Source organism: Notolepis coatsorum, assembly GCF_963971535.1.
Source record: "Notolepis coatsorum genome assembly, chromosome: 6".
In the NCBI taxonomy this organism is placed as follows: domain Eukaryota; kingdom Metazoa; phylum Chordata; class Actinopteri; order Aulopiformes; family Paralepididae; genus Notolepis; species Notolepis coatsorum.
The window spans coordinates 85,351,140-85,423,228 of NC_140170.1; the positions used below are offsets into that span (position 1 = coordinate 85,351,140).

General features: G+C 44.4%; 1 protein-coding gene across 1 annotated transcript; it reads left to right on the forward strand.

Moving 5' to 3' along the window:
* Positions 1-28,974: 28,974 nt before the first annotated feature.
* Positions 28,975-54,663, forward strand: LOC311229590 (caM kinase-like vesicle-associated protein; the record flags this gene model as incomplete). The annotated part of the gene is made up of 10 exons (XM_084315665.1): positions 28,975-29,078; positions 45,514-45,645; positions 48,534-48,608; positions 49,959-50,097; positions 50,629-50,749; positions 51,672-51,747; positions 52,288-52,424; positions 52,555-52,633; positions 52,751-52,838; positions 54,349-54,663. The coding sequence occupies exons 1-10, from the start codon at positions 28,984-28,986 to the stop codon at positions 54,661-54,663; spliced, it is 1,257 nt and encodes a 418-aa protein (XP_084171791.1). The 5' UTR covers positions 28,975-28,983.
* Positions 54,664-72,089: the final 17,426 nt, after the last annotated feature.

Consider the following 72,089-nt stretch of genomic DNA (forward strand, 5'->3'; position numbering starts at 1 on the left):
AGTGTACACGTCTGTCAGCCTGTCTCATGACACGCTTCCCTCGGCTTAGTCCATTTTTCCACATTTCATGGGTGTATTCCATTACCGTATATGGTTAATCGGGGCGTTTCTGGTATGCAAATACGTGAAAATGTGCACGAGCCTCGGCGCAGAGCCAAGGTGGGATTCATCATGACAGGTGTCCGTAGAGCCTGCGTACGCACGTGTGATGAATCCCGACTTCCCTGTGCGTACACTGGTTCTACATTCCGTGCTTACGTGTGGAAATAGAACATGTTCTACGCACACATTGATGAATGAGGGCCCAGGCCTTTGAATCATAGACTGTTTCAGTCACTTCGTGAAGACGGTGGGTCAGAACATAAACAGCTCCTGCTTCACACCGACGTCAGGTGGTTATCCCGAGGGAAGACTTTACAGCGGCTGTTCGAGCTGCGAAATGAAGTGAGGGCATTTCTGTCTGAGCACACACACCCCCTTGTGGCGATGTTCGACGATGCAGACTGGGTAGCTCGGCTGGGATACCTCTCTGATATTTTCAGCAAACTCAACCAGCTGAATCTCTCTCTTCAAGGTAAAGACACAACTGTTCTTAGCTTGTATGACAAAGTGTGTGGATTCACGGAGAAGATCAGGCTCTGGCAGAGCAAATGTGAAAAAGGGGATACAAGTTGTTTCCTGCAGCTGAACGCATACATTGCTGCTGGTGAATGTGACAGAGCTGCAATTGTGAAAATAGTACACACACATTTGTCCAAGCTCAAGAATGAGTTCAACTCTTACTTCCCTGATATTGACAACAAGTCATCCACACTGGACTGGGTGCGTAATCCATTTGTGACATGCATTAACAGCAGCATTCCCGCCAGACTGCAAGAAGACCTCATAGATGTGTCCTCAGATAGGAGCCTGAAGATGAGGTACTCAAGCACACCACTGACACAGTTCTGGTGTGATGTGGAGAAGGAGTATCCTGAATTGGGGAAACATGCCCTGAATGAACTGTTGCCTTTTGGGTCCACATACCTGTGTGAGGTGACATTCTCCGCCATGACCCACATCAAAACTAAACATAGGAACAGACTCAACTTGGAGAATAACCTGGTCACAGCTGGTCGCAACAATCTCCCCCAGACTGACAAAACTGATGAGAGAGAAACAGGCTCAAGTGTCACATTAATTGGTGAGTTACAAACTTTTTTTTAGTCTTTAAACCAGTGGTCTTTCCCTGAGATCTTTCCCTGAGAGTCCACATTACAGTTCTACTTTTGTTTTGATGTGAAAAGTGATGCTGCATAAGATTACTGCACTTAGCACTGACTGAGAAAGTACATATTACAGTTCTACTTTATAAAATGCTAATTGTAAATATGTTTGGCAATGTTAATTAATAGGAGAAGGTCCACATTACAGTTCTACTTTTGTTTTGATGTGAAAAGTGATGCTGCATAAGATGACTGCACTTAGCACTGACTGAGAAAGTACACATTACAGTTCTACTTTATAAAATGCTAATTGTAAATATGTTTGGCAATGTTAATTAATAGGAGAAGGTCCACATTACAGTTCTACTTTTGTTTTGATGTGAAAAGTGATGCTGCATAAGATGACTGCACTTAGCACTGACTGAGAAAGTACACATTACAGTTCTACTTTATAAAATGCTAATTGTAAATATGTTTGTCAATGTTAATTAATAGGAGAAGCAGGGCTGTACGTTAACTTTTTTTGCACATAGCACTGGTGCTACAGAGGTTGATAGTTTTGTAGCACTGGCCAAAATCTTGTAGCACAAGTATAAAACGTGTTATATTTGTAACAGTCACAAATGTGCCTATTGTATTTGTGTTATTTAGTTGCAGTCAGGGAACAAACTTAACTTTTTGACTTACCAGCCATTTGGCTGGTAGATTTTAAAAAGGCAGATTTTTTACCAGCCAAAAATTATAAATTGCTTTTTAGTATATCGCCATGTGTTATTATTACTATAATACTCTCATATGCTATTTTCAATTAATATCATAAACAACATAAGGAATATTAGCATAATTTTGAGTGGACTGAAGGAATGAGTCAGCGTTAATAGTTTTAAATGCAAATAATTTATTGAAACATAGAAGTGGGGTCGGTTGGGACACACACACACAATGGGGGACCCTGATGTAAACAAGACGAAAGTCTTTCTCTGGTCTGCATCCCCTTAACAATTGTGTGTATTGAGCCGTACTGTATTGTACCCATTCTGCAATCTGTTAAATAAAGTTTTCATTCATTCACACTGTTTCAACTCACCACCCCTGCATCATATTGTAGTCTAGTCTGTCTTCAAACTTCCACTCCTCTCGACACACACACACACCCTTTCCCCAGTCCACACTGTCTCTAATTCTCTATGGCTCTGCCTCTGATCAGGATTAGCTTGTTAGCTTATGCTAATGTAATGTTCATTTCGGGCGATGTGGGCATAAAGGAATGGCGACGATGCAAAGCGTGTTAGATGCATTTGACCCGTTGTGAGAAAAAAAAACACCACAGATTTATTTCGGATCGCAAAATAGCCGCAGTCTGCTGTGCAGCTCCGCTCCGTTCGGCTGAGAGCAGAAGGCAGAAGCACGGTCTGGGGCGGATATGACATCACGGAGTTGCTATGGGTTTTTTCAAAATAAGAGTATCATATGAACCTGACTGTTGCTAGCTGCCGGAGCCCAGATATATCATGACTGGAACTGCGCTTAGGCGGAAATGAGACCTGTGACAGGATTTTCAAAATAAGAGTATCAATATGAACCGAATGCCTATCGCACCAGTGCTATTGAAGTAAATCCATTCATCGCACAGACCGCTGTTGCTGTAGCACGTGCGATATATATGTCGCACTGTACAGCCCTGGGAGAAGGTCCACATTACAGTTCTACTTTTGTTTTGATGTGAAAAGTAATGCTGCATAAGATGACTGCACTTAGCACTGACTGAGAAAGTACATATTACAGTTCTACTTTTGTTTTGATGTGAAAAGTGATGCTGCATAAGATGACTGCACTTAGCACTGACTGAGAAAGTACATATTACAGTTCTACTTTGACGTTTTAATGTTGGACCAAAGCATTGCATGTAATTAGAATACAGGCAAATAAAAGTCATTTAGTTTAAAGTACAATCTTGGCTGTCTTTTTCTCTCAATGCTTCAATAGGTAGATCTTGCCTTCACCAAAAAAAAAAGTGATCTTGGGCTTAAAAGGGTTGGTGACCACTGCTTTAAACAATGGCTATTATAATTTATATCATTAGTTATGATTGAATATATGATTTAAGTGTCACATTAATTGTTGCATTGGGTCACACAGACAAAAATCTCCTCTTCTCTATCTCTCCTCATCACTTCTCTCCTTCTTCCACTCCCAGGTTTTACCTTAGCTACACACACACAAACACACACACACACACACACACACACTGGATGGGCCGCCATGTCAATTTTAATGTAGGGCCGCTGTGCCACGTATCGGCCGCCGTGCCAATTTTAATGTACGTGCCGATTTGACTATACACTGCTCTGTGCTGTCATGGTGGCTGGTGGCTATCCATGGTGAATGGTGTCTCAGAACTAAAGCTTTACTTCAATAAACTGCCAACCTGTGTGACCATGTGACTTTATCCAGGTCACACACACACACACACACACACACACACACACACACACACACACACACACACACACACACACACACACACACACACAGCCGGTCTGCCACAATATATAGACTATTAATTTATTAATTATACATCCTGGGCATCACCACGATTGATTGCGTAGTAGGTGGTACTTTGGTTGGCTTGAAATGCTTTGGTGGTACAGTACTCAAAAAAGGTTGGGAACCACTGATCTAGAGGACAACAACTGGCTTTTGAATTTGGCATTCATAACCGATGTCACTGGCATGCTGAATAACCTGAATTTAGAGCTGCAGGGAAAGGATAAATGTGTAATAAACATGATCAGCTCAGTGAATGCTTTTAAAAGCAAGCTCACCATGTGGGCGAGAAGGCTGCAACGCAGTGACCTATGCAACTTTCCTCACATGCAAGCAGCACTTCAACGTCAGGGTGAGGACACAGCACAGTTTGATTGCACACATTATGAGGAGCAAGTTCAAAGCATCTTGTCAGAGTTTGATAAGCGCTTCACAGACTTTTCAATACTTGAACCTGTTGCAAGCTACATGTGTTCCATTTGGAACTGTAGATGTGGATGACATCACATCCAAAGTGGCCACACTTAATCTGGACAGCCATGCTGTGGAGAACGAGATCCTCACACTTCAAACTGACATTGAGATTAAAGCCAGGGCAACACAAGGGATGAAGGCAGAGTTCTGGGAGCTACTGCTGCCTGAGAAGCACCCCAACCTCAAGAGATGTGCCATGAACTTAACAGCATTTTTTGGATCAACCTACCTGTGTGAGTCTGCTTTCTCTCACATGAAGATCATCAAGTCCAAGTACAGAACCACAATGACAGATGGCCATCTTGTGGACTGCCTGAGGCTTGCAACCTGCTCCTACAACCCAGACTTTGAAAAACTAGCTTCCTCTTCCCAGTGCCAGCGTTCTCACTAAGGTAGAGACATTTAATAAAAAATAAAAAATACAGATAAAGGAGAACTATCAGTGACTGTTGACAGACCTTTTTGTGGAATTGTTTTTTGATCGTATTCCACTTTGCAATGTGACAGCTCTGTTCAGTGTGCAAACCATATGATCATGGCGCGACCCGAGTCAGTCGCCGTGGGTTTTGCTCAGCAACGAATATGCACATTTTTAGTTATTATGTTTGTTTTTACTACTTTTTTTATCGAAACATCACTGGCGGGGACGTCATACGACCGCCAGTCACTTATTGACCTAAACTCCGGACTCAAAGAGGAGTTTAGAGACACTTTATCATGCCAAGAATGGCCAACGGAGATCAGAAGGGATAAATACAACGCGGGAGACAAAGACGGCCGCAGGACAAAGAAGAAACACAGAGGGAAGAGGAGCGGGATCAGATTAAGACTAAGAAGATCTGCTTACCGTCCGGCTATTCCATCTATCTTCCTGGCGAATGCACGTTCGCTAGAGAGTAAGATAAATGATTTACGAGCACGGGTCAGATTCCAGCGAGAGATGAAGGACTGCAATATCCTGTGTTTCACGGAGACCTGGCTGAAACCAGTGACTCCTGATCACAGCATCTCTCCCTCCAACTCCTTCACCATCTTCAGAGCGGACCGTACAGAGGCCTCCGGGAAGAGCATCGGCGGGGGTCTCTGCGTTATGACCAACAACGGCTGGACTAGCCCCGGGGAAGTGCAGATACTCTCCCGTTCATGCTCCGCCGACATGGAACACCTCTCGATCCAATGTCGCCCCTTCCATCTTCCACGCGAGTTCACTGCAGTAATCATGACTGCAGTATACATTCCTCCCCAAGCGAACGTCGGCAGGGCGCTAGCGGAACTACACAACCATCTAAACACACACCAGATTAAGCATCCAGACGCGGCCATGATTGTAGCCGGGGATTTCAATCAGGCGAATTTGAAAAAAGTCATGCCGTCTTTCTTTCAACACATCGTCTGCTCCACAGGGGGAGGAAATACACTCGACCACTGTTACACCCCGTTCAGAGCCGGATACAAGGCTGTACCGGCTCCACCATTAGCGGGAGCGACGAACACGTCGGATCATGCCGCCATCTTGTTGGTCCCTGCTTACAAACAAAGATCACGTGACGCCGTCGTGTCACGTGAGGTAAAAAGATGGACGACCAATCAGAGGCCACGCTTCAGGACGCACTCGATGATGTCGACTGGGGAATGCTCGAGAGGAGCACCAGTGACGTCAGCGAGTTCACAGACACCGTGGTGAGCTTCATAACAACACTCGCTGATAGTATTGTCCCCACAAAAAAGGCGAGGGTGTTCCCGAACCAGAAACCATGGGTGGACAGTACTATCAGAGCAGCTCTGAACTCTCGCACCACTGCTTATAACCTTGGCAGAGAGTCAGGAAACATGGAAGAGTACAAGACAACAGTCTACACTCTGCGCAAGGCTGTTAAACTTGCTAAGAGGACGTATGCCGACAAGATGGAGGCACAAATGGCACAGAATGACACAAGAGGCTTATGGCAGGGACTGAGGACGATAACTGACTACAAAGTCAGCGCCCCCTCAATGGGGAGCGACGACGCCTCCCTTGCGGACCAGCTCAACACCTTCTACGCGCGGTTTGGTGCAAACAGTGGTGCTGCTAGCTCAACGGCTAGTGACGTCACTGGTGCGCCGGCTGTTGTGGAGGGGGGGGGGGGCATCCGCGGGGGGGCGGGGACGCTCTCTCATTGACGGTACACAGTGTGAGAAGAGCATTTATGCAGGTGAACACCAGGAAGGCGGCTGGCCCAGATGGCATAACAGGACGCATACTCAAGTCCTGTGCTAACCAGCTAGCCCCTGTGTTCACCACCATATTTAATCGATCCCTGAAGGAGTCAGTGGTCCCTGCCTGCTTCAAGATGTCTACCATTATCCCGGTACCAAAGAAACCCTCCCCAGCAGGTCTCAATGACTACAGACCGGTGGCACTCACCTCTGTGGCCATGAAATGTTTCGAGAGGCTGGTCAAGGATCACATTTGTGCCTCCCTCCCCAGCGATATGGACCCTATGCAATTTGCATACAGGCCAAACAGGTCCACTGACGATGCGGTCTCCCAAGTACTGCACAGCACCCTCTCTCACCTGGACCGTCAGAAGGGGGGCTATGTGAGACTGTTGTTCATTGACTACAGCTCAGCGTTCAACACCATAGTCCCCACCAGACTGGTGGACAAGCTGATCGAGCTGGGTCTGAGCTCCGCTCTGAGCGCCTGGGTACTGGACTTTCTGAGTGAAAGACCCCAGGCGGTCAGGGTGGGGGGTCAGACCTCCAACACCATCACCCTGAGCATCGGGTCCCCCCAGGGCTGTGTTCTGAGCCCCCTGCTGTACTCACTCTACACACACGACTGTGTGGCCAAGTTCAGCTCCAACTCCATAGTGAAGTTTGCAGACGACACGGTGGTGGTGGGGCTGATCTCGGACAACGACGAGAAGGCCTACCGGGAGGAGGTTGAGGTACTGGAACGCTGGTGCCAGGACAACAGCCTGCTCCTGAACATTGGTAAAACCAAGGAGCTGATCGTGGATTATAGGAGAGGACAGCAGGAGACACACACACCACTGAGGATAAACGGGGCCACCGTGGACAGGGTGAGCAGCTTTAAGTACCTGGGGGTCCACATCTCAGAGGATCTGACATGGTCAACACACATAGACACAGTTGTAAAAAAGGCGAAGCAGCGCCTCTACCACCTGAGACAGCTAAGGAAGTTCAGAGTATCGGGGAAGATACTCCAGTCCTTCTACTCCGGAGCTGTAGAGAGCATCTTGACTGGAAACATCACTGCCTGGTATGGAAACAGCACGGCACAGGACAAGAAGGCCCTACAGAGAGTGGTGCGCTCTGCCGAGCGTACCACGGGTATTGCACTACCTCCCCTGCAGGTTCTATACAACAAGAGGTGCAAATCCAGAGCCTGCAGAATAATGAAAGACCCTCACAGGGGAGCTCCAGTAGCTCACCATGTACCTCGACGCGAAAGCGTCGGGGAATACCGTGCTGCGTCACGGATCTGGTTGACTCCGAGTTCGATTCCCGGACCCGCCGTCATTTGCCGAATGTCTTCCCCTGTTCTCCCTCCCGTTTAACCCTGCATCTGTCGGTCATGCTTGACCAGAAAAGCGATAAACGCTAAAAAATGAAGTTTAAAAAAAAAGAAAGACCCTCACCACCCCAATAACAGCCTGTTCCAGCTGCTGAGGTCAGGCAGACGCCTGCGAACACCAGCTACTAGGACAGAGAGGCTTCGGCTCAGCTTCTTCCCCCAGGCCATCAGAGCCTTGAACAATGAACACTGAGTGTCACAAAACACTGAACTCTCTCCACACACAAGCACACATTAGCACACACACGACACGCACGCTGTGCACGCTCGCACACTAGCAGCCACTTTAACATGAGAAAGCACTCACTCATGCTGCACACGCCCACACTTATGGCCACAAAGGAAAGGTCACTTACAAAAATAGTATAGTAACAGTGTATTGCACTACCAAAGGACCTAGCATGTCCTTCATGCTCTGTAAATAACTATGTACAAATACCGTGATGTCCCACTATGTTACCTGTTTATTGCACAATGTTGTTTATTGGATTCTATTATATGTTGTACTACTGTATTGCACATCGTTGCGGGCAAGACCACCCGCATTTCATTGTATACTTGTATGCCGTGACAAATAAAACTCTTGACTTGACTTGACTTGACTTGACATACCATGGTCTTCGGGGGAGCTCATTACTTTACTGTGACGCTTGCTGGCATGGGCTTGTGTCCATAGGGGACGTTTTTTTCAAGGCGGACCGCTTTGAAAAACAAAAAAAAAGCTCAGAGCAGTCTCGCGACTGCCGCGGCGCCACCACTTCCTCGATGTTGATTGGTCAGTCGAAAAGAGTTACCTTGATGAGCGGCGCTCCTCTCCAAAAGTTTAACTAGTTTGGCGCTGGGAGCGCTCCGCCCAAAACGCTACCGCAGAGAGCGCATAAACGCGAGGCGCGGAGCTGGGAAAAGGAGCGCGCCTGTCGTGTCTGTAGCATAGAAATGAATGACAGAAAGGAGCTGACAACTCATAAAACGTCCCCGGTCGACACAGGCCATAGGCTATAGGTATGAGTATTACAGAACCACACATAGTCCACACCACACAGGTGTCTAAATACACATGCTCAGATTAACCCCTCTGATCCAACACTGAAATTCACACATTTCACACAATTCACATTTACACATAAATACACGGATGAACCAATACCGAACAACAAGTCCACGACCAAACACATCGAGTCTAACATTATTATAGTAGGCAAAAAAATGCACCATTATCGCCACCCACCTGATGGTGAAGATCTGCCCAATTCTCAAAATCTGCATGTCACAGAAGTAATCCCCACAGCAGGCTGCTTCGCCTTCTTTGTAAAACCAAAATTGGTTAGAAGGCTTACTTCTTTGATATTTCGTTTAACTTTCGACATTATCCTGGATACCTGTATTTTCTTATTTTTAAACGGCGGGTGAAGTTGATTTGTGCCTGCAGACTGCAGTGCAGCGCCGCCATGCTCCGAATGGTAAACGCAAGAATAGCATGCATGTTGCATGCATATTACGAGTAGGGTATATCTGCAGTGCCGCAACCCCATAGATTTATGCTTTTGTCTATTACGGTGAATTAGTGCGCAAATCATTAATCATACATCAAAATAGCCTAATTTTATTATTATATACGATGATGACGATACAGAAAATTACAGAAAAATTTAAAATGCATGGCAAAAATAGCATTTATTGTCAGTATTTTAGAGACCCCCCAAAAATTCACAAATCATGTTTTCAGGGGGCTGATGTTTCATATAGGGGAGCCATGGCTCCCACAGCTCCCCCATGATTCGCACCCTGGCTCTGTTTACACATCATTCCTACTCCCTTTTAATTGTACATATATCATTTTTGTTTTGATTGTATTGTTCCACTTTTGCTTTGGCAATGTAAACATATGTTTTCTTATGCCCATTGAACTGAGTGTGTGTGTTGTCAGTGTGTATGCAGAGTGTGAAATAAACGTGAGAAGTTACAGTTACAGTCTTGTCATTCTTGTAATTCCTACACTACACTGTTACAATGATATATAAAATATCATATTATATTATATACCCATTCAATATGCACATGACAGAAAATATTATATGCCATATTTCATATGTGCATATTGAATGGGTATTACTAATACTATTACTACTAATACTAGCCGAGAGTAGGACAAATTTGGGCTGGTAGCTCTCGGCTAGGTGGCAAATTAAAAAGTAGATCTTGTTTCAAAAAAGGTTGGGCACCCCTGGTCTACACGGTGCGGAGGATCTTGGGTTGTAGGCGGAGGGATAGGGGGTTCCGGTTCTTGGTGGATTGGGAGGGGTACGGGGTAGAAGAGCGTTCCTGGGTGCCTCAAAGGGATATCCTAGATCGCAGCCTTATCGACGATTATCGCCGGCTACAACCCGAGGCACCCGATGAACGTCAGGTGCCATTCGTCAGGGGGAGGTACTGTAACGTCTGGGCTTCTCTCCCTATTCAGGATTGGAGGCCCTACCGCTATCTTGGAATTCTCTCTCTCTGTCTCTGTATTACCTTGATTGTCGTCACCTGCTGTCTCAGTAATTACCTTGATTGTTGTCACCTGCCTGTAATTATGTCACTGGTGCTGATTGGGTCTGCTGGCTGTACTGAGGCCTTTATAGTAATACTTTGCCCCTCTCTCCCTGTCGGTTCTTCAGCAGTGTTACTGGGAACAGCCGTCTATGGGCAGAAGTCGGATATCTCGCCTGTTATCATGCTTTAAAGTTATCCTTGCTTTAGGTCGAGAAGTCGGATCTCTCACCGCCCTATTCTCTGTTGTTGTTAAGTTCTCTTCTAAGTATCCTACCTTATTACTACTTCCTGCTTTACCCAGTAAATTATTGTTATCGCTCAAAGTGTTTCTGATAATAAAAATAACACATATTCGAGAAGAGCAGCACCCTCTCCGTCTCCATTCTTCCATGCCATACTTGAACTCAACATTATTACCTGGATTCCTAACAGGTGACCTCAATCGAGAATAAATAAAGGTTTGAATGAATATGTGAATTGTTCATCTACCGTCATCCATGACATACTCAACAACATGGCACCGATAAGAACCACCAGGGTTAAAAATCGCGCTGAGGCATGGATGCACACTGAAATACTGGCCGCTATGAAAACCAGAGACAAAAAATGCTCTGAACTTCATAAAAGTCAGACAAAGCTTTCCAAAAGCTCAAACAGTGAACTCCAAGCCCACGTGGTTGAACTAAAAATCCAAAGAAACAGACTAAGAAATGACGTAAACACCATGATCAGAACCGCAAAAAGAAATTTCATCAACGACAAAACTGAGGAAAACAAAAACAAACCCAGCGAACTTTGGAAATTACTCAATAATCAACTAGGCTGCAGTAAAAAACTTAAAACCAGATTCTCAAACATAAACATAAAGACGGACAACACGCTCATCACAGACAAGCTGGATGTAGCCAATTACTTAAACATCTTCTTCACAAACATAGCCACAACACTGGTAAACAAACTACCCTCCCACTCAGGGCATTATGGGGTAGAACACATAGTAGCATACTACAAAAACCTAGGGGTCCACAAAGACGACTTCAAACTTGAAATGGTAACAACCGATGAGGTACTCAAAAAATTGAGCGCCCTCCAACCTAACAAGGCCACTGGCCATGACAACATCCCCTCCAAATTCCTCAGAGACGCAGCAGCCGCCATCACCCCAGTCATCACACACATAATAAACCTCTCTATAAAACAGGGGCACGTCCCCAAGGACTTCAAAATTGCGAGAGTGACCCCTCTACACAAAAAGGGCAGCAAATTAGACCCAGGCAACTACCGCCCTGTTTCTATTCTTACCTCCATCTCGAAAGTCATGGAGAAAATAGTCTACGAACAGGTCGAAAAGTACCTGGCGGAAAAAAACCTAATCTACGAATTCCAATCTGGCTTCAGAACGTCCCACTCCACTGACACATGCCTCCTCTATTTGAACGACCACATCAAACAAGAGGTGGACGCTGGCAAATACTGCGGCATGGTCATGCTGGACCTACAAAAGGCCTTCGACACTGTCAATCACTCCATTCTAATGGACAAGCTAAAAGCAATTGGTTTTGATAGCCTATCAGTGAGCTGGATGCAATCCTACCTGGAGGGGAGAGAACAGATGGTAGAGGTAAACGGTACTCTATCCCCCCCCCTCACAGTGAGCTGTGGTGTTCCACAAGGAAGCATACTAGGACCGCTACTCTTCCTAATTTATGCAAATGACATGTCGTCAGCCTGTGACTGCAACTTGTTCCTGTTTGCGGACGACTCAGCCCTGCTGGTCTCTGACAAGAACAAATTGCAGGTTGAAAAAACCCTCAGCACGGAACTAGGCAAAATCTGCATATGGCTCGCTGATAACAAACTATCATTACACATGGGCAAAACAGAGTCCATTCTCTTCGGTTCAAATAACAAACTCAGCAAGACCGACGGCTTCTCAGTTACAGTGGGTGACAATATTGTCACAAGGAAAGACGAAATTACCTACCTGGGTTCCATCCTAGAGGCAAATCTTTCCTGTGACAAAATGGCATCCAATGTAATAAAAAAAGTCAACCAACGAACTAGATTCTTGTACCGGATCTCCTCTCTGGTAAACAAGAATACCCTGAGGACTCTGGCAGGAGCACTCATTCAAGGGTACTATGACTATGCGTGCACCTCATGGTACCAAAGCACCTCAAAGGCGCTTAAAACAAAATTACAAACATCACAAAACAAACTGGTCAGACTACTACTTGACCTGAACCCCAGAACCCACCTCACCCCTGCCCACTTTGCCAACCTAGGATGGCTTAGAGTAGACGACAGAGTACAGCAACTTGCAATGGGCCTGGTCTACAAGATACACTATACGACCGGGGTGCCCATGTACATGTCAAAATACTTCCCAAAGGTCAGTGAATACCACAACCACTACACCAGAGGAAGCTCAACAAATCATGTTAAACCCAGATTCGGCTCAAACAAGGGACTAAACACGTTTCGCAATTATGCCACAACAATGTGGAACGCCCTACCCAAAGCTGTAAAGGAATGTGAATCCCTGCCCACATTCAAAACCGCCCTTAAAGAGCACCTACGGGAGGCTGCAATTCGAAACTGGCCACCGTAAATGCCCAAAACCCCCACCACCTCCTAATAGACAGTCTCCTCCCCACCGCATGTATATATTCCCTCCCCGCCGTATGTATATTCCCCTCCCACCCACCCACCCCCTCCTAATGTACAGTCCCCTCCCCATCATATGTATATACTCTGTCAGGATCTAGGGGTAACAGTACTGTATATTTGAATACCGCCTATGTCACAAATGTATCAGTACTAAATACCTATATGTCCCTATGCCATAAATGTCATGTATGTTATGTATGTCATAAATGTCTATATGAATTGAAAATGGGGGACCCTGATGGAAACAAGACAAACGTCTTTCTCAGGTCTGCATCCCCTTAACAATTGTATGTATTGAGCCGTACTGTATTGTACCCATTCTGCAATCTGTTAAATAAAGTTTTCATTCATTCATTCATGCTTTGCCTTGGCCTGTAACGTGCAATGGCATTCCTTGCAAGTCTACCCCTGTGACTCCATATCCCAAACTTTTATTTGTCAGCTGACGTGGGGGCCGCTCCTCTCTAAGCATTTGAATGACATTCTCTGATCCCACGGAGCCGACATGCCTCGACGGGCAGTGAATGCTTTCAGGTCATCCACAGAAAAAGTTTCATATCTAGGAATATTAGGAACATCTTCCCTGCTGTGTCAACAACATTTCTACAGTATGTTGTGTAAGAACAACAAAGTGCCGTTTTGGCTCAACATTATTTAGATTGGGCTACGATAAAAAAGTATGTGGAGTGAGAAAGGGGAACGTTAAGAAAGACACACACAGGGTTTGAGTTATAATTGAGCTTTGTGGGGGTCTCTAAAATAACTAACGTTAGGGGCAGAGATAAATATTCAGTTTAAATAAATACTGTGATTTTCCCAGGTCCTAGATATGTCTTATTCTCTGGGCTGATTGTATCTTCAGCAGTATAGAAAACCCTCTCACTGGGGGAAGAGGAGGACTGTACACACAGGTATGAGAAGGCTAGGTCTCTCAGGTATGAGAACTTGAGATGGATAGGTCTGACAGGTACTGTATGAGAAGGCTAGGTCTGACTGGTATGAGAAGGCTAGGTCTGACAGGTACTGTATGAGAAGGCTAGGTCTGACAGGTATGAGAAGGCTAGGTCTGACAGGTATGAGAAGACTAGGTATCTCAGGTATGAGAAGGCTAGGTCTCAGGTATGAGATAAGGATATTGTTCATTTTATCTTACATACTGTGGCAGATATCACCCCCCCTCTCATCGATATGTGAAGGACGAGAGATATTATTGTGGAAACAATTAGGTAGCTGATTAGTACTGATAGAACACACATGTGCATCATTAGTTCACCCACATCTCATGTGCACACACCCCAGATACACACACACACACACACTACAAATACACTAGGTTAGTGAGGGGTGAGTTGAGTGGAGGTGAGGTTGGAGTTGTTGTATTGAGAGAGAAATTGTTATATTCTGAGTTTTGTGAGGTGAGAGGTAGTGAGAGGAGAGGTGAAGGCGAGAAGGTGTTCATTGTGTACTGGACCTTAGACTGGCTGAGACTGTGTACTGACCCTGGACCGGACGACTACTCTGAGTATTGAACAATCCCTTTTTTTTGTACGAGAGCCTGTTTTGTGTTTTGACCATCGGACTGTATTACGACCATTCTCTTTGCCTATCGAACTGAATTCTGCCCATAATCAATTACTCTACTCTGTAATCAAAAGAGATCACTCTTGCATATTCTAGATCTGATACAACAGTGTGTTGCATGTGCTGATCATGCCACAGGAAAGTGAGATCACCTGTCATCCAATCACAGGCCTCATGTGCATCAGTTGTATGTATAGAGTAAATACCCCAATTCCTGCCAAAGAAAAAGGTTTTTGTAACGTCTGGTGTTTTTTGGTCAGTTTGGCAAATGTGCAAATATAGATAAAGCTGCAAATATGGATAAACCTACAAAAAATAGAAGACTGTGCCACTACAACAAAAAGACAAATGACTGCTTGAATCAGTCAAGAGTAGACTTGGTGAGTCATCATGTCCCTCTTTGAGAGACTGCTAATATGAGTCATATAAGAGATAAGAGATTCTGCTCTGACAACTAAGCTGACAGGCTTAGCATTGTTCAGTTCAGATCGTTGTTATGATCAAGTTGGTAAATGGTCTAAAAAGGTGCCAGTTCAACATTTTGTTAAGATTGTGAAGATACATACAAAAGAAAGTTAATGTTCCATGTCCTTTTATTTTAATACATTTTTGTTATTTTGGTGTTAATTCATGTCAGCCTGGTAGGCATGCTAAGTGAGAAGTGTGCACTTTACAATAAACTCAATTAAGTAGTATATTAGTCACGTGACTATATTATGTGTTGTTATAGTTCATAGGTGGATTTTTATCATTTTTCACAAAGTAGTTTTTTAACCTTTTCTAAGTAGCTTTAGCTACTAATGCACTGGCATGCAGGGATTCCAGTATCATATGATACCACTAACTTTGCTCTATAGCTAGAAATGAGCTCGCTCCTGTGAAAGATGTCTACTGGGCTTAAGGGGTTAATTGAGAGGTTTATTTGAGAAATACATTTTCTGAATGATGCTTTTAGGCCATTCTCTGGGATGCCATTACTATTTTAAGTATACCTTTTTTTGTTTTACATGTTGCATCCATAGAAATATAATAATGTATCGTTTTCTTTTTCACCTATCACAGACATTACTATCTTCATTTGAAGAGCTTCATTCCAAAAATAAATATTTGTGAGTAGACAAATTTGACTCCTGCTTTTAAAAAATTATTGTTGTCATGAAACAGTAAAAGCACATCATGGCTACTATTATACATCAGCTATCCTAATGATCACGTACCAAACCTCAGAACATTTCTAAGAAATTGCCACCAGCTTCCTGTTAGAATTTGACAGCAATCCTAGTACAAGTCGGATATGAAACCATTTCTTTCAACATCATAACCATTCCATTTGCTTCTATAAGCTCTAGAATTCAGAATAAGTACTGTAATAGATTAGTTTGAACCCTGTCTGCAGGGTTTTGAGAGCATTTGTTTCAATGCCCTATTTTTCTTTCAATAGCATTGCAAGTAACATCTGGCAGTATGGCTGCATGGGTACGGCTCCAGGCTCATTGAGCCCCAGTCAGAGTCGGAAGGTAGTGTTGTTGTCCAGTAGGGCAGTGGCTCTCAAAGTGGGGTCTGGGGACCCCCAGTGGTCCTTTAGAGGGTTCCAGGGAGTCCCCAGATAAATGTGCACAAAAAGACAATTTCGTTTTTGAGGACTGCATACTTTTTTTGCAAACCAAAACAACATTTTATACAACAACTTTATACTTATAGCACATGCATGAGTCTGGTATAATAGAGTAACATAGGTCTGAACTTGAGTTGTAGAAAAACTTGTTACTCAAGTTTTTCTGTAGTAGTTAGTAGTCCAGAGGTAGTATTTCCCCAGAAGGTGGTATGGCTTACAAATCCATACGGACCCATAGCCTGAGGCCTTATGTAGTACATGTCAACATTTCATAAAGATCCATTCAGAAATGAGTGATTAGGAGTGATTTAGGTAAACTGTGTACAAAAGAAAAACTGAGTTTTCTCATAGACTTCAATTTATTCTGCTGTTTTTCTCTTCCTGTTTTCGCTTGTTAGTTTTTTTAGTTTTTTAGATTCATACATCCCCACGTGGGTTATCATTGAAAAGCCACACTCATTAGCTACAAAAATCCACAATAATATTTGAGATCGGATCTAGATTGACGGAACTACTGCGCCAAGAGTCGGGAGTGATATTTTGCGCAATACCGTATACTTTGCACAAGCCTCAAATACCGGCATGTAACTCGAGAACCGCTGAACGGATTTTGTCGGATTTTGTCGCTATCGACAGGCAACAAATGGGCCTTCAATTCGATATATATATTACAAAATATGCACACCCGAGTTTTTTTGGGCAAATCGTCCTAAAAAGGGGTGGGCCCTTGCATGTTAAGAGGTAGTTGAATTGAATAAATATTGTATTCACAATAAGTTAGTCCAATGCGAGAATGCATAAGAATGACTACTCTGATCAAAGGTTTCACTCTCTATCCAACCTACATTATAGACAGTTATGGAATTCTGGAATAATTCATATCAAACAACAAATATCAAATCAAACGGGGTCCCTGAACTATTACGTGTCTATTTGCGGGTCCTTGACACAAAAAGGTTTGACAACCACTGTAGTAGGGAGCCCCTCTGCCCCCTGCACCAGGCAGTAACAATGCCTCTGTCATGGGGACAGGGACACTGCGGCTGTGACCACTGTCCATCAGACGAGACGTTAAATCAGGGTCCCAACCCACTGCGGTCATTAAAGAACCCTATAGCCGGGGGTCCCCAGACGTTCCTGGCCAACTCCTCCATCAGGTCTCTGACATCAAGGCCACGTTATAATCCCTCTCCTTAACTCGCTGATAGCAATCCTTGTCTCCTGAGCCTTTCAGCCGTGTGTGTGTATGTGTGTGTGTGTGTGTGTGTGTGTGTGTGTGTGTGTGTGTGTGTGTGTGTGTGTACATTGGTGGTGGAAGAGGCAGGTTACCCTCTACATTGTGAAGCACTTTGACTATGACTTGAAAAGCACTATATAAATCCGGTCATTCATTCATTCATTCATTCATTCATTAATTCATCCATTCGTTAAAAAAATGCTAAGAGGAAGCAGGTTCCAGTTTCTCAGATCAAAACGACAGCAAGAAAACCTTTTGGGATTTTCATAGATTTTCATGGTTAGTAATCAATAGGTTGCATGGTTAGTAATCAATAGGTTTCATGGTTAGTAATCAATATGTTTCCAAAACTCCTGAACCTTCCTTTTAAGCCACTTGCTTACAAAACAGTGACATTTCTCTAGGAATAAATCATCTCCTGGTCGATGAATAGCATATAGCAAAACATTTCTCAAAATGAACATAATGCATTTTGGAATAAAACCCATTTGAACTAACTGGGGATCCTCCGTTTCACCATTAGGAATGATAATTAGCGGGATGCTGTTGTGTCACAATGAACCACTTGAGTATGTTTGTCTAGTGCTTGGCAATGTCCCTCAGAGTAGACAGAAGCTAAATACACACATACATACAGCCAGACAAGCACACAGACACTCTCCCACACACACACACACACACACAACTCTCTCTCTCTGAGAAATGTTAACTATATGGGTGCTACACGCTACAAGGGTTCCTCCATTCAACCAATAAAGTGGCAACATTGCTTTCCATTACAGCTGCTAGCCAAATTCCATTGTGCCAATATGGAATCAGAAAGACTACAGGGTGTAATATATTAACCCTAGTGTTTTGTGTGACATAGCCCACTAAGCCCAAATATGACTGCCCCGATGTTTTGTTTTAGAATATCATGGAAATCCTGTATCAGCATTCTCAGTGGCTTTTTGGGTTACTCTGTCGTGATTTCACTGCATGGCACCAAGGCAGGCTGTAGTACACATGGTTCCACACATAATAACATGGTGCATCATTGTAGACAACTGATCGGTCTGTGATCACTGTCTTGCTTTAAACACCAGGACAACATGCTTGAAATATCTAGGATACAACAGCAATGATTAGGGATGCCCCGATCACGTTTTTTGCCACCAATACCGATCACAGATTGTCAATGAGCCATATCGGCCGATATCGATACCGATCGTTTTTGGTTTTATAAAAAATAAAAAAATAAAATATATAGTTGGAGTTGTATTGTCTGCGAGACAACAAGTCAAAATGCTTGCTATCTGCAAACAGCTCCACTGTCTGTGTGTATACTCTGCTTTGGTCAAATCACATTCAGCATGGGGCCTGAGAGTGCTGGGGCTGACGTTCTGCAGATGGATACTATTGAGTCAAAGCGATAGTTCAACAGGGTCTGAAACATGTTGTGAAGCATGATAGCTAATTAGCCAATGTTCAGCTGCAAAAACGAATAATGTCAATTATGTTATGAGACATTGATATCAGGAGCTATCTGTAGCTACTGCTAGCCGGCTAGATGACGTTAGACAATGCATCATGTATTAAAATAAAGTGAACTATTTAGCTCACTAACGTGAGCTACCTAGCTAACGGAGGTTTCATGCTGGTGCATCCCTATCATTCTTAAACTGAAATGCGCATTTGTTGATATCAGGAGCTATCAGTAGCTAGCCAGTTAGACAACGCCTCATCATGTATTAAACTAAAGTGAATAGTTGACTGTGTAGTTTTGTTTAAACAGTAACGCTAGCTCGGTAGCTAACGTTAGCTCACGAGCGATAGCTAATTAGCCAACGCTAGCCAGCGCTTGCGAAAACGAATGCCAAACTGTCACGTTGATAGCAGGAGCCAATAGCTAGATAACATTAGACAACACCTCATGTATTAAACAAACGTGAATAGATGACTGGGCCATTTTGTTTAATGCTTCAGTTATGTTGAAAGAGGAGCTCTGCGGTGCTCATGCACTCGACTCTTGTCGAAGGGTTTGTTTGTTGACATGAGATGGGTCTGGGAGGGGGAGAAGGAGGAGGAGGAGGGGCAAGACGTTCAGCAGCATAGTGTGGCTGTGAGCGAGTGAGAACTCCGCAGAGAATTGGATCATGTTTTCCGTGTCATCGATCGGTTTTCACGATCGGCGAAATTAAAGCATTATCGGAATTCACCAATCTCATATTTATACTGAAAATCGGCCGATACCGATCGCTGGCCGATCGATCGGGGCATCCCTAGCGATGATACAATAATCTACTGTGCAATATTCCATCAAAAGACATTGAGGGAATCTCGACTCCCAGAGTCAGCATTGCCTGCGGCTTGGGCCGATTGTCATACTAACTTGTTTGGCTGAGTTAGCGGGAGGGAAGTCGTGGGTGGGGATCTGGCATTGTGGACAGCGACGCCTACAGGTCAGGTCTGGGCGCCTGCTCAGCGAAAGGCAGGAAGTGGTGAAGGCAGCGTGACCTCCCACACGTTACACTTCACCAATGAGAGTCCTCGCTGCCAGGTGAAAAGAGAGCCACTGGCTGTCTCCGCATGTGTCGGAGGAAGCATGTGGTAGACTTCAGGGTTCCCTTGTACCGACCAGTAGGGGGAACATGCGCACAACAACCAGGTAGGGCAGGGGGGGAATTGGCATAACGACTAAAATTGGGATGGGGAGAAAAAACATAGAAAATCATGCGGAGAAAAAGAGGATACAAAAAAAAGACATTGAGGGAAGAGAGACGAGAGATGAAGTGCTATATAACATTTCTGTATCGCGTGACTTCAGAATGGGATGGAGGATAAGTCTATGCAGCTTCACAGCCAGAAAGCAGACGGCAGTGTTGTAGTACTCGAGTCCAGGACTGATTTTCAGGACTCGTGACTCAACTTGGACTTGAGCACTGATGACTTGGACTTGGACTCGGACTCGAGCATTGACTGCATTCGGACTCGGTAGGTGCAGACTTGTTCATTTATAAATACAGTTATTTAATTTTGTATTTTGTTTGTAATAGGCCCTAATCATTTGGCATACGATATTGATGGCTAGTGCATTTGTTTGGCTATTGTGTCACAAAGTAAATAAACTCCCATTGAAATGGTGACCACTGTGTCATTTATGTTTAATGTAGACCTTTTCGTATTTATATGTCAGCTCTTTGACTGCCAGAGTGGAGTGGACTCAACCTTGATGACTCGAACTCGGACTACTAGGGTAATGGGGACCCGACTCGGACTCGAGATTTAGTGACTCGACTACAACACTGGCAGACGGATAAAGTTTGCGGTCTCTGAACAAGGCTCCTGGATAGACAGCAGACGCACAGAAGGCTTCCCTGCCGCAGCACGGGGCTGACTCACTGCAGGGCGGAGAGGAGGCGAGCCTTGGGACAGTCCTGCGAGAGTTCAGTCTGTGTTGAAGAGACGCAGCGATGGGCAAACATGCTTTTAATGCGCCAGTGATGCTCAAGGTCCCTTTGAAATGAAACATTACCTCGAGCTCCACAATACTCTCACTCGTGCATTTGATTTCTAACAGTGTTCCCATTCTGTTCTGTTTAATTCACCAGGTTGGTTTTGTGTTCAGTACCGTGAGTGAGTTACCATTATTCCTTCCCATTCCCTCCATTATTGTTAGCAATGAAGCCAGTCTCTCTTTCTGGCTGTATGCTGTACCTTTAATACAACACTGCTGCATGGTTGCATAACTCACTCCAGTATAAGCACACTTTAACAACACTGAACATGCACAGCTCAGCTGTTATATAGCCTTTCAGTTACAGCAAGGCTTCAAATAGGTATATAACATGCCATACAATTGACCTATCTCAAACCCTGCCCTCTTTCCTTGATCCTCCAATCACAACTGTTTCAAGCTTCCCTTTTTTTAGTTTTGTTAGGCCATGGTTACACTTACAACGTTTAATTTTCTAATTATTTCGTTTGCATGTCCAAGTTAACACTTTCAGTGCGCACGATTTAGTGCTTGAATGCCACCATCTGCGCCAATGTGAACGTTAATATCGCCTAATCTATGTTTTAAATTATGGCTATGTGTCTAATCTGCCCGTCGCTTATGAAAGAATCATTTTCCAGTCAGTGTTGTCGAGGCAGATTGGTTTTTTATCGCTTCATTTCCGTTTGAGAGCATTTTGAAAAGCACCCGTTTTCAGGTGAAAAACAGCCCATTCTGTGATAATCACCTTTTACTGGAATATTCCAGAACGTTGATATTTGTCGGCCTATTTATGAATCGTTTTCAAATAAACGCTAGATGATCGATAGTATATGTGCACCAGGGTTCGAAATTAACGGGGGCTTGGGGCATAATGCCCTTGAAAATGGACATAATGCCCTCGAAAATCAGTTAAGGGGGGCACAAAATGCCCCCGACAGTTTACTAATTATATATATATATTTATCCGGTAATGGCGCGTCTGTGTATCGTACCGTTCAGATGACGCGCAAATAAAAAAAAAATCATTTGGCGGAGGTGAGCACTGGCTGCTGCAGCACTGCAGCTGAGCCAGGTGCTAGTCAGTTTGTGTACAAATGGCAAGCACAATCTAAATCAATCTTCATTACGACTTTAAAAACATAGCCATTAACATTACATAGGCATACACACATCTTGCCATAGCGTTAGCAGTTTGTACAAAACAACGCACGTTTTAACTATAGAATCAGCCCGCGAGGTAATACAGTCAACAAAATGTTACCGTAGCTACTAGCTAGCAGAGAAGGAAATGGGAGTCTGAGAGGCGGGGTGTTTAAAGACAATGATAGGCGTTTATTCAACATCCAAGAAGGCTAACATACAACTGTGTTTTACTAACTCCAACCGGGACTATTGCCGCTTTCCCACTGCATGCCATCACCTCCTAACGTTACCGGAGCTACCGGAGCTGATAATAACATTGCCTGAGCTGAAGGTGCGTGACAATAAAATGTCCGTGGGGACCCGGCGCCAACCCATAGATAGTTCCAACTCACCGAATTACGTAATCCACCACAGTTGCACTCAATATTTAAATAATGTTAGTCTAAATAAATGTAGACAGATACATAATAATTTCAAGCAGAACACGAATCTTTCCATTAAGAACTGACAATCAGGGAATTTAAACATGGTTGACGTTGTTTTTGTGTTTATATTAAAGAAAGGAAAGTCTAGTGCTGGCTGAGCATATTGTTTGTTTGCACTAAGTTAATACTACAAATGTAGCCTATATTTTTCAGTCAGTTCGGTCTTTGTGTGCCAAACATTATTTAAGGCTGTAAACACTAACACTGTAAACTTTTTTATTTATTTTTAATAAATGAGAAGCATGTTTAGATTTGAGTGTTACATTTTTTTTTTATAAAAATTTACGTATATCGAACCGAACTGAAAACCGTGACCCCAAAACCGTGATACGAACCGAACCGTCCATTTTGTGAACCGTCCCACCCCTACCGTTTATCATAAAAATTCAGTGCCCCCGAAATAAAAAAAAAGCCCCCGAAAATCAAGTAAGGGGGGCAAAAAAAGCCCTTGAAAAAACATTTTAATTTCTAACCCTGATGTGCACGCACGCACGTTCGAGGCGCGCGCTGGTAATAGCTGCTTTCATTTCCTCATGGATTTTACAGTGAAACAGCTGGAGCACATATCACAAAAAAGCGTATATCTTCATGAAAACGAGTCTGATTATCCTAACACTGATAACATAGATTCCTTACCTGACATCAGATGGTATCCAACTGGTATATTCCAATTCCTGATCACCATTCGAAAAAATCGATAAGTGTATAGATCTAACGTGTATACAGTAGAACTCATGATCCACGGGGCTCAGAGCCCCCTGAATGAACTCTGGTACTCCGGCTGCATGGGTGAGAAGTGAAATGTGACTGGAATATTTTTTTCCCCCATCCATTTTCATTGAGTCCACTCCAAAAGGGTGATTTACCATCTGGGAGACGATAGGGGGCGCTTTTTTCACATCTGATCGCCGGCGGCCCCTGGGTAGGCTAGGGTAGGCTCGCGTGATGCAATATGATTTCAGATCGATAAAAAAAAAAATGAAAAAAAAATCAGAGAAATCTCGTGAGTGGCTTTCAACGTCACAATCGTCAAAGTGTTAAAAGGCAATGCCGTTTTGGCAGGCAATTTCGTTTTCCTAGCGGCAACGCTCAAAGGGGGTTTTCATTTTGATAAGAATGCTAAAAAAATATATATATATTATAATGTTTATTTAAAAAAAATTTAAGAGGTTGGTTAGTCGACTACGGCTCCTTTCGACCGATTAGTCAACTAATCGACTAATAGGGGTCAGCCCTGTGGTGAAACATTACAAGCCCTACCGTGTACAAGCAAAACTTTGACTGAGTTCGGTTAACGATGCCATAATTCTCTGCTGTGCTTTTAGACACACACGCTAACATTGAGTGTTGCATGCCAATTAAAGACCTCTGCGACAGGTCCTGCATTATTATACACACACGCTCTGTGCTCTCGAGCTCTCTCTGTCTGGCTTGTGCATGCGACAAATACCTCCTGCGCATATACGAGACAAACAACGTCTAACTTGCCTGCCAATACACAACGCTCTGAAAAGCTAAATGAAACGAAATCGTTTTGGCTTTAATGTAACCGCAGCCTTAGAGGGAACGATTGATGGTGGAGGATGGAGGATCGAGAAAAGAGGGCAGGGCTTGAGATAGGTAAAATTGTAGGCTTTTCTGATTCAAGTGAGGGATAGTTCAGTGATGTTGATCGGTAGTCTTTTCTCAGCTAAATCCATGCTCTTCCTCATCCACTCCTGTCTGTACAAGCTGACGGAGACTCACTGACATTTACTCCACAGTGCACACAAAGTACATTTGAGTGAGCCTCAGTCAGCTTGTACAGACAGGAGCATGACCCCCATTGACTTGGTATTGGTTTGTGACTAACTATCCGGAGCTAGTATGAAGAACAGCATGGATTGTGCTGAGAAAGGACTCTACTGATCAACATCATCATTGACATTCCTCTGTGGAGTTTGGGGGTGGGGGTGTGGGATTCGCTGGTTTTCCTCATGATGGCGGGGGCACCGGGACCATTTACATTTACATTTAGTAATTTAGCTGACGCTTTTATCCAAAGCGACTTACAAGTTCTGTACGACAGGTCATCAGGAAGGGTACAATTCTATCAGCTGAGTAACAATGTTCATCAAAGTGTTGCGTGTTACAGTGTAGGTTAATTTTATTGCATGACAGTAAGGTTAGTTAGGGTTAGATTATTATTTTTTTTTTTCTTCATATAATGGTTGAAGAAGTGCGTCTTTAGTCGACGGCGAAAGATTGGACGGGATTCGGCTGTCCTAACTGGGGTGGGTAGTTCATTCCACCATTGTGGGGCAAGGACTGAGAATAGGCGGCTTCTCTTTGATGACCCTCCCGGAGCTTGGATAGGAGTAGGTCTGAGGCGGCCAGAAGATGCAGAGCGTAGGGGTCTTGAGGGTGTGTAGTTAGAGACCATTGACCGGAGATAGGCGGGAGCGGTTCCCTTTGCCGCACGGTATGCTAGGTTGAGGGTCTTGAAGCGGATACGTGCAGCAATGGGGAGCCAGTGCAGGTCCCTAAGAAGTGGGGTGACATGGGACGACTTCGGTAGGTTTGAGATCAGGCGGGCCGCTGCGTTTTGAATGAGTTGAAGAGGCTTGGTGGCAGTGTCCGGGAGGCCAGCTAGCAGTGCGTTGCAGTAGTCGAGGCGGGAGATGACTGTTGATTGGACGAGGAGTTGGGTGGCTTCTTTTGTCAGGAAGGGGCGGATCCTTCTGACGTTGCTCAGGAGGAATCTGCAGGTTCTGGTTGTCGCTGCGATGTGAGCAGAGAAGTTCAATTGGTCGTCGAGGACAACACCAAGGTTCTTGGCGGTCGGGGACGCGGTCACAGCTGCATTCTCGACTGTGATGGAGAGGTCGGTCAGGGGGGAGGATTTGGCCGGCAGATGGAGCAATTCTGTTTTGCTTAGGTTCAGTTTGAGGTGGTTGGTTGTCATCCAGGCGGAGATGTCGGACAGATAGGCCGAGATCCGCTCAGAGACGTGGATATCTGAGGGAGGGAAGGAGAGGAAGAGTTGAGTATCATCGGCATAACAATGATATGAGAAGCCATGAGACGTGATAATGTTACCCAGTGATTTAGTGTAGAGGGAGAAGAGAAGGGGTCCTAGGACCAAGCCCTGGGGGACACCTGTCCGCAGGGGGCGGGTGGTCGACAGAGTCCCTCTCCATGACACTTGGTAGGAGCGGTCATTGAGGTATGATGTCAGCGCAGATCCAGCCACTCCCATTCCTGCGAGGGCTGCGAGGAGGATCTGATGGTTGACTGTGTCGAAGGCTGCAGATAGATCTAGGAGAATCAGGACAGAGGAGAGGCCTTTCGCTTTTGCTAAGTGAAGTGCCTCTGTGACCGCAATGAGGGCCGTTTCTGTGGAGTGGGCCAGTCCGGAAGCCAGACTGATTAGGGTCTAGGAGGTCATTCTGTAAGAGATAAGCAGTAAGTTGGTTGGATACAGCACGTTCAAGTGTTTTAGAAAGGAAGGAGAGAAGAGAGACAAGACGATAGTTGCCTATGACGGTGGGGTTCAGGGTTGGGTTTTTTATGAGGGGCGTGACTCTGGCTTGTTTTAGGGAGGTGGGGACCACCCCCGAGTTGAGTGAGGAGTTGATGGTTGCAGTTAGGAATGGGAGGATGTCCGGTGCTATGGTCTGGAGGAGTGGGGAGGGTAGCTGGTCCAGCTGGCATGTAGTCAGGACGGTTCGACGTTACCAGTGTCAGGGTCTCGGCTTCTGTAATGGGAGAGAAAGATGACAGAGTGAAGGATGAGGTTCTCGATTCAGTGTTTGGAATGGGTGGGGTTGGGAGAAGGAGCTGCGGATGTTCTCCACTTTTTCCTCAAAGAAGATCGCAAAGTCTTCGGCAGAAAAAGATGAGGGAGGAGGGGGTGGGGGGGGGGGGGAGTGAGGAGGGAGGACATGGTAGCATGCAGTTTGCGAAGATTCTTGGCAGAGGCCTCGATCCTATGGTGAAAGAAAGAAGCTTTGGCATTAGTAATGGTTTTGGAGAATGTTAACAAGAGGTTGTGATATGTGTCGATGTCAGCAGTGAGGCGTGACTTTCTATACTTCCTCTCAGCCGCTCTCAGGACCTGTCTTTGTTCTCTCACTGCATCCGTCAGCCATGGACTGGGTGGGGAACGGCTGGCAGGTTTCTCAACGAGGGGACAGAGCTTGTCGAAGGAGGTTGCAAGGGCTGAGAGGAGGGTGGAGGTTGCCATCTCTGTGGGGAGAGCAGAGAAGGTGTCACTCAAAGGTAGAGCGGATAGTATGTCAGAGGAGAGGGTGAAGGGGGATAGGGAGGGCAGGTTGCGTCTGAGTGAGACGGTTTGAGTTGGGGTGAAGACCTTTCGGTTAAGCATGAGAGTTAGTGAGAAGGATATGAAGGAATGGTCAGATACATGTAGGGACCAGGGGGGGATGGCGCGGCCCGCGGGGGTGACATTCCCGTCGCCGTGCATGGCGGTGTGAGTGGCGCGCAGGCTGTTTTGTGTTTTCCTTCAGTCGTGGCGTGCTTTATCGGGGGGTGCGCCTTGGATGGGGATGTGGTAGGGATTGATGTGTGGGTTTTTGGGGGGACTGACTGTTCCTGGGGGGTTCACATGCCTTTGAGCGACATTGTACTTTTGTACTTATTTTATGTCATTATTAAGTCTGCAGGTTTACATTGCACTACTTTTATTGTCTTTTATACCTATTCTTATGTCTGCAATTTATGCATTGTTTTTTATTCTGTCAATCTGTGTGCTGATTTTATGCCTATGTTCATTATATACTATATAGATAGTTATTAATATTTATTATTGTTATATTATAGAAATGTGTGCATTGAAATGTCTGTAAAGTCTCGACGACATTGAAAATGAGGGTGACCTCAATTGTCTTTTCGAGTATAAATAAAGGTTGATGATGATGATGATGATGATGATGATGATGATGATGATGATGATTGGTAAGTGAAAAAAGATAGGGCTAGGGTTCCAAAAACAGAAAGTTTATGTTCTAAGTTCAGACTTTTGGAGCCCCTAGCCCTATTTGCTATACTCACCAAAGACATTGATCGGTAGAGTAATTTCCCAGCACAATCCATGCTGTTCTTTACACTAGATACCCACAGCTCTGGCTAGTTAGCCACAAAATGAATGCAACGTCAACATGGCGACGCGCTCCGGTCTGTCCAAGCTTCGACATGAACGCTGAAACCCGCTTTGGGTGCAACGTAGAGCAGGTTTGAGTAGGCGGTATGAAGAACAGCATGGATTGTGCTGCGATGGGACTCACTCTACTAGGGATGCCCCGATCACGTTTTTTGCCACCGATACGATCACCGATCGTCGTGAGCCATATCGGCCGATACCGATCCGATACCGATCGTTTTTGATTAAAAAGAAATTAAAAATTATTTTATATAAAAAAAATTATAAAATATATATATTATATAATTAGACTTGTACTTGTATTATCTGCGAGACATCGCCACCACGCAACAAGTCAAAATGCTCGCTATCTGCAAACAGCTCCACTGTCTGTGTGTACTCTAGTAGCCTCCAGCTCCAAAAAGGATTCTCCTGTGCTGCAGCTGGACCCTATTGGTAACGTTACTGTGCTTTGGTCATATCACATTCAGCAAGCCCTCAGCTCGAATACGCATTGAATCAATGTTATAAGACATTGATATCAAGAGCTATCTGTAGCTACTGCTAGCCGGCTAGATGACGTTAAGACAGAACTTTTTAGTTCAATGGGACATTTCGTGTTTAACAGTGAACTAACGTCAGCTAACGCAAGCTAACGGAGGTATCAACATGGACCAATAGACTTGCTGGAGCATTTGTTGATATCAGGAGCTATCAGTAGCTAGCCGGCTAAATACCGTTAGACAATGCCTACTAAAAGTGAATAGTTGACTGGGTAATTTTGTTTAAACAGTAACGATAGCTAGGTAGCTAACGTTAGCTCAGGTCGAATGCACTATAGACTCGAGCAGAGGAGCCGCCTCTCAGTCCTCTGTGTTTACAAACTGTACACGGGTGCGGGCGGGGCAAGGGAGCAGCGGCAGTTTGCAGGTCCTGTGTGTCTGAGACAGACAGCGAGTGAGATCTCCGCTTGATCGGTTTCCGCGATCGGCAAATATGACTCATTATCGGAATTCACAGATCACAAATTTATACTGATTATCGGCCGATAACGATCGGTGGCCGATCGATCGGGGCATCCCTAGACTCTACCGATCTACAACATCAATAGGTAATGGGCTAGGGGCCAGAAACTCTGAACGTACTCCCTTAACCTTTCCGAATCCCGAGATGAGATTCTGTCTGTAGAGAATGAATTAAAAGTGGGCTCTACCTAGAATACCTTTAATACCTAATACCACATGTTATTGTCTATTGTTGATATAGGTTGTGCTGTCCAGGGCGGGAGCTGCCATGCCCTTTGGCTGTCTGACACTCGGAGGGAAGAAGGATTATAACAATCCCTCAGAGGTCACTGACAAATATGACCTCTGCCAGATCGTTAAATCGTGAGTATGTGGATATGTGCTCTTAAAAATGTATCTCCAGATGTATTTTAAACCCTTAAATGTTTTTCCATATTGAATAACAATCTGTACAAATGTTTTCTTCACCATCAAATTGTCCAGTAAACTACTGGAAATGGCTTAGAAGAATCTGTACACCTTTACCCTCATTGAGAATGCAAGGATCTATCAATGTGCACATTTGCATCAAGCACCCATTGGTATTTACCAGGAATTCCAAGTTGGCAACTTATATTCTTTATAGACATGTCAATACCTACTCAGTGTCAATGGGTCTCATTCTCCAACATTTTCAAAGAGTTCTCTTGGAAGACTTATCTTGGAACCGACTGAGACAGAATCAATGGGTCTCATTCCCGAAATTTTTTCAAAGATATATTCTGGAAGACTTATCTTGGAACCACTGAGACATAATCAATGACAAGTTCACTCTGAGTCCTGAACGTGCTGGTAATATGTCTTAAGTGGCTGAAAAGGTCGCACAAATTATATGATCTGATATCTGCTTGGAGAATGGCATTCTGTCTTAAACTCGAAAGCGCATTCCTGTTCAGGTCATTTGCATACAAAACACCGCCTCCAGAGCTCCTTATAAGGCAACTAGTGACGCAGCTGTGTGCAAATGGGATGGCGGAAGTGCTTTGCGAGTCTTGCGAGCCGTGTGATTACGAAACCTAGCGTCAGTCAGTGCCAATCAGAGAGCGTCTCCGAGAAATGTGGCTAGGTTTCGTAATCACGCTTGCGTGCCATCAAAACTAGATTAGATTAATGTATTGGCATGATTGATTGATTGATTGATTGATTGAAAAGTTTATTAACAGATTGCAGAATGGGTACAGTACAGCTCAATACATACAATTGTTAAGGGGATGCAGACCAGAGAAAGACTTTCGTCTTGTTTACATCAGGGTCCCCCATTTTCAATTCATCATATGACACACACAACATACAGATAGACAGTACTGCTACATCTATACATTTATGACATACCAGATTTGCAAATACAGTACTGTTTGTGATACTAAAAAAAATCCAGAAAAAGAGTGTATATACATTTGACATATAAACTGTGCATTGGAGGAGGTTGGGTAAGTGGGGTGGGGCTGTACATTGGAGGTGGGGGGGGGGGGTTGGGTAGGGGGGGGGACACACTGTACATTGGAATACTGACATACATTTGACATAGAAACTGTACATTGGAGGAGGTTGGGTAGGTGGGGTGGGGTTGGGTGGGGCTGTACATTGGAGGTGGGGGGGGGGGGTTGGGTAGGGGGGGGGCACTGTACATTGGAATACTGACAAAGCCATGCTTGGTCTTTATTGTACAACTGGGTTAGGACATTTGTAGGGGCCAGTTTCGAATTGCAGTCTCCCGTAGGTGTTCTTTGAGAGTGTTTTTGAAGGTGGGTAGTGATTCACATTCCTTTACAGCTTTGGGTAGGGCGTTCCACATTGATGTGGCATAATTGCGAAACGTGTTTAGTCCCTTGTTTGAGCCAAATCTGGGTTTTACATGATTTGTGGAGCTCCCTCTGGTGTTGTGATCGTGGTATTCACTGACCTTTGGGAAGTATTTTGACATGTACATGGGTACCTTGGTCGTGTAGTGTATCTTGTAGACCAGGCCCATTGCAAGTTGCTGTACTCTGTCGTCTACTCTAAGCCATCCTAGGTTGGCAAAGTGTGCAGGGGTGAGGTGGGTTCTAGGAGTCAGGTCAAGCAGTAGTCTGACTAGTTTGTTTTGAGATGTTTGTAATTTGGTTTTTAGTGCCTTTGAGGTGCTTTGGTTACATAAGGTGCAAGCATAGTTGTTACAAAGGATCAGATTAAACCGAATATATATATTTATTGATTGATATATATTGCATAGTATTTGTATATCGTTTGATATCCCTTGTATATTCCTTGTACATATACACGGAATATCCCTTTAGCCTAGTACAGACCATAATATTTCATTCTCCTATTGGACAGCGGTCCACAGGCGCCAGGGCCATGCCTCCAGAGTCAGGTTCAAGGCCACCGTCAAGACATGTCTGTACATGCCCGGCCTTGCCCAGGGATACGAGACAGAAATGAGGTTGGCACTAGATTGTTCGCCGTGCATATAAATATGGCGCAGGTGAATACAGAAGTAGAGTTACCCAATAAGTTGAAGCCTCACCCACGATACTCCGTGCGGTGAAGTATGGCCTGTTTGGCCCCAAATAGAGCATTGAGACCGCGTGCGAATTAATAACTGAATTGTCAGAGTTTGGCGCTATACCGTCGAGTGCGACATATTTCTATTAAGTCAGTAATAGTCTATTTGTGTATAGTGTATCGTGCGGCTAAAGTTCTACAGTGACCAGCATCACCAACGCTTCCTCGTACCAGCTAGAGTGCTTATCCAGGCTGGGCTGCTTTCATGGCGCTTTCACCCGAGGAGACCTAGACGAGAACCGTGTGGACATGTACACTGGATTAATCTACCCGACGACTACATAGCCCTTTGCGGCTGGATTATATTTGTTTTGGTCCTGTGATTTATGGAGCGGAGAATCGCCGACGCCTACACGTGTGGGATTTACCCTGTGAGGAGCCACGTCAAGTCTGCGCCTCAGAGAGCCTGAGGCCGGCTAGCTTTCTTCACTGTGGAGCTACAGTCTACGGAGAACAGCTGTATTCGTCTGTGGATCAAGAGACTATTGCACCGTCTCCTGTACTTGGAGTCTCCTTAGTCATCGTTGACCAGACTCTCTACTACCGACAGATCCTCTACCCCTGCTGGCTTACAACCGGGGGGACCCTTCCAGTATCTCCCGCTATATATTACTAGTGTACCATAGATATAATTCCCTAAGATTCAGGTTGTATAATTACCTCCTGCGTAACCAGAGAATGGACATTCATTATTGATTTGCCTACGCACATTCCTTTGCCTTATAAGCGCATCCAAAGTAAAATAGAGAAGTATATTATGTACCTTTTGCTGCAATAAATACTTAATTACCACTTTGTGTGGAACCGATTCATTGTGGGAAGTGTTCATCATATTTATATATCATGTACTGTATGGCCAGTAATTAAAGTACATAAAGCGGTAGTGGTTTAATGATACCATACTTATCAATACAGTCAGGGAATTGTACCCCTCAGTTACAATTGGTCCTTCGAGCCGGAGGGTAACTAGTGTAATATTAATATAGTGGTATTAATATTGACATGGCCTATGATGAACACTCCACAAAACGGTTCTCCTAAAGTAGATCGCCCGCAGCGTAGACGGCAGACACCTCAGTACTTAGAGGATTACGTTGCCAATATACTACCTAGCTTTCTACAGACGGTAAACGCGGAAAAAGTAGATAGTAAAATTATGTCCGACCCTATCGACCAGGCTACCCCGCCAATAGAGGCCCTAGTGGGTTCTAACGTAACTGACCAAGCTCACGGTAGGGACCAGGAGGGACCCGACATGACTTTAACCCCCGACAAGACCGAAGAAGTAGTCCCCGGAGAGCTCCAGGATAAAGACAGCTCTCCAGGGATGGAACTCTACCCGCTACAAGAAGAGGAGAGCACCCCGGAGATGGATCTCCAGGACTCGCCACAGGAGAACAGATCTCCAACGAGTACTGCCAGGAGCGGATCACCTCAACCAGCGTCTTCCCCCAGCGAGGCGGACAAGATGCTGGCACAGGCATTCCTCGCCAGCCTAGCAGCCTCAACAGAGCGCGATCGACTCCAAGCACAGACGCTTAGTGAGCGCGAACATTCTTCCATGGAAAGAGAACGGAGCGACGAAGATCGTATACGTCTAGAGATTAGACGCCTTCAGACAGAAGAGAATATGGTAAGGGACCGGGCCGAAGCCCAGCGCGCCGCCGCCGAAGCCCAGCGCGCCGCTGCCGGTGCCCAAAGAGAAGCAGAGTGCGACCTCGCTCTCACCAAGCGCGAAGCCGAGCGCGATCGATTACAAGCGCAGATAATGGAGCAGCTGATCACCAAGGGAACACCCCCTCCCTCCGCACGGGGTTCCAGGGCCTCGTCAAGACAAGGGTCAAGGGCACCCTCCCCTACCCGATCAAGCGACCCTGAGCCCGACCACCAGAGAGAGCCTATACCCCCCTCCGAACCCCTTCCCCGACCGGTCCAAGTGAGACCCAGCTACAAGGAAGAAACGGTCTACACCGCGGAGAGGCTAAATAGACGACTACAGGATCTAGAAGACCTGCCAGAGGAAGAAGAAGAGGGAGAGGAGGAGAGTCAAGCCCGACAGCAGCACAGTACTCCACAGGACAAGGAGGTCCAGTACAGCCCAGGCTCTACCCCCGCGGCTCTGCGCTACAGACCCCCGACTCAATTCACGGGTGAGCTTGACGCACGACCAGCCCCGAGGAACAGCACCTGGATACGCGGGCCATGGTACCCAGCAGGTACCAGCCCACCAAGAGGCGTAAGAGGAGACTCGCCTAGGAGGCCTCTCCTCCAACGCTCACCGATGTGCCAGCCATCCATGGCATCATACATTGGCACACCGACGTTTCCGGACTTCACCCACGAGAACAGAGCACAGTACACGGAGCTACGAATGTGCTTAGAGACAATGATGTCCGATGTAGCTGATGAACCGTACAAGTATGCTATCCTACTGAAGCACCTCAAGGTGCCCCGAGCGCACAATATAGCGCTGGCCTATGCCACCTCTACTACCCCATACACAGCGGCTCTAGCAGCACTCGACCAAAGATATGGACGCATATGGGACTACGTAATACAAGAGATAAGGCATATTGACCGCCTACCCCCAGCCACAGACAATCGCTCACTAGATGACCTGTCTATCAAGGTACAATCCCTGGTAGGGATGCTGGGGGCGCAAAGAGAAAAGGGTATGCACGAACTGTACGCAAACTCTAATGTCGAGAGGATTTTAGAGAAGCTTCCGCCCGCCCGACAAGAGCGCTTCAGGCGGCAAAGAGACCACCGTGATCCTAACGGTCCCGAGCCATCCCTCCTAGACCTAGCCGACTTCCTGGCGAGAGAAGTCAACAGCCTACGGTTGGATACGTTCATGCGGAGCACCCCAAGCTCCAGAGAGGGACCTAGGAGAGCAAACGATGGCCGAAGATTGGTGACCGTCATGCACCAATCAGAATCAGTACCGAGCAGCAAGAACCACAGTACCCCCTCGATGAAAGAGAAGTGGAAGATGGTGTGCCCGTACTGCGAAAGGGAACACTGGTTGTCACAATGTGACACGTTCAAGAAGATGACCGCCGACGAGGTGAGTCAATGGATAAAGTCCAACCGACGCTGTTACCGATGTGCGCGCAGTCACATGGCAGCCGATTGCCGCTTAAAGAAGAGGTGTAATCGGTGTGACGGAGCCCACCTAGATGTCCTACACGACAGTAACAGAAGAAAGCCTGCACCCTCAAGCAGCACAAAGGCAAGTGTTATGTACATTGACCCCGCCAGCAGCGGGGGCGCCCGGGTGCTCTTAAAGGTGGTCCGCGTAACACTGAGTTACCAAGACAAGGTCATGGACACTTACGCCGTCCTTGACGACGGGTCAGAGAAGACCCTTCTCCTCGCGTCCGCTGCGGCCCAGCTGGGGCTGCGGGGGAGCGAAAACCAGATGACGATTCGGACAATAAGAAGAGATCTAAAGACGATAAAGGGCGAGAATGTCTCCTTCACTATCGCAGCAAGCGGGCAGCCAGAGAGACGGTATAGGATTACTAACGCTTTCACCAGCCAAGAAATAGGCCTGTCGCAGTACACCTACCCCATCGCCAAGCTGATGGATAAATATGTGCACCTGCGTCAACTACCTATACCGCTCATAGACGGTGCCACCCCAACCCTGCTGATAGGCTCCGACCATGCAGACCTCATCGTCCCGATTGACCGGGTCCACACAGGGCCCAGAGGCTGTCCTGCAGCAGTCGAGACCCGCCTAGGATGGACATTACAAGGCCCCCTCGCTAAGTCTCTTAACCGAACAGCAGCCACTAACTGCCTCCACTCCAGAGTGACAGAAGAAGACACCACCCTCCTACAGCATGTCGAGAGGCTATGGACACTAGAGACAATGCCCTTTAAGAACGAAAAGAAAGACATTCGTTCCAAGGAAGACATTTACGCAGGGGACAAAGAGAGTCAAAGTCAACGGAGTGATGAGATACGCAACTCCACTCCTGAGGCGAGAGGGTATGCCTACCTTCCACGCCCCAAAAGAAGCGACGGAGCGGTATCTATTGAACACAGAGCGGCGCCTAGCCAGAGACCCCGCTCAAGAGACGGTGTACCGCGCTGAGATTAACAAGCTAATCACAGCGGGACACATAAAGAAAATTGACATTAAAGAGGCCGATCAGACGACCGAATCATGGTACGTGCCGCACCACAAAGTCCACCACAACGGCAAGGATCGTATTGTGTTCAACTGCAGCTACCAGATCGGATCACAAAATCTGAATAAAGAGCTCTTGCCCGGCCCAACACTCGGCCCCTCTCTACTAGGCGTGTTACTACGTTTCCGCCAAGACAAGGTGGCCATCAGCGGCGACATCAAAGGGATGTTCCTGCAGGTGAGACTAGTGGAGGAGGACAAGCCCCTGCTGCGGTTCCTATGGAGAGAGAGGATCGGGGATGAGCAACCAGCCATCTATCAATGGGAAGTCCTCCCTTTCGGAACCACATGCAGCCCATGCTGTGCTACGTTTGCACTGCAAAAACACGTCGCAGAGGACCCAGCAGCTGATGAAGAGGTCCGACAAAGTGTAGGAAATAGTTTCTACGTGGACAACTGTCTGCAAAGCGTCTCGACGCCAGAAGAAGCCGAGGCCCTTCTACTCAAGCTCCGCGCCTCCCTGATCAAAGGCGGCTTTGATCTCAGGCAGTGGGCCAGCAGCGACCCGCAAGTATTGCGCAGCCTCTCCCCCGAGGACAAGGCAGCAAGCAGCGAGACCTGGATGGCGACCATCCCAGGAGAAGCCCAAGAAATGACATTAGGACTAGTCTGGCGCTTCAAAACAGACTCGCTCCATTATAAACACACACCCCTGACCAAGGAGCAGGGAAGGTCGACTGCACTACCGACCACCAGACGGAGTGTATACAGAACACTCGCCAGACAATATGACCCGTTGGGATGTATTCTACCTTACACCACCAGGGCAAAGATGATTGTAAGAGCGTTATGGGACAAGGACCAGGGCTGGGACGACCCCATACCCGAACACCTTGCATCCACATGGAGAGAGTGGGAGACGGAACTCAGCTCACTCCCAGGTGTCAACATACGCCGCAGCTACTTCCCACCCACAGTGAGGTCGGAGACGTGCCAGATGGACCTGCACGTCTTCAGCGACGCCTCCGAAGTAGCCTACGGTTCGGTGGCCTACTTGCGTGCCCGAGAGGAGGGAGGAGAAATACATACTGCTTTCATCCTGGCTCGCTCAAGAATAGCCCCACGAAAGCAACAATCTATCCCGCGTCTAGAGCTCTGCGCAGCCCTAGCAGGAGCGCAACTCGCCACGTTAATCCAACGTGAACTCACCATTCCGGTGCAAAGAACAATCTTGTGGTCAGACTCCACGACAGTACTCACATGGATCCGGTCTGATTCGTGCAGATATAAGGTCTTCGTGGGAGTCAGAGTCACAGAGATTCAAGATTTAACAGAAGTAGCAAGCTGGAGGTATGTGGACACAAAACACAACCCAGCTGACGTCATCACCCGGGGAATGTCCCTGGATGACCTCACCCGTCACAACCTATACAGTGACCGGCCAGAGTTCCTCAAGCTCCCGGAAGAAGAGTGGCCTACACCCACCCCACGGGAAGCGAGTAAAGAGGAGGCCGAAAACAAGAAATCTATGTTCTGTGGATTGAACACACTCGTCTCCACAGACCCCGACATAGACGATTGCCTCACCCTAGAGAGTGCGCAGCTAAAGACATTCCTGTGGCACCACCCAGAGGTTCAGCTCACTACTGACATTACAGCAGCTGACTACGAAGAAGCAGAACTTCTTCTACTACAACGAGCCCAGAGAGACTCGTTCCCCGATGAGCTAGACTGTCTACAGGGAGCAAAGCCCGTCCCATCAGACAGCAGACTGCTCCACCTAGCCCCCGAGAGCGACGCCCATGGTCTCATCAGAGTGGGTGGTCGTCTGCGGAGAGCTCCAGACTTACCGGATGACGTCAAGTACCCGATAGTCTTAAACAGCCGACACAAGGTCACAGAGCTGATCATAAAGAAATACGACGAGGATGTGCATCACGCCGGGGCAGAGAGAGTCTTCGCGGAGATCAGACGTCGTTATTGGATACTGCAAGGGAGAGAAGCAGTGCGGCGCTTCCAGCGAACCTGTCTAGACTGTCGTAAGTGGCGAGCGCAGCCCAGTATACCCCGGATGGCTGACCTACCTCCCTGTCGCCTCCGACTCGGCGACAAGCCTTTTCACTCCACCGGTATGGACTGTTTCGGCCCGCTGTATATAAAGAAAGGAAGAGGAACCGAGAAGCGGTGGGGTATTGTATTCAAATGCATGACCACCCGAGCGATGCATATAGAACTCCTTCCAACCATGAGCACAGACTCATTCCTTATGGCCTTCCGAAGATTCACATCGCGGAAAGGCAAACCGTCTATATTATTGTCTGATCACGGGACAAACTTCAAAGGCGGAGAAAGAGAGCTGAGAGAGAGCTTCCAAGCTATGGGCCCAGAACTTAAGACCCACCTCGCTCCATCCCAGATTGACTTCCAGTTTAATCCCCCGAACGCACCTCACTTCGGTGGAACTTGGGAACGAGAAGTACGTTCAATAAAGACAGCCCTGTACGCCGTGCTTGGGGCCCAGACCGTGGCGGAAGAAGTCCTAATGACAGTCCTCACGGAGATCGAGGGAGTATTGAACTCAAAGCCCCTCGGTTACGTCTCAAGTGATGTAGCAGATGTCGACCCAGTCACCCCCAACACACTCTTGATGGGGCGGCTGGACCCCGCGCTACCACAGACAATGTACAGGCCTGAAGAAGCGAACGGCCGAAGAATGTGGAGGTACAGTCAAGTATTGGCTGACAAGTTTTGGAACAGCTTCCTACTCCACTATCTACCGTCTCTACAGACCCGCCAGAAATGGGTGAAAGAGAGAGACAATTTGACAGAAGGAACAGTCGTCATGATTATCGACCAGTCACTACCCCGAGCTATGTGGCCGGCTGGCCGCGTAAGCAAAGTGATCACCGGTGCCGACGGAAAGGTCCGAGCAGCCGAAGTGCTCGTCCAAGGACGGATCTACACCCGACCCGTGGCGAGGCTAATAGAACTGCCAAGGCTCCCCGATACTATCGATGACGACCATGACCCATGACTTTGTGAACTGCCCGACCCCTCACAACAGACATTGAGTAGTGGACAGTGCGGTTAATCTGTCTCTGCTTAGCTAATTAGGTGGGACTAATTAGGAGGCGGCTGTTACAAAGGATCAGATTAAACCGAATATATATATTTATTGATTGATATATATTGCATAGTATTTGTATATCGTTTGATATCCCTTGTATATTCCTTGTACATATACACGGAATATCCCTTTAGCCTAGTACAGACCATAATATTTCATTCTCCTATTGGACAGCGGTCCACAGGCGCCAGGGCCATGCCTCCAGAGTCAGGTTCAAGGCCACCGTCAAGACATGTCTGTACATGCCCGGCCTTGCCCAGGGATACGAGACAGAAATGAGGTTGGCACTAGATTGTTCGCCGTGCATATAAATATGGCGCAGGTGAATACAGAAGTAGAGTTACCCAATAAGTTGAAGCCTCACCCACGATACTCTGTGCGGTGAAGTATGGCCTGTTTGGCCCCAAATAGAGCATTGAGACCGCGTGCGAATTAATAACTGAATTGTCAGAGTTTGGCGCTATACCGTCGAGTGCGACATATTTCTATTAAGTCAGTAATAGTCTATTTGTGTATAGTGTATCGTGCGGCTAAAGTTCTACAGTGACCAGCATCACCAACGCTTCCTCGTACCAGCTAGAGTGCTTATCCAGGCTGGGCTGCTTTCATGGCGCTTTCACCCGAGGAGACCTAGACGAGAACCGTGTGGACATGTACACTGGATTAATTTACCCGACGACTACATAGCCCTTTGCGGCTGGATTATATTTGTTTTGGTCCTGTGATTTATGGAGCGGAGAATCGCCGACGCCTACACGTGTGGGATTTACCCTGTGAGGAGCCACGTCAAGTCTGCGCCTCAGAGAGCCTGAGGCCGGCTAGCTTTCTTCACTGTGGAGCTACAGTCTACGGAGAACAGCTGTATTCGTCTGTGGATCAAGAGACTATTGCACCGTCTCCTGTACTTGGAGTCTCCTTAGTCATCGTTGACCAGACTCTCTACTACCGACAGATCCTCTACCCCTGCTGGCTTACAACCGGGGGGACCCTTCCAGTATCTCCCGCTATATATTACTAGTGTACCATAGATATAATTCCCTAAGATTCAGGTTGTATAATTACCTCCTGCGTAACCAGAGAATGGACATTCATTATTGATTTGCCTACGCACATTCCTTTGCCTTATAAGCGCATCCAAAGTAAAATAGAGAAGTATATTATGTACCTTTTGCTGCAATAAATACTTAATTACCACTTTGTGTGGAACCGATTCATTGTGGGAAGTGTTCATCATATTTATATATCATGTACTGTATGGCCAGTAATTAAAGTACATAAAGCGGTAGTGGTTTAATGATACCATACTTATCAATACAGTCAGGGAATTGTACCCCTCAGTTACAATAGTCGTAGTACCCTTGAATGAGTGCTCCTGCCAGAGTCTTCAGGGTATTCTTGTTTACCAGAGAGGAGATCCGGTACAAGAATCGAGTTTGTTGGTTGACTTTTTTTATTACATTGGATGCCATTTTGTCACAGGAAAGATTAGCCTCTAGGATGGAACCCAGTTAGGTCATTTCATCTTTCCTTGTGACAATATTGTCACCCACTGTAACTGAGAAGCCGTCGGTCTTGCTGAGTTTGTTATTTGAACCGAAGAGAATGGACTCTGTTTTGCCCATGTGTAATGATAGTTTGTTGTCGGCGAGCCATATGCAGATTTTGCCTAGTTCCGAGCTGAGGGTTGTAACTTGTTCTTGTCAGAGACCAGCAGGGCTGAGTCGTCCGCAAACAGGAACAAGTTGCAGTCACAAGCTGACGACATGTCATTTGCATAAATTAGGAACAGTAGTGGTCCTAGTATGCTTCCTTGTGGAACACCACAGTTCACTGTGAGGGGGGGGGATAGGGTAGGGCTGGGCGATATGGCAAAAAATCATATCGCGATAACGATATGATAATGTTATCATATTTCTCGATATCGATAATTATCGAAATTGTTATAAGTATAAAAAAAAGTATAAAAAAAAAGAAAAATTATTTTTAAACAACATATATGTTTATTTTGCAGCAATTCTTTGTCGTTGCCGCCATCTTTAGTGTTACATCCCCTCACACTCCAGTTCTCAGGCTGCAGCTGGTTTAAAAGCTAAAGTAAACCGGCTTCTCTGCTGGCTGTGGCTCCAGGGGAGTTGAACAGTTCTGGCTCTGCTAGTTTATTTTCGATCTTTTGGCGCTTTTTTGGTGGACAAACCACCGCACATGTGCACCGTGACTCGTGACTGGAGTCTAGCTCTGCTAGCACACATAGCCTACTGTGTACATACGGTTTCAAACTGTATTTTAAATTAGAAAGCAAACACAATAAATGGACAAGAGAAAAATAAATCTCAATTTGGTCAGTATTGTCATTTGGACAAGCAAAGCCATTACTTTAAGTTGCAGGCAAGAAAGACAAGTCTGTCCACTGTCTCTGGTTTTAAAACTGCCCTGTTGCAGGTCACAGATTTTTCGATATTATTTTTTTTCGATATTCGATATCGATTATTAAAATATATCGCGATATTTATCGTTATCTTTATATCGCCCAGCCCTAGGATAGGGTACTGTTTACCTCCACCATCTGTTCTCTCCCCTCCAGGTAGGATTGTATCCAGCTCACTGATAAACTATCAAAACCAATTGCTTTTAGCTTGTCAATCAGAATGGTGTGATTGACAGTGTCGAAGGCCTTTTGTAGGTCTAGCTGCATGACCATGCCGCAGTATTTGCCCGCGTCCACCTCTTGCTTGATGTGGTCGTTCAAATAGAGAAGGCATGTGTCAGTGGAGTGGGGTGTTCTGAAGCCAGATTGGAATTCGTAGATTAGATTTTTTTCCGTGAGGTACTTTTCGACCTGTTCGTATACTATTTTTTCCATGACTTTCGAGATGGATGTAAGGATAGAAACAGGGCGGTAGTTGCCTGGGTCTAATTTGCTGCCCTTTTTGTGCAGGGGTGTTACTCTCGCTATTTTGAAGTCCTTGGGGACGTGTCCCTGTTTTCTGGAGAGGTTTATTATGTGTGTGATGACTGGGGTGATGGCGGCTGCTGAGTCTCTGAGGAATTTGGAGGGGATGTTGTCATGGCCAGTGGCCTTGTTCGGTTGGAGGGCGCTCAGTTTATTGAGTACCTCATCTGTAGTTACCATTTCCAGTATCCATCGATTTCCTGGTATGTCATAAATGTATAGATGTAGCAGTACTGTCTATCTGTATGTCGTGTGTGTCATATATGTTATGATGAATTGAAAATGGGGGACCCTGATGTAAACTAGACGAAGGTCTTTCTCTGCATCCCCTTAACAATTGTATGTAATTGAGCTGTACTGTATTGTACCCATTCTGCAATCTGTTAATAAAGTTTTCAATCAATGAATCAATCAAACAAAGGGCTGTCCCATTGTATACCAATCAATGGGATATATTGCATGTTGACCTGCATTCTTTCAAATGTATATAATTAATCATTAAAACAGATGTGTAACAAATAAGAAATACAAATTCCACAGAAGGCATTAAATAATAATTATTTTCAATCATTTCACAATAATTGCATAATTGTGTTTGAATATCTGAGTAATTAAAGTAATTATACATTTGTCCAAAATAGCTGGTTCAGATATGGTTAAGCAGCTGCCCTGTGATCAGATGAATCCATATTATTTATTTTTCCGACATCAAATGCGTAATTTCTTATCATACAAATATTGTCATATTTATTTTTTTATTTATTAAGTAATTAATTCCAAGGAGGCCTGTGGCGTTAACATGCAGGAATCACTATGAGAACACAGTCTGTCAAGTTAATAACATTTTCAATTAGTCAATCAATCAACGTGTGCTCCTCAGCCACGGTCAAATCCGATCTCAGGAAAATGTGGGGACTCGCACTACCAGCCCTAATATGTCTTAAATGGGCAGAAATCTGCCTAAGAGGACATCTTTGGTCGTAAAGTCGTTCGGGAATGAGACCCATTAACTACTTCTGTGTATCCTGAAGCTAAAGGTGTGGAGTTACCACATATTTTATGTTATAGGGTCGACCTATTTGTGACAAATTGATCACAAATGCAAGATTTCAGGGAAGTACAGAGAAGCTTAGAGGAAGAATGTGAACAACACTCTGACTTACCATCCTTAAATGCTTACAGATGGAGCAAACATCTTTGTCAACCATTTTATCTGTGGCAATAGGCGACACTCATGCTGTTGATTTTAATGTAATTTCTCATGGGAATGCTGTTCTGTTATCTGCCACCAGGAGGCGCAAAGCCTGACAGAATGCAGCGATGCCATGTTCCCGAATCACAGTGCTGATAGGATAGCCACAGTGCGTTCAGAAATAGGTCTCCAAAGGCATAGCCTATTTATATCAATTTAACATGCATAACTCATGATGATGAAGTTAAGACAAGCTTTCTCTAGGATCCAAATTATTTTTAGGGGAGCAGCCGAGATAAATTGCTGATCGAAGCTTTCCAAAAACGATTACTAATATTTCCCAAACGAAGATACAAGATCATTATTAAATATTACGGCAAAGGCTCTACTATGCTCCATCTGTAGGTCCGGAAAATGTTGTTAATCTCGAAAAATATAAACATGGTTCTTCTTCATCAAAAGGATTCAATTGACAATAGGCGGTCTGGTGGCGTAGCGGAGATTGGCATAACGACTAAATTTGGATGGGGAGAAAAATAGAAAAATTGGTCGGAGAAAAAGAGGATACAAAAATAATAAAAGGATTCAATTGACAAAAGACATGTTGGGTGAAATTAGATCGAGCTCCTTTTTTCTTCTTTCCTGCCTTCACTCAGCGAGGAGTTCTGTGAGATATTCCGAGCGAAGGACAGGAATACGTTGAAGATGTTCACCTGTAAAAAGTTCCTGAAGAAGGATGGACGGAAAGTGAGGAAAGCTGCCAAGAACGAGATCCTACATAGCCCTTTGCGGCTGGATTATATTTGTTTTGGTCCTGTGATTTATGGAGCGGAGAATCGCCGACGCCTACACGTGTGGGATTTACCCTGTGAGGAGCCACGTCAAGTCTGCGCCTCAGAGAGCCTGAGGCCGGCTAGCTTTCTTCACTGTGGAGCTACAGTCTACGGAGAACAGCTGTATTCGTCTGTGGATCAAGAGACTATTGCACCGTCTCCTGTACTTGGAGTCTCCTTAGTCATCGTTGACCAGACTCTCTACTACCAACAGATCCTCTACCCCTGCTGGCTTACAACCGGGGGGACCCTTCCAGTATCTCCCGCTATATATTACTAGTGTACCATAGATATAATTCCCTAAGATTCAGGTTGTATAATTACCTCCTGCGTAACCAGAGAATGGACATTCATTATTGATTTGCCTACGCACATTCCTTTGCCTTATAAGCGCATCCAAAGTAAAATAGAGAAGTATATTATGTACCTTTTGCTGCAATAAATACTTAATTACCACTTTGTGTGGAACCGATTCATTGTGGGAAGTGTTCATCATATTTATATATCATGTACTGTATGGCCAGTAATTAAAGTACATAAAGCGGTAGTGGTTTAATGATACCATACTTATCAATACAGTCAGGGAATTGTACCCCTCAGTTACAATAGTCGTAGTACCCTTGAATGAGTGCTCCTGCCAGAGTCTTCAGGGTATTCTTGTTTACCAGAGAGGAGATCCGGTACAAGAATCGAGTTTGTTGGTTGACTTTTTTTATTACATTGGATGCCATTTTGTCACAGGAAAGATTAGCCTCTAGGATGGAACCCAGTTAGGTCATTTCATCTTTCCTTGTGACAATATTGTCACCCACTGTAACTGAGAAGCCGTCGGTCTTGCTGAGTTTGTTATTTGAACCGAAGAGAATGGACTCTGTTTTGCCCATGTGTAATGATAGTTTGTTGTCGGCGAGCCATATGCAGATTTTGCCTAGTTCCGAGCTGAGGGTTGTAACTTGTTCTTGTCAGAGACCAGCAGGGCTGAGTCGTCCGCAAACAGGAACAAGTTGCAGTCACAAGCTGACGACATGTCATTTGCATAAATTAGGAACAGTAGTGGTCCTAGTATGCTTCCTTGTGGAACACCACAGTTCACTGTGAGGGGGGGGGATAGGGTAGGGCTGGGCGATATGGCAAAAAATCATATCGCGATAACGATATGATGTTATCATATTTCTCGATATCGATAATTATCGAAATTGTTATAAGTATAAAAAAAAGTATAAAAAAAAAGAAAAAGAAAAAAAGTACAGAGAAGCTTAGAGGAAGAATGTGAACAACACTCTGACTTACCATCCTTAAATGCTTACAGATGGAGCAAACATCTTTGTCAACCATTTTATCTGTGGCAATAGGCGACACTCATGCTGTTGATTTTAATGTAATTTCTCATGGGAATGCTGTTCTGTTATCTGCCACCAGGAGGCGCAAAGCCTGACAGAATGCAGCGATGCCATGTTCCCGAATCACAGTGCTGATAGGATAGCCACAGTGCGTTCAGAAATAGGTCTCCAAAGGCATAGCCTATTTATATCAATTTAACATGCATAACTCATGATGATGAAGTTAAGACAAGCTTTCTCTAGGATCCAAATTATTTTTAGGGGAGCAGCCGAGATAAATTGCTGATCGAAGCTTTCCAAAAACGATTACTAATATTTCCCAAACGAAGATACAAGATCATTATTAAATATTACGGCAAAGGCTCTACTATGCTCCATCTGTAGGTCCGGAAAATGATGTTAATCTCGAAAAATATAAACATGGTTCTTCTTCATCAAAAGGATTCAATTGACAATAGGCGGTCTGGTGGCGTAGCGGAGATTGGCATAACGACTAAATTTGGATGGGGAGAAAAATAGAAAAATTGGTCGGAGAAAAAGAGGATACAAAAATAATAAAAGGATTCAATTGACAAAAGACATGTTGGGTGAAATTAGATCGAGCTCCTTTTTTCTTCTTTCCTGCCTTCACTCAGCGAGGAGTTCTGTGAGATATTCCGAGCGAAGGACAGGAATACGTTGAAGATGTTCACCTGTAAAAAGTTCCTGAAGAAGGATGGACGGAAAGTGAGGAAAGCTGCCAAGAACGAGATCCTGATCCTGAAAATGTGAGTGAAGCTCTGAAGCTCTCCGTACAGTAGCTTTGCTGTAGGAAGGGTTGCTTTACATGCTTGGGCCTTAACTCATTCAGTGCCGGAAGCCTAGAGCATCTTAGTTCCTACTGGGCCAACGCTCTAAGAGATAGGGATAAGTGGCAGTGTTTGCATTCTATATTATAGCTATGGATACAATACTATGCCCCATTTGACATCAACTATCGTTCAATATGTGAAAAAGAATAATTGTTTTCATGCATACGTTTGCGTGTTATACCGTGGTGAATATAAGTATAGTTTCAGATTGATCCTGGCTAATCTCAGAAAACGGCGCTATGGAGGAATACGTGAATTTCACTAAAAACCTTGGCGTTGCTTGCTTGGACACGCTACTATTTCCAAATTAAATGAATATAATAGGTATTATGTTTCATCATGAATGCATGAAAGGGGGGGGGGGTCGTTTTTTGATGCTTTGATTGTCACCAACGTCATACGTTCTGGAGTACGTTACACATGGTCGCAACGATCAATGTGAAATCATGGTTGGATCAAAGCAGGATTGATGTCATATAGGACCTGCTCGCGATACAGGACCCGCTCCCGATGAGCAGGTTGGCACCTTGCATGGTTGCCTCCGCCGTCGGTGTGTGAATGTGTGAGTGAATGGGTAAAATATGAGTAACAAATTGTAAAGCGCTTTGGATAAAAGCGCTATATAAAAAAGCAGCCATATACCATAGTCCTTACCTTCACTAGGAGGTACCCCAAAAAGAATATTCCAATTGTCTGATCGCGATTTCCAGTATTGGTGTCCATCGTGTTGCCAACATAATCCACCACAACACATGCATTGGGGGCATTGGACACGTTCCAATGCCATCGAACCGCTAGACTCGCCTGACCAAGAAAACTGCGCCCGGAGACATTTGAAAGTAACACTGTGTGTGAAAAAAAGGTTTCGAAGGGTGGGCAATACTGCCACTATCTGGATGCGGCCGGTATTGCACTCTAGCGATCTCAGAGTGGTTCCCTATGGTAACCCTGAGGTCCATGTGAGAGAAATTAATAAAAAGTTAACCCGACTATCCTCGGGTCTGGCGCTGATTGAGTTAAAGGAACACACCAACATTATGGGAAAGGGGCTTACCGTCCAGAAGAAGATAGATACCAATTTAGCACAAATGAATGGGAGCGGATACAGATCAGCTGTTGGACAAAAACACCTCTCCCACAATTTTAAGCTAGCAGATCCGTATCCACTTCCATTCATGTGTGCTAAACTAGCTTGAAGCCGGATAGCTATCTACTGAACACACAGAGGAAATTGGTATCTATCTCCTTGTCTGACTCTGGAGAAGACGGTAAGTGCATTTCCCATAATGTTGGCGTGTTCCTTTAATACTGGTTCTGAGACTGTATAATCTGAATAGGTCAATGTATTATGTCCTAGTGCTTCTCCTCTACTTATTGTGTATATATTCTTATTTTTTTAAGCTTTTCCTTTTCTACTTTAAAACTTAATGTGCTGTGAAATTATTTGTGAAGCCTGGTTTATAGTTAATAATATCTACAAATGATCTCTGCAGCACTTTAGTCCTGCATCATCATAATCAGTAACATATTATATTAAATGTGCAACAGACCCATCTGTAATTATTGTAACAAAGAAAACAAGGGACTCAGTGACACATTCATTTTGAAAGGTCTCTGCCAATCATTAGGCATAACGACTCCTCAGAGGACGGAAATTAAATGATATTAATGTGTTCATAAATGGCCGCTCAAGAGAGGCTGAGGCAATTTCCTAATCAGCTGATATTTATGTATAATGAGTTATATAATGCACAGTATGACATCATCCTCAAGGTGGCAAGGTATGGCACTCGCCATACCTTGGCAAATAAATATGTATGTGTATTTGCGATTATACATGTGCAGGATGTGTGTATTTGCCATGTCTCGCCCCTTCATCAACGGAGGCCGACACAGTATTCCAATACACATCTCACTACATTCTGCGCATGTATAATCGCGGGAGGGGGGTCTGGTCTTTTGTGTGTAACCTGGACTCGCAATGGATATGTTTGTTGTCAGAAGCGGTGCCGGTTGGTCACGATGAAATGGGCTCTGCACAAAACCAGCTGATATACCACACTGAGGTGGCTATCTCGAGGCAGAGTATTAAATCGCCTTTTTTAACTCAGAGAAGAAGCGCAGATTTTCCTTGCAGACAAAAACAACCCATTGGCAGATAAATGTGCTGATAATGAGCTGGATTACGACACTCCAGGTTAATCAGCTGAGATTTTGGGGTAATTCGTCTTTCGTGTGACGAGCTTATCGTGTGCTTTTATTTTGATATTCCTTATTTCCACATTGAAATTACGCGATACATTAAGTGTGGGGTCGCCAAAAAAAATTCTAAATCAAATGGGGTTGTGGTATAAAAAAGTTTGAGAACCCCTGGCTTAGTGATTATAACAGTGCAGTTCAGCATTCAGTAACCCATAATTTTTGTGAACGTGTTTTTGATACTACATTCTGTTGAACACACACCTCAAAACCGGAAAAAACAAGGAAAATTGTGAAAGAATGTATGATATTACATTCTGCTCAGCATAATTTGTATGCAAAATATTGTGGTTCCCTGCTTTAGTCTGTTGACACATTTATATACTAAATGCTTTTGTAGTCCTGTGTCATATAAGTTTTTAATAAAAATAATAATAATAAAAAGTGTATTTTCAGTGATCAGTTTTATCCCAAACTCTCTGCAATGCTAATGATTTTCAAAAATTGTTTAAATAAAGATACTGCTTGCTTTGTTGCTGCTGCAGTGACTCCACTTAGTGGTTGCTCTAACCCCATCCCCGACCCTTGTCTCTTCTTTTCAAAAGGGTGAAACACCATAACATCCTCCAGCTGGTCGACGTCTTTGAGACTAAGAAAGAGTACTTCCTCTTCTTGGAGCTGTGAGTGTTCTTGGAGGCAATTTAGCGGGATGAAAACTTTCATTTTCTCTTTTCATTGGCATTCCTCTCTCAGTGTTCAATCCATATTGATTAATTCATTAATTAATTCTAGGGAGCATATTGATGTGAAATGCACTCTCAGCCAGGAACTGCCGGGTTTTAAACTGTAGGTATCAAACAGGAAGAAAGACTGTCAGGTTTTAAAGGGTATGTGTATCAAACAGGAAGAAAGAGTCAGGTTTTAAACTGTGTAGGTATCAAACAGGAAGAAAGACTGCCAGGTTTTAAACTGTAGGTATCAAACAGGAAGAAAGAGTCAGGTTTTAAACTGTGGTAGTATCAAACATGAATACAGACTGTCAGGTTCTAAACTGTGTGGGTATCAAACAGGAAGAGTGTCAGGTTCTAAACAGTCTGGCTATCAAACAGGAAGGAAGACTGTCAGGTTTTAATGTATATGTATCAAACAGGCAGAAAGACTGTCAGGTTTCAAACTGTAGATATCAAACAGGAAGAAAGACTGTCAGGTTTTAAACTGTGTGACTATCAAACAGGAAGAAAGACTGTCAGGTTTTAAACTGTGTAGGTATCAAACAGGAAGAAAGACTGCCAGGTTTTAAACTGTAGATATCAAAGAGGAAGAAAGACTGTCAGGTTTTAAACTGTAGATATCAAACAGGAAGAAAGACTGCCAGGTTTTAAACTGTAGATATCAAACAGGAAGAAAGACTGTCAGGTTTTAAACTGCAGGTATTAAACAGGAAGAACGACTGTCAGGTTTTAAACTCTGTGGCTATCAAACAGGAATAAAGACTGCCCGGTTTTAAACTGTATGGGTATCAAACAGGAAGAAAGACTGTCAGGTTTTAAACTGTGTAGGTATCAAACGGGAAGAAAGACTGCCAAGTTTTAAACTGTATGTATCAAACAGGAAGAAAGAGTCAGGTTTTAAATGGTATGGGTATCAAACAGGAGGAAATATTGTCAGGTTTTAAACTGTGTGTAGGTATCAAACAGGAAGAAAGACTGCCAGGTTTTAAACTGTGTGAGTATCAAACAAATAAAAACTGTCAGGTTCTAAAAAGTGTGACTATCTAACGGGAAGAAAGACTCTTTAAACTGTGTGAGACAATATTTGTATTGTTATTATCTGCATTGCTTTTAGCCTTTTTCTTATTATCTGCATTGCTTTTATTCAGTTTATTTTATGCTCATTTTATGTCTATTATACTGCTGTGAAGCACTTTGGGCTGCAATTCTTGTATGAAAGGTGCTATACAAATAAAGTGTATTATTATTATCAGTGATATGGGTTAAGTTACGTCATTTAATTTGGATGCATATTCTCAGAGCCACGGGCAGAGAGGTCTTCGACTGGATCCTAGATCAAGGCTACTATTCAGAGAGGGACACCAGCAATGTTATGAGGCAGGTGCTGGAAGCCGTTGCTTACCTGCATTCTTTGAAAATCGTCCACAGAAACCTCAAGGTAATTATATATATATACTATGCACTGCTGACACCCTAACGGTTAAAAAGTAGCATTTCGCCACATTCCACTAAAATCACCCCACCCCACACAAGTTACAATAACTGATTCCTTGAGATGAAGAATCACAAACAAACCTGTTTCAAGTTTTCAGATGAATAATGTTTTCAAACCTAATGATCTAAAGAAGGTTGGAGTGTTTTTATAATTAAAGGAACACGCCAACATTATGGGAAATGCACTTAACGTCTTCTCCAGAGTCAGACAAGAAGATGGATACCAATCTCCTCTGTACTTTCGGTAGAAATCTATCCGGCTGTAAGCTAGCCTAGTTTAGCACAAATGAATGGAAGCAGATATGGACCACTAGCCTAGCTGTTGGCCAAAAACATATTTGTCCCGGAAATTAAGCCAGCCCGTATCCACTTTCATTAATGTGTGCTAAGCTAGGCTAATGCTCTATGGTCTTGCTATGCAATATATCAACCCTTTCTGTTACAATAAGTATTTATTTGTTTTTCTCTCATTTAGCTGGAGCATTTGGTGTACTTTAACCGTTTAAAGCACTCCAAAATTGTTATCAGCGACTTCCACTTGGCCAAACTGGAAAATGGACTCATTAAGGAGCCCTGTGGGACCCCAGAGTATCTTGGTAAGGGACCGTAGTGCAGGCTGAGTATCTTGGTAAGAGTCCGTAGTGCATGCTGAGCTTATAAAAACGCTGGGTGAAGGTGACAGAGTGCTGAAAACCAATGCAGACTTGCCCAAAATAGAAACACAGTAAAATACAGAGCAGCATACTGGGTATGCCTCCATGATACCAGTCATTTATTAGCACACCTTGGGAGCCGGCGTGTAGAGAATCCAACCACTTTGGCTAGCAAGCCTGTGCACCAGGGGCGTAGCCAGGGTTTGAACTGTAGGGGGATCCAGGGAAATGCCCCCCCCCCCCCCCCCCAAAAATTTAAAAACCTCTACATGCATATCTCCTGTGAGTTTTGACAGGGGGATGGAGAATGTGCTATTCTTATTATTATTATTATTATTATTATTATTATTATTATTATTATTATTATTATTATTATTGTTCGCCCCCTTCCAGACAAAGTAGCATGACACTCTTGGCACCAATGGATTCCTTAGGTTGTCTAGTATCATATGATACCACTACCTAGCTTAAAAAAGGAGCACATTCTCCGCGAAAGTCAGATAATGGGGCTAAGATGAGGCTAAGATTGTTTTTGGTGAAAAATATCTTTTAGGAGGGGTAAAGGCAAAGGGTCTGGTGACACCACTGCGGTGGCTGAAGCCAATGTGTAATTTGGTTCTCACGTACCCTGCTGAAGTTAGTTTCCGCAAGTTTAGCACTTTAACGTCTTTGAGACTAAGAAGGAGTACTTCCTCTTCTTGGAGTGTTCTTGTAGGCAATTTAGCGGGATGAAAACCTTTTTCATCTTCGCCGTAGCACTTTCTATCAAGGCCATGTCTAACGTGGTCATAATGAATTCAAAGTATAATCATTGACTGGTATAATGATGAACAGTCCTTTATCCTCTCATACTGTTTTTCCTCAGCTCCTGAGGTGGTTGGCAGGCAGAAATATGGAAGGCCAGTGGACTGCTGGGCCATTGGCGTCATCATGTATATACTGTAAGTGTCCGTGTTGCGTAACCTGTTCACAACATGGCTTTGAACCACATATTCTGTATCGTATGTAACCATGAAAATATTACTTTCCTCATGAGTCTATTGATTATGGCTTTAAAGCGTAAGGCCAGTGTAGAAGAAAAAGAAGAAGTCTTTTTTATCATGCAGCAAACACACACGTAAGATGGGCGACACACAGGAACAAACACACTACACACACATGCATCGGGTCATTGCTAATGCTGTCATGTCCCTGACGAAGACAGACAGGAGCACTTGGATTGGTCCCCAGGCGTGGCCCACGCCGCAGCCTGTGTCTTCTCCTGGCTGCTCTTGGGGGGGAAGGACGACGGGATGGGAAAAGTGCAGAGACATTTGTGTGTGTGTGTGTGTGTTCCTGTGGGTCGCCCATCTCGCATGTGTCTGTGTTAATCTGCATGACAATTAATTAATTAAAGACTTCTTTGGTCTTTTCGTAAGCTATGTTGACAATAATATATATATTTTTTAGCTTTGGTTTTGAGTTCCTTATTTTTTCAACAGCTTGTCCGGGAACCCTCCTTTCTATGAGGAAGCTGATGAAGACCAATATGATAATCACGATAGGAACCTTTTCCTGAAGATTTTGTCCGGGGATTATGAATTTGATTCCCCATACTGGGATGACATTTCAGACTCAGGTATCTAAGATAATAAACTTCATTAACAAGCATATAGCAGAAACAATAGCCTACTATATGTGTTGCAGATTGTGAGTGCAAATGTTTTGAGTATGGATGATTCATACAATTTGTCTCTTGAACTGTCCAGCCAAAAGCCTGGTAGCATCTCTGATGGAGGTGGACCAGGACCAACGGCTCACTGCTCAGGAGGCCATAAACCATGAATGGTAAAATGCTCACTGAAAATATTAATTCATATCACTCACTGAAATGATTACCAAAGAAAACCTTGTGACTGGAATAAGATGTGGGAGAGACGATTGTTCTATTGTTACTCATTTTAGGATTTCTGGAAACGCAGCCTCAGATAAAAACATCAAGGACGGGGTGTGCGCACAAATAGAAAAGAACTTTGCCAAAGCCAAGTGGAAGGTATTTCTTCTACCATCAGTGTCATTTTGTTCATATTTTATCCAATGTGTCAAAGATTGCTGTTGTTACACATCCAATAGAGACAGAGTGAAAATAGGTGACACCCACACAGAGGGGAAAACATTCCATCGCTCTCCATTGACTTTGTATTGTGTGACAGAGCCTCCTTGTCATTTCAATCAGCTAGCAAACATCAGAAAAATACCTAAACTCTATACTGTGTGGTGGGATGCACTGCCAACAGGGTAAAGAACAAAGTTTTCATGAGCTTCCAAACTGAAGGACTCGGGGCGGGATCCACAAAGAATGGATTACACGGTGCTATTTGCACCCTTACTTACAATTCATTATGAATTGAAAATGGGGGACCCTGATGTAAACAAGATGAAAGTCTTTCTCTGGTCTGCGCCGTACTGTATTGTACCCATTCTGCAATCTGTTAATAAAAATGTCAACCGCACAGGTGATTGATTGATTGAAAATTTTATTAACAGATTGCAGAATGGGTACAATACAGTACGGCTCAATACACACAATTGTTAAGGGGATGCAGACCAGAGAAAGACTTTCGTCTTGTTTACATCAGGGTCCCCCATTTCAATTAATAATGAATTGTGAGTAAGGGTGCAATTAGCGCCGTGCAATCCATTCTTTGTGGATCCCTCCCTCTGAGTGTTTAAGAAGAGAAAAGTGGATATAGGCAATAATAACCAGCAAGAATGGGAAAACTGTAGGACCCTGACATGGTAAGCATTAAAAGATAAATCAGAAAGATAATAACCTACAGCCTTATGTTTACAAGTTTCTTAGTTAACTAGATTGCTAACATTAGCTGGCTAACAGCTAACTTCCCCCATTGTTATTTTAGTTCTAAACTATTTCATGTCATAAACTTTACCTTTCCTCCCTCACTATGGCGTGTCTAACCTGAATATATTGACAGTATATTCAGTTTGTCAATATACCTTGCGCTCTGGTAGACACCGGGGGCTGAAATAAACGTTTGACATGCTGATATTTCATGTTTTACTAGCTACAGGAATTTTGTTAGGTCCCCTCCCCTGCGTTGGTTGTTTCCCCCTCCAGAGGGCGTGGATTTTGGCTCATTGCGCTCTGTCTCTGTGGTTGTAACTTAACTAACCTCGTTCCCAGTGTTATCTCCGTGAGATAAAGACTGGTAAAGCACTACGGCCGAAAGTGTGTATGGGGTAGAATTTCCGGTGTATGTACTTCCCCTGGAAGCTGCCTCCGAACGGACCAAACCTTTCCCGAATCCTGTCGGCAAACAAGCTAGAACGTCCCGGTCATGTAGTAAATTCTTAAGGCAAAGCCGTTGCAGTGGCTTAAACAAGGAAATGTTGTGCACTTCACACGTTTCTCTGTAATTGTTTTGTCGAAACCGGAACGCCTGTAGCCTGTACTTCCTGTACTTCCATTTAGACACTTTAGGAAGCATATCTTGTCCAGCCTATACCTTAACTAAACCCAGCTTTCCTCTCTTATTTGACAGAAAGCCGTACGGGTGACCACGCTCATGAAGAGACTTCGAGCGCCGGAACAGAGCGACTCGGTAGCATCCAGTCCTGCCGCGGGGGCTTCGGCCAGACCCGTCACACCCGGGGACGCTCCCGCTGCTCGGGCCGGCAGTGCTGAAGGTGTCCCTGGCAGCACAGAGGCCTCTGTCAACCCCCAGGCTCCCGACACACAGACTGCCATCACCCGGGATCCCTCCCAGCCCAACGCAGCCCAACAGGAAGCACAGGCGCGGTGCAACGGAGATTCTCTCCAAACAAGCCAGCAAACAGAGGGAGGACCAACTGCCTGAATGGGAAGCAGCGGAGCACCTGTACCACCCAACATATAATAACCCAACATATAATACATAATATATACACACACACACGCACACACACAATGCAGTGCAGCCTATAGAGATATGGCATGATGATATAGTGTATAGTCTCTCTGTCCCAGCAATCCCCCTATTTAGCATCTTTAGCACAGTGCTATGTCTTTTTTGCCTTCTGTGATCATATGATTGGTCCCTTGATTTGTTCTCATTCTCCCTTCTTGTCTTGTGTAGCTTCCCTTTAAAGCTAGTGGAAAGGTGGCTCTCTTGTCTACCTTTATTTCTCCCGAATATAGTGTTTCACAAGACACATTTTATTTGAAGGGCTTAGTTTCAAAATTAAACGTCCACCGTTTGGAGAACAAGACTAGGTCAATAGCTAGTATATGGCTGGATCATGTATGATCACTGTTTAAAATTGTGCCCAATTCCACTTCCATGTTTACCACAAGGAAACTATAAAAGAAGGATCAACCGTCTCCTCGTCATTTAAACAGGTTATTACCTCGGATTTCAGAATCATCAGCAATTTGTTGCATTGTTAACTAGCTAATGTTTGATATATTGGTTGATGTATATTTCCTCAGATAGCTTGTATATTTAGAATTTAAGTACAAGCTTCAATAGAACTGGCACCAAAGTCTGGCACCAAGCAGAGCATAGAACGCTCGTATTCTGACGTAATGACCCTTCCTCCTTTCATAGTGTCCTTGTTATATTTCGTTCTTGTCTAGCGTTCTGCTTGCTATTGGACTAGCCCGTTTATACTTATTGTATACATTGAAAGTATTTTCCACATGCACCCTATATCTACCCGGCCACGCCCATTTCCCGTCACGTATATAAACCGTGGCGCGAGGCCGTACTCATCCTTCAACTCATCTTTCATTCGATGCGCTCTGCAGCTTGAGAGATGGAGATGGTTATTAGTGTGAATTCAGTTTGGAGATGTCAACACCACCAGCACTTCCATCGCTTGGCTTCCACCGCTTATCGCGGGGATTCCCTGGACCGACATCCGGTTTCCTCACTGGCGTGTAGGGCCTAGCAGCCTCGACACCGCGAGATGCAACTGGAGGAAGGGAGAACGTTGTTCTCTCTTCCCTAGACGGACTAAAGCAAGGAAGCGATTGGTGCTTGCCGCGCGTCAGAGTTTTCTTCAGACCTGACGAGAGTGACAACTAACAACGTGCGGCAGGCGGTGGGAGCCAGTGGCGCGGTGGGCGGTGGCACTGACGTTTTTAGGCTGTCACTGTCGCCCGTCGCACCGTTTAATTGGAAGCGTGAGCACCAGACAATGTTTTCGCTTGGCGCGCTCGGGTTAAACCGAGAGCCTTGCGGAACATGTATGTGGCAGCCAATATGAAGATAATACTGCTTGCCTCTCCCAGTTGTGTTTGTTTGATTGACTGAAATTTTTATTTACAAAGCAGTGCGGCTCGGTACACACAGTTGTTGCAGGGCGGACCGGAGAAAGACTTTTGTCTTTGGGGGTTGCGGACCGAGCTATAAAGCCGGTGATTCCCCCTCAAACCTCTGTTTGCATATGTTTTTGTTCAATAAAGAAACCACTCTTGGAGAGAGCGGCATCTTTTGGTTGAAACAAACGTGCAGTGATGTCACTCAAATGTGCTTAAACGTGTGCCCGAAATGGAATATAACGAGGGTTATCCTATAGTGGGCGATTGTCTATCTTGTGGAGCCGTGGTTCGTGTGGGGTTTTCAAAACGATAAAAAAGCGTATGTTTTTCATTTAGTAAACATCACAGGGCTAACACTGCTCATGTCAATTATGTTAAAATCCTTCTCTGAACCCCGACCCCACAAGATGCAAGCTCGCTGGCAGAGTCAGCTCGCTGGCAGAGTCAGGGTTCGAAACCCCGACCCCACGAGATTATGACCCCACGAGATTATGACATTTGTCAATTATGTCAAAATCCTTCTCTGAACCCCGACCCCACGAGATGCAAGCTTGCTGGCAGAGTCAGGGTTCGTGGCAGAGTCAGATAGCTGGCAGAGTCAGGATTCGAAACCCCGACCCCACGAGATTATGACCCAGTGGTGGCTGGTGAATTCTTCTCCAGGGGGGGGCGCTATACCAAACATTTTGCAAACATGTACCGAGGTATCACAATGTCACACACACAAACACGCGCGTGCACGCATTGGTGAAACCACACACTGAGTAGCCTACTGTGCACATCAGAGCTTCGGCGAAACCGCACAAGGTACGAATATTTAAGTAGGTACAGTACAACTATCACCATTGCCATCAATCAATATATGATCACAGTCAATGCAGCCACGTTTCCAATAGCACCTACACAAACACGCACGCCCAGATCTCAAAACTCTCGCTCTCTCTCTCTCGGACTCGGGAGCACTAGCATATCACTGTAATATCTTTGTGCATGCTCCCACGTGCACGCCCGTATTCAGATCCGTACAATAATAATCACAGAGGTATATATTGTCATTTGAAACAAGTTACCAATATATTGTCCCGTGGGTTATGCCCCCCCACGGCGAAATTAATTAGTATCCCCCTCAATCTCTCTATCTTTCTCTCTCTCTCACACACACAGCATGACGTGGAATCCCAAGCCGTAACGTTACACAAATTAGAAGGAACTACAAAGGATCAAACCTAGTATACAGTATATACCAAGAATAACTTCAGTATGAGTACAGCATATTTTGCATATTGTTAAAAGAGCCCAGGCTGGCTTGCGTAAATTACACATAGACTTACCATCAGAAGAGTTGAAGGGGGCAAGATATTCAGCTGTCCACAAGCCTTAATCCACTTTTATTTTTAAATCCACTCAAAAAGAAACTCCAGTAACAGTCCATGGGCATGTTGTATCTGTCCCCGTCGTTTTAAAAAGCAGGAATGGAAAGCAACATACAGCATTTACATGACTGCATCCAGCTAGCATATAGCTTGTTGTTAGCCCTTCCTACCAAACCAGCTAGAAAACGACAGACTATTATTGGGATCATCCCTATGTTCCCCTGGTCCTATGTTCCCCGGGTTCTATGTTCCCCGCTTTGATTGATTAATAGATTGAAAATTTTATTAATTTTTATTATTTTATAAATTATTAATGTCCGCCTTGTTTCGAACGGTTAAGCTTAGGCCCTCTTTCGAACTGGTTAAGGTTAGAGTTTGGAATCAGGGCTGGTGGTCTAAAATGTTCAATCAATCAATCAATCAAAGCGGGGAACATAGGACCCGGGGAACATAGACATGCTCCCCTATTATTGTCTTCCTCTGTCTGCTGAATTGAGATATCAGGCTGATAAGGTCGAAACTCTTTCACTCTTGAGTTTTTCTTGCAGTGTTCACTTCATCTCTCAAAAGGTATTGTTTTAAGGGATTTACCTGAATGTTCCATGGTAGCTAGTAAGCTAGCAAACTCTCTGTTCTGTGTGGAGGGAGGGACGAACACACCAGTGACCCTGCTTGCTTTGAGCGCTAGAAAGCCGCGCCCCCACAGATCATATTTATGACCCTTGATAGGCTAAATTTATTTGCTTGATTTCATTTACATTGGCCGCTTGCGCGCAGTGACGCAGAGTCAGCGTGCGTTAACACTTTCACTGCCCAAGTTTAATTCATTATTAGTCCCTTGAATGCCCAGGGCCACTTCAATGTTAGCGTTAATATCGCCTAATCTATGTTTTAAATTATGGCTATGTGTCTAATCTGCCCGTCGCTTATCAAAGACAAATTTTCCAGTCAACATTGTCGTAGCAGATTGTTTTTTTATCGGTTCATTTCCGTTTTCTACCATTCTGAAAAGCACTCTGTTTCATGGAAAAAATAAGAGATTCCCTGATAATCGCCTTTTCCTGGAATATTCTAGAACGTTGTCATTTTTCGGCCTATTTATGAATCGTTTTCAAATAAACGCTAGATTATCGATAGTATGTGTACGCATGCACGCTCTTGCGGCGAGCCGAAAATCGAGTCTCCTATTTCCTGACGGCGCGCACAGTCAAACAGCGATATCACATAATCACATAAAAGCTTATATATCCGTGAAAACTGGTCTGATTATCCTTAGACTGGTAACATAGATTCCTTACCTGAGATCAGATGGTATCCAAATGGATTATTCCAATTCCTGATCGCCATTCGAAACAATCGCTCCTTTTAGTGATCCACTGTGTATACTGTAAAACACATATTCCCCGCTGCTCCGAGAGTCCAGCATGAAGCTGGTAGACGCCGGTTGCATGAGTGAGAAGTAAAATGTGGAGTGCAGGGTTTTCTTTCTCATTCATTTTCATTGAGTTCAATCCAAAAGGGTGAATTACCATCTGGGAGACGATAGGGGGCGCTTTTTTCACATCTGAGCGCCTGAGTTATACTGAATTTCCAACGGTAGACACAGATCGCTAAAAAAAAAGAAAAAAGAGAACAAACTAATATTCTCGTGATTGGGCATTCAACCCGGGGGGGTAATAACACGAATAATCTCGGGCGTGGCATGCAAAGTGTTAAGGACAAGCGCCCAGGTTTGGAGGTAGGTAGAGTTCTGAGAGTGACGTCAATCACAAACAAGGGGGGAGAAAGAATAGCATGCACAAAACAATGATTTATATACTAATTAACGTTATTGTGCATTTTAATAGTAATTATTATTCATTTTAAACATGTTTATTTTATTTTTAGGGCTTCAAAATATCTAAAATAAAAAAACACAAGTCTTCTTCTCCTTCTCTCACAATCAGGGGGGGCGGCGCCCCAGCGCCCCCTAACGGCCGGCCGCCACTGTTATGACCCCACGAGATTATGACATTATGAGAGTGGAGAGCCTCCTCAGGGAGTTTCAGAGCCTCCCCCTCAGTGAGAGAGCCTCCTCAGAGAGTTTCAGAGCCTCCTCAGAGAGTTTTTAAAGGGGAACTATCTTATAAATAGCTTTTTCCAGTGTTTCCTAGCTATGTGGACTTATATTAATAGGATCTATGTCTCTAATTCTCAATTTGGCGCATTCCTCCAATTCTCATCACACAATATTGTCCCTCACTGAACTGAGTCATCTGAAAATGTGCATATCTGTGACGTCAGACGTTTCTCAGCTGCATAATAACGCCCGCCCCCTCTGTTTGTTGCCACAGACCGCAAGGAAGGAAGTGCAGAGAGTTAGCCTAACATAAATAGTATGAGCAAAACACGCAGGACATGTGCTGCTCCCGAAATGCTCCCACTGTTTCTATGTGCAGTGAAAAGTGAAAGTGCTTTGCATCCTAGACTAGTCATTAATTTACATGGTAAACTAACGTTAGCGGCTAGCTAGCTAAAGCCACGCTGATGATGACAGAGAGAGAAGGGCACGGGTGGGGGCTATCGGGGGGGAGCCGTCAGAGACAGAGAGAGAATAGCACAGGTGGGGGCTATCAGGGCCGTCTCTGTGTGTGTGCGCGTGCATATTTTTTCTGTAGCTTCACTTTGACGTTAGCAGAGCAAGGCTCTGGACGTTAGTAGAGTAGCATGGGCGGAGCTACAGGTGGGGGTCTGTCACTCAAATCGCATTCCGAGTATGGGCGGAGCCCAGCCTCTAAACGGCTTAAAATCTTGAGTTAGAAAAATGCTGTTTTTTAGTACTTAATTAGGAATACAAAACAATGAATTTTAAACCCCGGGGACCCCCATATGATGGGACGTGTCCCGCGGCAGGAGGTGATGGGCGTGGGACCGAGCCTAAACCATCTGTGGTTCCCCTTCCCTCCACCCCTCTTCCCCTTTTCTCTTTTCACCCTCCTCCCATTTTTTCCCAAAACTACGTTTTGTTAAAGAAGACCCTCTTTTTAAGAGTGCCATCTTTTTGTTGAAACAACGTGCAGTCATTTCACTAATGTGTTTCGTGTATGCCTCAAACAAAATGACGATGAGGGCTCCGCTACCTTTTTCGGATAAGTAAATGTAAGCAGGCAGCAATTCTTGTCTTATGAAATGGAGCCGTGGGACTCATGTGGAGGGAGTTCATCTCTGCCGAGCGGCAGGCGAGCTTTGCTCGTGCAATGTATCTGTAGCTTGAAGGCTCCCTACATTTCCGGGGGGAAATGATGGGGCAGATTGAGCGTCACAGGGGTGTTGTGTTTCACACCCAGCGGGTGGGCCACTGTGGAGCTGTTTTTACAGTCAGTCGCGGTGGCGCGAGCAGAACGCTAGACAAGAATGAAATATAACGAAGGCTATCCTATAACCCTAGTTATATGAGTTATTGCGAACGTTCTGCTTTCACGCACTGAGGACCCCTGATTGTCTTTCGAATCAAGTTCAAGACTCAGGAAGGATGAGTACGGCCTCGCGCCACGGTTTATATACATGACCCGAAATGGGCGTGGCCGGGTAGATATAGGGTGCATGTGGAAAATACTTTCAATGTATACAATAAGGATAAACGGGCTAGTCCAATAGCAAGCAGAGCGCTCGCAAGAACTCATAACTAGGGTTATAGGATAACCTTCGGTTTACCAGTGACATGGTTGGTCGGTCACCTGATCGAGCGTCCCAGTCGTGTAACTTCATCACTGACAGACATTCTCGTTAGTGAGCAGCTGCTACAGCTGTGAGTGAGTTAGTGACATTGCAGGTCATAGAGGTGCTTCACGTCTAAAAACTAGGATAAATTATAACCGATTTACTTGGTATGGGATTTATATTCTTAATGGTTGTACCATTCCGTGTTTTAATTGCCTATGATCAGAGTGATTAGGTTATTGTAGGCAAAGGGATATAGGATCTGTGGCAATTTTCCACCTGAGAGGATAATTACTATTAGCAGCTTTAATCAGTAGCATATTTTCAACCAAATACTCAATAATGGACTCAATGGTTCATTGCCAGACCTTTTCCACACTTAGTGTAACAAATAATGGATGAAAACGGTAAAGGTACTGTGTACACTACTGCCTCAGACAGTGATACACACTACTGCCTACACACACGCACACACACACACACACACACTGCTGCCCAACAGCCCAGCCTCCTCCCGTCACAGTGCTGACTGCTACTCAGCTCTCCTCTCTCTTCTTGAAAATAATTTGCAGGTATTGTCACTGTTAGCTTGTTGAATTTGGCAAGAGCAGAGCCTCCGCGAGGGCCGCGACTTTGATCAGACCTTGGCTTGTACACCCCTGCCCAACAGCCCCACCTCCTCCCACTCAGTATACACACAGAACGGGTAGCTTTCTCTCTAAAAACAGTGGTGTTCTGGTGTTAGATCGGATGCCTCGGGGCAACACTAGATTCAGGTGACCTGTGATGTAGCCTGAAACTCTTAGAACGTTTGGCCAGTTAGACGTCTAGTGTTTGCCCACTTGAGGACTCCCATCTAGTGCGCCAGGACTCAACTGAAAAACAGACCCCGAACTGATCATGGGAGGCCAACCATATCCGGTACCTACACCTGTACATACATGGTCCAGCCAAAAAACATGACACCTAGATTATACAAATTGAATGCTGGTGTGGAAATAAAACTCAGCAATGGGTTTAGTTAAGGTATTAACTATTTTATTGGCTTTCCTTTTAAAATCGTACCGTTGTGGAGGATGTAATTATCTGTATTTTGAAATAAACACGAGGTAGCTTGTTTTATTCAAAATCGATAGCTTTTTGCAATTAAAGCCTTAAATTTTTTTTCATTTCTTTGTAATGTTTTTAATGTGTTTAATGTGTCATCTTTTCCTAGCTTCTCTGGTTAAGTCTCATACGCTGCTGTATTATTGAGAAATGTTGCTCAAATGGTATTTACTTGTGTTCCGTCTTCGTACACACGTGTACAAAATGAAAACATTGAGAGAAGATCTTTAACAACTGTGTCTCCACAAGACCTTTTAATCTCTGGAAAGTGTTGTTTATGCTGTTTGTAATTGGTTTCTTTCAAATTTACACTTGTGTCCTTTCTTTCTATGTTTATTTTCATTGTGTACATGTTGATTTATTTTTGTTATTTACCTGTTGAATAGGCAGTTTTTAGCTGAGCTAAAGGGTTGCTACAATGCTTGTGAATAAATAAATTGAGCAATATTCATATTGCTGAAACTGTGATACTGTTCTCACATTGTCAACTGAGTACTTGTGTGTGTTATATATATATATATTATTATTACTTAATGTTAGTGACCTGAGACTGCATCAGATCTGTCTTATGTATTTCATTAGAACCTATTTACATTTCTGTCAGATACATTCCATTTAGTTAGCCACTGCTGTTGAAAAGCAGTGGACGTTTTAGATTAATTAAGTTTTAGATTAATTCATTAAACTGGACTTTGAAGAAGTATTTATTCCTTGCACACATTGCAACGTAGTCATGCAGTGGGCGATGGTGACACACAAGAACACATGCATTTGTTGGGTAGCAGATTAAATTTAGTCTCTGTGTTTGACCCATCCTGTCCTCCTTCCCCCCATGGGCAGCCGAGAGCACTTGATATGCACTTTATACACCTAAAAAATAGGGAAACAAGTCCAGGCACTCCAGGTTTTTCAAATTTATTGGCAGCCTGAAATGACGTTTTTCGGTGAACAGACCTTCAGAAAATGGCTTGCATGAAGCATGAAGGGTAAGTGACCAAATGTATACAAGTCAAACAGGAAGTGACAACACATTCCAACAAGACATCTGCACAAAATACAACTTACAAGCACAACCTCTTCTGAAGCATGAAAATCAGAAAGATATATCTATATATATACAGAGTAGGACTACATCTGAAATATAAACACTCATGATCCATAGCAACAGACTTTAAATTATAAATATAAAGAATGATAAATGAAAATAAAAATAATTGATAAATAATCAAATGAAACGGGTCAAAACATTTTCCTCATTGGGGCCTCTAGGTTCTAAACAATCCAGAAAGTATATAAAAGCTGTCCCTTTGTAGCAAGAGCCTGTCTCTGTCCCCCCCTCTTGGCGGTCTCAAGACTTGCTCTAAACCCATGTATTTTAAGCCAGAAATATCATGTCCTAATTTATTAAAGTGCCTTGCAACTGAAGATTTCTCATCGTTGTGCTCAGAAATACGATTTTTAAAACGTCTTCTTGTTTTTCCAACATAGTTTTCAAGATTCAAGAGTTTATTAATCACATACATACCAGGGCATACAGTGAAATGCGGTTGGCCATGCCTGCTACGATTGTGCAATAAAATAGTAATAATAAGATATATACTAGAATAGACATGATAAATAGACATGTTAATAAATCACTTAAGGCACTGGATCCTATGTACACTCCTATACAATGTGCAGTTTTCCTTCTAAGTCCCTATGCTATAGGGAGGTGTAGTCTGACGTTGCTTTGGACTGCCCGCGTGGTCCACCTGTATAGGGATTTATCATTGGGAAAATGGATTATCGGCTATTGTAACAATTCTGCCGCATGGAAATTGAAAAGCTTTCCATTTTTGCACAAAATGAGTTCCCTTCTATCACTAACTGTTACGATTGGTGGGGTAGTAAGGGAAGGCGATGAGAACTCAGTTTGCAGACAGGAATGAAGGAGGCAGAGACGGCAGGGTAACGTGTATATATACAGACTTTACTAGACGACGACACGTTACAAAAAGAAACATAACAGGCGGTTAGGTGGCCGAGCGGAGATTGCGTTCGTCACCAGCCCCGGAGCTGAGCTGGATTTGCCTGTTCGAATCCAGCTCACAGCTCCGGGGTTGTCACCAGCTTGGCTGGCCGTCTGCACTGATACAATTGGCTGTATCAGAGGGTGGGAGAAGCTGGCGGGGTGGGTCCGGGTCGTTGTAAACAGCGACTCCTACAGTTCGGTCGGGGCGCCTGCTAAGCGCGGATTGGACGTGAGGGGGATAGTGTGGTCCTCCCACACGCTACGCCCTCTCAATGAGAATCCGCGCTGCCAGGTGAAAAGAAGCGGTGATTGGCTGGACGTGTGTCGGAGGAAGCACGTGGTAGCCTCCACTCTCCCAGATGATCTGACTGTGGGGGGTAAGTGCGCAGCGACCAGGAAGGGGACTGGGAATTGGCATACGACTAACATTGGGATGGGAGAAAATCGGAGGAAAATGGAGGGAAAAAAAAAAAAAAAAAAAAAACATAAATGGCACAGCCGTGAAAACAAAGATGCACAAAAACGGAATACTAAATCTACTTACAACTCTCAATACAAAACAGCAAGGCAAGGGAGACGACAGGAGACACGACGGGCAAGGGAACACGGAGGTAACTGGAGGTAACACAGAGGGATGAAGCCACCCAGGAAGTGGGAACAGGACACACTAATATACACAGACTAATTACAATTGAAAACACCTGGCAGGCCAGTCTAAAACACAGAAACAATTAACACCAACTAAACACAAAAGCAATAACGCAACAACAACCAAAGCAATCTCACAAACACAAAACCAAAACAGGAGAACCACATCACACAAGGTAAGGGAAGGTCAACAACACACAATGAAATTACATTAATCAAACAATTAATTACATTAAGCACATTTGTGAGAACAGACAAAATGGACGCCTGCACCGTCTGATGGTGCCCACTAGAGTGCGCCATGAGACCACTGACAGGAGGTAGGGAATGTCCAATGTCTTTCGTATCATAACAGGCCCACAAAGGGCTGGGCCTGGGGTCGTTACACTAACATTATTGTTTAAGCATTAAACAATAAACATTAACATTAAAAGCAAGCTTAAAAAAGAACTACAGATCCTGTAGTCTGTAGTATCCATGTGTATTTGTGAGCAGTCTTTTTTCCCCCACCATTATAATTGTTGTATAATGCTGTATTGTATGTATCTGTGTGTATGAGAGAGGGATATGCGCATGTGTATTTGTGCATAATGTGGGGGGGGGGGGTTCTGTGTAGTTATCCTACACAGGGGAAGTCGCTTGGGCTTTTTGACCTTTCCTGCACATTTTAACTGTTCTTCTTTTACTTATTTTATTCCAGAATGTATGTTTGTAAGTGCAAATAACAATAAACAAAAAAATTAACTATAAACTTGTCACTCGTCCTTTTCTCTTTATCTTTCTGTCTGCTTGGATCTCTACCTCTCCCCTCTAACACACATAAACACACACACACACACAGTACTCACATTTCCTAGGGCCAGGTTTGACCCTGCTCACCCCACAGTGATCCACACTGCAGGCACAAGTAGAAGAGCAGACAGTAATAATAATAATGCTGATGTTGGTGTCTGACTGGTCATTAACTCATTAATGCTACGGTGTGCTAATAATGCTGATGTTGGTGTCTGAGTGGTCATTAACTCATGGAGCTACGGTGTGCTAATAATGCTAATGTTGGTGTCTGACTGGTCATTAACGCATTAACACTACAGTGTGCTAATAATGCTAATGTTGGTGTCTGACTGGTCATTAAGTTAACTCATTAACACATTCCCACCCAAGCACGGAGATCTCCGTGTTTCGATTCCACCCGTTGTGGACAGAGGCACGGATTTATCCGTGGGAAGTTGTTATTGCTTTTATTCCATTTTAATAACCTATTCAAGGTCGCCGAGCGGCACTGCAGATTTACCCTATTCTATGAATTCGAGAAGGTGCAATACCGACCAGATCCTCTTAGGGGCGCTATCGTGCTAATGCAGTGTGCCCTGTGACTGAACGGATCAGTCTTTTTTTTTTTTTACTTTCAATGGAGATTTCAGTAGCAGGATTCTGGATGTGCAGCATGTAGCTTGGATTACGTTTCAGATCGCAGATTTCACCATGCAATAAGGGGATTTATCATCAGCCAATGGACATATCGATCTACCAGATGGCGATCGATAACGGGGAAATGCTCGGGGGGATCAGCCCGGACCACAGTAAGATCTTTTTCACGTAAATTACAGCCCGATCGGGCATTGTTTTGATAGCCATCCAGGCGATCGGCCTATGTGGCTAGTTAAACGAACACGGTTATTGGTAATCAATAATAATAAACAACGTCCCCCGCCCCCCCCCCTTTCATGCATACATGTTTTGGGATCGTCCCGATCATATGCAGTTTGAGTTATTTCTGTAGCATCTGTAAAACGGAAATGCCATTGGATATAACGTTAGCAGCTATTAGCCCTATATCTAGCCTTCCAGAAAATATACTAGTCCCAAATCCCGTATAACGCTTATATTCACGGTGCTATAAAATGAGAACCTATTGATGAATTTTTTTTTCTTTAAGCCATTTTGAAGGGACGGTTTATGGACTCAATTGACAATGAGAATGGACAGATAGCAATACTATAAAGTATAGATTTAGCTGTACAAACAGCCCCACATTTGTTTACATTCCCCGGTCCTCTTGACATTAATTAGACTCAGCCCAATGGCCCTGAATGTGTTAACGCTACGGTGTGCTAATAATGCTAATGTTGGTGTCTGACTGGTCATTAACTCATTAACGCTACGGTGTGCTAATAATGCTAATGTTGGTGTCTGACTGACTGGTCATTAACTCATACCATGGCCTGGGTGAATTCTCTTTTCTGATTGGTCAGCCGGTGTGCCTTAAAACTGTTCAAGATTAATCACCTTTCTAAAGTCATCCACTACCCATCCACTTGCTAGCCAGACATCTCATGCTCCCCAAATCAATAACTTTTTTTCGTGTTAAATATGTGTGGTAGCTGTATCACTGTCAGTCGACCTGTAGCCTCAAGTACGTTCATTGTTGAATTGCAAGGACGGGATGTGGAGAGAATAATCCATTCACAAAATATATATAAAATGTAACCTAGTAGCCTATAATAGTCTATTAGTCTGGACTGTAGTATTTATACTGTAAACAGTTATGTGGACTGTAGTATTTCTATTGTAAACCCAGTTATAAAGGTATGTGCACTGTAGTATTTGGACTGTAATCCCAGTTATAAATATATTGGGTAGGCGGGGTGGGGGGGGGGGGGGACTGTATGCTGCTATGACGCCTGCATTTCCCCAACGAGATCAATAAATGAATATCTTAAACCGATCAGATACAGTCAGGTGCTGTGGGCTTCAGGTATAAAACTCAAGCTTTATTCTGTGGTGTAGTGGTTAACACTGCCGCCTCACAGGTCACAGCTAGAAGGTCCTGGGTTCGATTCCCACTTGGGGGATCTCCCGGGCCTTTCTGTGTGGAGTTTGCATGTTCTCCCCATGCTCGCAAGGGTTTCCCCTCCCGATAAGATAAACCCAATGGAAAAACATGCACAACAACAAGATCGCTAACGCTGTCGTGTCGCGTCCCTGACGAAGATGGACAGGAGTACTTGGATTGGTCCCCGGGCAGCGTGAATACTTTGGGCAGCCGAAGAGTGCTTCCGCGTTGACCTGATTGGCCGACGCCCGCCTACCCCCATTTTGCCCTACGCCGGTAACGCGCGCATGCGCATTCGATTCCCATCAACACATAGGTTAATAGGTGCGTTTTAATAGGTTTTGCAGCGGCATTCGTCACTACATTGACGCGATTCCCATCAACACATAGGTTAATAGGTTTTGTCGTCACTACATTGATGCGATTCCGCCAACACATAGGTAATATTAGGTTTTGTCGTCACTACATTGACGCGATTCCGCCAACACATAGGTAATATTAATAGGTTTAGCTATGCATAGAATAACAGAACAGATTGACAGGTGGTGACAAAGCACTTTATGCATTCGTCACTACATTGACGTGATTCCCATCAACACAGGTTAATAGGTTTTGTCGTCACTACATTGACGCGATTCCGCCAACACATAGGTAATATTAATAGGTTTAGCTATGCATAATAATAATAGCAATACTTAGAATAATAATTAAATTATGCATTCGTCACTACATTGACGTGATTCTCATCAACACATAATATTAATAGGTTTTGCTGTATAATGACAATACATTCGATTCGAAGCTGTCTGACGCGCCATTGTCGTGTCCATAGGCAGCGTAGCGATTTCAAAATGAGATTCGATTCAAATGTATTGTCATTATACAGCACAATACATACATATACATACACACCATCCAACCAGAGTGGATAAATTTATTAAACGTAAAAAAAAAAAAAAAAAAAACTTTAACCAAGAGTGATTTGAACTTGTGACCATAGGCTCCACAGCAAGGAGACGAACGAGGTGAGCTAAGTCGACAGATGTAAAAACTGCGTGACTAATCCATGATTTACACTTGTGCCAATTGTGTTTGTCCCTAGTATTGGCATTAATAAATCAGATGTCATGCTAATATGTCATGTTCTACAGTAGGGCGTACTACTGTGATACCCAATTCAAAGTGCGTGTGTGCGAGGCTCGCTCTCCGCTCTCCACGCATTATTTCTACGTTTGGACTATATAGTATATGCAAGTATATATACCGTATTAGGTATTATCTGATGCAGCGTTGCTAATATGGCGTGTTCTGTGATTAACCAGGGCGGCGTATTAACCTGGGGGAGCCTCATGGCCTGGCGTAGGGTAAACGAGCGTAGAGCTGGTATTCACGAAGGAGGGCGCTGGCCAATCGCGGCAACGTGGAAGCACTCTTCGGCTGCCCAAAGTATTCACGCCTCCCGCCTCGACTACTGCAACGCACTGCTCGCTGGCCTCCCAGCCAAGTGCCACCAAGCCTCTTCAACTCATTCAGAACGCAGCGGCCCGCCTGATCTCTCAAACCTACCGAAGTTGGCCCATGTCACCCCACTTCTTAGGGACCTGCACTGGCTCCCCATTGCTGCACGTATCCGCTTCAAGGCCCTCGACCTAGCATACCGTGCGGTCCCGCCTACCTCCTACACACCCTCAAGACCCCTACGCTCTGCATCTTCTGGCCGCCTCAGACCTACTCCTATCCAAGCTCCGGGAGGGTCATCATATCCCATCTCGAACACGCCTAATATGTTCTCTGCACCTCCCATCCCGCCGTCCTTCCCCCCAAGGAAGCCGGGAGCAGACAAGGGCTACCGCATGCCATGGCGGCCAGAAGATGCAGAGCGTAGGGGTCTTGAGGGTGTGTAGTTAGGAGGTAGGCGGGACCGCACGGTATGCTAGGTCGAGGGCCTTGAAGCGGATTGTAAAGCTGGGACCCTAAGGAATCATTTGAGATACAGCTCAACACTGTATGTCAATATTTTATGTCTATGAATATGCAATAAACATGTTTTGAATTAAAGGTCTGAGTGTATGGAGGCTTGGGACATAAAGTCCATGCCTAATGATGACCATTGCCATGCTCACAATTGTGTCTCATAAGTTGTTGCTGTAAGTTTTGGGTTGATACCATTTGTTACACAGATTTGGTGCAAAATGTACCCACTCCTGACCACTCGAGAATTGATAAACATGGTTAAAAATCCCTCCAGAATATCCTATTAAGACACCAAGACCTTGATGGAATGGATTCTTTCATTATTAACACTTCACTGCACCAGATCCCCAGTGGTGCTTAGGAAATGATGGCTGATAAGACTTAGCTCTCGCTCTTTCCATTAATGCAGTGATTAGCTAGGATACCAAGATTGATGATAACCTGCTAAATGATAAATGACATAAAATTATTAACCTCACTCAGTATCTCCAGTTGACAGTTTGTACTACCCAGCAGAAAGCAGCTTCACTCAGGTTAGATGTAAACAAGACGAAAGTATTTTTCTGGTCTGCATCCCCTTAACAATTGTTTGTATTGAGCCGTACTGTATTGTATCCATTCTGCAATCTGTTACTAAAGTTTATAAATCAATTAATCAATCAAGCCTTGTGACCTGACACCATGACAACCTGCACATAATTCTGTATTATAAACAACACTACCATCTAGTGGTCAAAAGAAACAATGGCAGTCTGGAAAAGTCAGTGTTACAGCTTCAGGCCTAAAATGTCTACTGCAAACCTGACTGATGTGTGAATAAATTATGTCTGAACCAAGAGTTAATAGCTGTTTTTAGGCCAATGTGGATTTAAGCATGTACAAAATGTCACTAAGAACTGTATTTCTTCTTTCATTGTCACAGGTAGCCTGTTGTGCGGATGCCTTTTAGCCAATAATCCTTTGGCCTAATATAAAAGTATTAATCTAGGTCTTTGACAACACCACACCACTGCCCTAAAGAAAATGCTATTTGTAACTATGTTAACCACTATATTTTTCCGACGGCCACATCGCCACGGTGTTGCTAGCTAACTGGCTGATGTTTGGTCAACGTTATAGCCACCTAATGCATTTCGCTAACATTAGTTGGTTGTCGTTAAACCGTTAGCAAGAGCATCCGGATTACAGCCAGGTGCCTGTGACCACAGAAGAAGAACTCTATGCACATTGCATTGTGGGCTCTTGGAGAATCCTAAATTATGTCATGGCAGCTTTGTGATGCCATTAGACTTGCCCATGGGGTAAATTGTAACATTTCACTCTCGCCACTTTTGGTGGAATTGTACAAGAACCGAGGGTGCTACACAGGGGCGGGGCTAGGGGGTGGCTACTTGGGCTCAAGCCCCGAATGTTTTCTGAAAAGCCCCGAATCTATTTTCAAAAAAGAAATTATAATAATAATAATAATAAATATATTATTATTATTTTTCTTTTTTTTTGTGGACAATTAATCATTGTTACATGAAAATATGTTTGCACCAGATTTAGAAGAAGCTAATTTCCATCTGTAGTCTATCCAGCTGCTAACTATTTGAGTGAGTTAAGTCTTGGTGTTATGGTAGACTCAGACCTAAGCTTTAAATCACAATCAACAAGTTGACAAAAACATAATTCTTCCACCTTAGAAACATAGCTAAAGTACAGCCATTTATAAATCAAAAGGACGCTGAAAACCAGATCCATGCCTTTATCTCAAGCCGATTCGACTACTGTAATGCACTCCTTACCGGCCTCCCGAAAAAATACGATGATAACTATTTTATTGCAATGCACTATTGCATTATTTTATTCTATTTTACTAACTATTTTATTGCACTGCACTATTTTACTTTGTATCAGTGATAATCAAACCGTAAACAAAGACGCATATTAACACTTTCAGCGCCAGATGGCGCTGTTTACTGTTACTGTTGAAAGGCCAGCGCCTTTTAACATGGGGATACGTGGCTGTGTTTGCAGGCCTAAAGCTATATTATATATTATAGCTATGGATCTAATAATATAGTCGATTGTCATTGAGTTTCTTCCGGTCAAGATGCAAAAAACAGATCATTTTTCCATCCATACATTTCTGTTTTATACCGTTGTGAATATGAGTGTAGTTTCAGGGTGGTCTGGTGTCATTTCCAAAAACACCAAGCCACATAGTTTAAAATGGAGTGCAATAGCAGCCGCAAGGTGTTAGGCGGCGGTATTGGACTTTTGAGATCTCAGACCCATCCCCAGTGATAACACAGGCTGCCGGCATGTCTTTATGAATGGAAATATCGAAT